Raw genomic sequence first — 72,089 nt, 5'->3', positions numbered from 1 at the left:
CTAAGCCAGTTTGATCATGCACTTAGATTCTTTTCAGTGGCTGTCGAAGACGGTTGAGACAGTAAGAATTTACCACTTTCCCACAACCTGGCTATGAGATTTTAATGAAAACAAATCTCAGTCCAAATTCCTTCATAGAGACAGACATTTACTAGCAAGTACTTTTCAGCAAAAAAGCATTAAAGAGTTTTATACATCTTGTACTGGACAAAGGACTATATAAAGCTCTTGCAGGTGGTCTGAGTATGAAAAGTTCACCTGAAGCAGACTCAGCAAGATTTCTGAGGCAGGATGCTGTGCCTAGAGGCACCATTCAATCAGAAGTCCTCCTAAACGAGTGTCTGGACCGAGGACCAATTAGGGAATCAAACCATGACTGTCGTCCCTAAAAAGACCACTACAGGCATCTATGGATTCTTTTATCCTGTTTATAAAGGAGTGGAAGCCAATCCATGTGTGTAAAATATGTTTAAGTTCATCTGGGAGAGCTATAGAGCCTATTCCCAACATCCATCATGCTAATGAACAAGATTCAGCAATGGAAACCCAAATTTGGGATCAATATGTTCATCATAAAATATCCATGGTTAATAAGAAGGATATAGAGCAGAAAGGCCTATAGAAGCTGCTTCGGGGGGGTGGGGTCCACCCTCCCATGTGCTACCTGCCACCACTGGATTGTGCTGTCCTGCCTACATCGTATCTGACCACGCAGAAAGTGAAAGCCTAACTAACTGGCATAAAACAATGTCACAAGCCTGTAAGTATTTAAGTGAATTACACATATCGTAACACCTGTTCAACGCAAAGTCAAACCACAGCAATGAAAAACACACTACACCACGAGTTAGGTCCCCTGGGGCTGCTTTCAGGGCCGCCACATTGGACACACCTTCTCTTTGGGCCTCATTTTCCTCATCCAGAAAATAAAGGGATTGACTTAGATCAAACTTCTCAGATTTGTTTTGCAGAACCTTGGGGTTTTAGGGAGAAACTCCAAAAGTTCTACAAACTTGTGGTTCACATTCTCCAATACTGAACAGGGTAGAAACTGATTTTCCCAGGATAACTTGTTTTTATTCAGATCTTAGAATAACCGTATCTGAGAATGATATAGAAACATAATGTAAACATGTGATTGAGGAGGTAAGTTGTAGCTCAACATCTTTTTTTCACTTAGGCTTATGCATGTCAACTCCTGTAAAAATACGTGAGGAAGGACATGCCTGCAGGACACAGGTAATGCACTCCCTTCAATGCCAGGAAAGGCTCAAGGATGGAGGCTCTCATCACAGCATAACTGTCAGTTACGCAATAGAAAGTAAATGCCTCACACTTTGTGCACTTACTGGAATTTCAGGTCAAAGTTTAACTTTTTATTTTAACTACACTCCTTCCCCCTTATCTGTAGGGCATTCGTTCAGAGACGCCCAGTGGATGCCTGAAACGGCGGATAGCACCAAATATCTATACTACGTTTTTTCCTATACATACATTTATATGATAAAGTTTAATTTATCAATTAGACACAGCAAGAGATTAACAGTAATAATTAATAATAAAATAGGACAATTATAACAATGTCCTGTAATGAAGGTTATATGCATTTCTCTCTGGCCCTGTCTCTGTCTCTCTCAAAATATCTTATTGTAGTGTGCTCATCCTACTTTGTGATGATGTGAGATGATCAAACGCCTACATGATGAGATGAAGTGAGGGAAATGACACAGGCATTGTGACATCACATTAGGCTACTATTGACCTGATGATACATCAGAAGAAGATCACCTGCTTCGGGACTGCAGTTGACTACAGGTAACTCAAAGCACAGAAAGCAAAACTGCTGACAAAGGGGTTACTGCCGTATAGAGTTATAGTAAATTTGGGGTTTTTTTTTATCTTTTTCTTTTCCCCAAGTAAGAAGAAGAAATTTTTCTAAAGCCAAAAATGGGTATGCGTCACTGGTCAAGAATAAAATTTCAAAGCAAATTTGCTGATGGCTGTGATGAATTGGAAAGGCTCAAGTTAAGCTGTCAAAATATCCAACTGTCACCAGCTGATTCTTCAACAAGGGTTGATTGCAATCACAGCAGCACGTACAATGAAAGCAATGTTCCTCAAATCGACACAGTACAACTCGAAGACAATAAAGTGTGACGGTACATCGCCCAGGTCTTCAGTAGATTTTATGCAGTAAAATTTTGCAAAGTAATTTTGACTTCTAACATATCCCAGCATAAATTTGAAACAAGATGTAGTGAATATATAACATAGCTCCTCAGATTTTTTCAACAGTAATGGGATAATTTTTGAGAAAACATATGCAAACAATATTTAAATATAACAATAAAAAGGTATTAACATTTGTATTCATATGCTATTCTATTGCTGGTCAGGGAGAAGCTACTAGAAGAAGCTTATTATATCCTGGACTCTTGACATCATCATTAGCAGGTCAACTAGAGTGTGTTCATGGTGATGATGGAGACTTTTTTAGTTAACTGCTTATATCCAGGACCTAGAATAGTGCCTGGCACATACTAGGTGCTCAATAAATATTTGCTGAATGAATAAATAAGTAAGAAGGCTGATGCAAAATTATACTTAGCTTACTTATCAGAACTCAAAGAATTCAGATATTTGTATTATTAACACTTATTTGAAAAATTGGTCCTAAGCTGAAATTTTTATGCTACAACTAAAGAAAAATATACATTTTTGTGGCTGTCTCTATTTTTTATTTTTGTATGACATGCTCATACAAATGAGTACAATGAAAATATATCACTAGTTAAATACTGAGCACATACAATAAGAGAAGAAATATTAAATTGTGTAAATCAGGGGCCTGTCACCTATGGCTTTTGGGCCAAATCCAGCCATGCCCATTAATTTATGTACTGTCTATGTTCTGGTTTATTTTTTAAGATTTTATTTATTGATTTGAGAGAGAGAGAGAGCATGCGTGGGGGGAATAGATAGAAGCAGGCTCAATTCAAGACCCTGAGATCATGACCTGAGCCAAAGGCAGATGTTTAACCAACTGAGCCACCCAGGTGTCCCTGTCTATGTTCTTTTGAGCTACAATGATGGAGTTAAATATCTACAACAAAGATGATATGGCATACAGAACTGAAAATATTTACTATCTGGCCTTTCTGTGGGAAAAGTCTGCCTGTCTGCCTCTGGTATAATTCAATTTTGATATACAACCAATTAAGTTAGTAAAAGAAAATGTAATGACAGTAGTCATAGTTATAAAATAGTTATGAAGTGGCAAGAAAACCAAAAAGTAGTTATGAAGTGACACTGAGCTGTTAATATCACGAGAGAGAGAATCAGACATGATGTGCCCCCTGATGAAAGCGTACACTACGACCTATAGTCTTGCTATAGGTGGTAACAAAAAGTAGTTATGAAGAGGCAAGAAAACCAAAGGAGTATAGGCTCTTATAAAAGCTATTGCTTTTATGGATGCAAGCAGTCATATGCTATGAACCCAGAACTCACTACAAAGAATGCACCTTTAAAGCCGTGTTTAAAAGCCCTATACATATTGTAAGTTTTAAGACATAAACTTTTATTGCAAATGTTTTAGAGTTACTTACAGAAAAAAAAAGCAGCAAATTCCAGAATTCACTTTTATTACACTTAGATTTTTTTAGCATCCTTAGGGTGAAAGTACAAATGTTTTCAGCTAAGAAAATAAATCACTTTTTGTTTTGGAGTTTCTCCCCCTAAAGAAAAGTAAACACCTTTGATAAGTATCTTCCAAATATTACAAGAAGGCATCAGTTTGCATGCCTTAATGATTTTTTAAGCCTTTATATTTGTAAAATAAAATGCAAAAACATAAAGTGACACAAAACAAACATATAAGGTAAAAACATCTTATGGCAGGCAGAATTCTAAAGACCCTCTCCCAGGATTCTAGCCCCCTGGTTATTCAATCAAACACCAACACAGGTACTGCTGTGAAATGGCTCTGAAGATGAAATTAAGTCTACTCATTAGCTGACCTTAAAATAGGGAGCTTACCCTGGGTAATCATGGTGGGACCAATGTAATCCCATGAGCCTTAAAAAAACAGAAGAGGAAAGCAGACGAGTTGCAGAAGAAGGAGTCATCAGAGAGATCCAAACCATAAAAAGGATTCCACCCACTGTTGCTGTTTGCAGATGGAGAGGACAATGTTAAAGGAATGTAGGTAGCCTTGACACGTTCAAAAAGGCTCTTGGTGGACAGCCAGCAAGGAAACAGGATCCTCAGCTCCGCAGCCACAAAGAACTGAATGCTGCCAAAAGCGTGAATGAGTTTGGAGTCTCCAGTGGAAGAGACCGGCCGACCAAGAGCTAAGATCTCAGGCTTGAGACCACATCAGAGAATCCAATCAAGCTCACCTGGACTTTTGTGAGATAGTAAATTCTGTGGTTTTAAGTCACTTGCTTTTCAGTCATTTGTTATGGCAACAATAGGAAATTAAGACAATGCCCATGAAACCCTCATCCAAGTTAAGAACTAGAGCTTATCTGCCACCCGTTAGACCCTCTATGGGGTGCACCCCAAACACAGCCACCTCTTGCCTTGCATTTTCATCCTGTCACGAACATAAGTCCTAGACATCATCTATAGTCTTACCCAATTTTTTAAAAAACCAAAATATCTGGGCACCTGGGTGGTTCAGTTGGTTAAGCATCTGCCTTTGGCTCAGGTCAGATCCCAGGCTCCTGGGATCTCTCTCTCACAAAAATAAATAAATAAAATCTTAAAAAATAATAAAAATAAAATAAAGTAAAATAAAAAATAAACATGTCTATTAAGTCACTTTGATCACTCACCAGTGTCCCTTGCTACCCCCTTCTTCTTTGAGCGCATCTGTGGAAGACCACAGGTGATTTAAACGTCAGGGTTTCCCTCTGTCTGGATGTGCTCGATTGCACGTTTGCAGTGAAGTTCAGCAAACGTCTCTACTCTATTTCCTGCGAACTGGCCACAGGCTCCAGGACCTTCATCAATTTCAGATTTGATCCCTTGGGCCAGACTACAGGTGGTAGAGTACAATTTCACCAAGAGGCACATCATGTCTGATTTTCTCTTTTGGGATGTTAACAGCTCAGTGCCTAGATCTGTCTCATGTGTGTTACAAAATAATTATAATTCTATCAGCTCTTTTTATTCATTGGACTACTTTTATTAAAAGATGTTTCTCACCAGTGGAGTAGTACATATGAGAAAGACAAAATAAATGCTTGGTTCTTTTTTTTTTTTTTTCTAAAACCAGTTTTCAAAATAATAAATCCATTCCCTATAATCTTTCAAAAATAACCAATTATTTTTTTTAATTATGAACTTAAGGATTTAAATGTATTTGATGAGGTTCACTCTAGAGCAATTAAAATCTTTATTAAAGCTCAAATGGTCCCATCCTTAACCAGTGAGTTGGCCTCTTTAAATCGGCTGCTGGTGGTCACTGGCCCCAGTGGTCTCTAATGGCTTCCTTGAAATTTGGCATACGAGTTCCTGCAAGCTCATTTTGTGCATATCCTGCCCCGGAACCTGGAAGGAGCCATTTCTCCAAGTAGCCCTAGTATTTCAACACCACAATCCAGGCAACTTTAAAATCTAGCTGGGATTAACATTTTCAAAAGTGGGAGCAAGAACAACTTGGCAACATATAGTTAGTGATGTTACTATGATTCACCAGCAAAATTTCAACAAAGAAGTTAGAATATGAAGTTTGAACCCAATGTGCAAGACAAATACATTTTACTCTTTTGAAACAACCTGTGACCATCTGACAAGACAACACTGAAGACAGCTGAGATTTTTGAATGACTGTTGACCATTTTATAATTTCAGAAAATAGGGGCGCCTGGATGGCTCAGTTGGTTAAGTGTCTGCCTTCAGCTCAGGTCATGGTCCCACAGTCCTGGGATCAAGCCCCGCATCAGGTTCCCTGCTCAGTGGGGAGTCTGCTTCTCTTTTTGCCTCTCCACCCACCCCCATCTTATGCACTCTCTCACTCACTCTCTCTCTCAAATAAATAAATATCTTACTTTCAGAAAATAATAAAAAATTTTCACTAATGAAGCTTTAAACTGCACCCCCCCAAAAAAAATTATTGACTCACTCTCTCCAAATTGCAAATTTTATCATATAGGTATCCAGCAAGTAGGTAAAACTTACTCATGACCTGATTTAGGAACAAATTTCTTGTTACTCTTTCTTCAATCTTTCCAAATGGTTTAATCAAAGGGTGCCGGTTAAGTATGCTAGTTTAAGAGCCAAAACTGTAGTCCTTAGTTAAACTCAATTTTAACCAAAATACTGTATCATCCATGTTATTCATGGTTGAACCCTAAGATTCTTTTCAACTGTGAAATTCTATGAATCCCTATATACTGTAAATTCATTTCGGCAAACTTTTGTTAAAAAAGTACCCTAGATACTTGCTACCTACTAGTGGAAGGGAAGGAAATGGATAAGATGAAAAAGCAAAGCAACTGCCCTCAAGAATTGTAATTATAATGTACAGAAATGTAATCTAATATTAAATTATAAAGAAGTATTAAATTATTAAAAATCCTATCCCAGAAATATATATACCATCTATACTACAAGGGAACTAAAATTAAAATAGTAGAATATGGAACAGTATGCCTATTTTGATACAAAATTTGCTTTTTTAAATGAAAGTATCATACAAGTCACCAGTCTAAAAGAAGATCAACCAAAATGTTAACACTATGTTTTTTCTGATTTTAAATATTTTAAGGTTGTAGTAATTTTTAATAAATTTTAAATGCTAATATCTTAATTTTAATAAAATATATTTAAGTGTATAAAAATAAATAAGTCAGAGAAAGACGAATACCATATGATTTCACTCATTTGGAATTTAAGAAACAAAACAGATGAACATGGGAAAAAAGAGAGAGGCAAACCATAAAAGAGACTCTTAACGGTAGAAAACAAACTGAGGGTTGCTGGAGGGGAGGTGGGCAGAGAGAATGGGTTAAATGGGTGATGGGGATTAAGGAGGGCGCTTGTCGTGATGAGCACTGGGTGTTGTATGTAAGTGATGAATCACGAAATTCTACTCCTGAAACCAATAATACACTATATGTTAACTAGTTAGAATCTAAATAAAAACTTGAAAAATAAATACTTAAAATAAATAAAATATAATTTTCATATATTCAAATGTATACCACGTTGCCCACAAAACTTGTACACAAATGTTGATAACAACGTAATTCATGATAGCCAAAGGTACAAACAACCTAAATATCCATCGACTGATGAACAGATAAACAAAATGTGGGATAGCCACACAATGGAATGTTATTCTACAATAAAAAGCAATGAAATAGTGACATACAACATAATGAACTTTGAAAGCATTATACTAAGTGAACGAAGACAATCACATAAGGCCACAATTCATATGCTTCACTGTATGTGATACATCCAGACTAGACAAATCCGTGGAGGAAAAGAAAGTAGATACGTGGTTGCCAGTGACTGGGGAGAGATTGGAATGGGGAGTGATGGCTGATGGGCACTGGGTGTCTTTGTGGGGTGGTGAAAATGCTCTGGAATTAGATAGTGGTCGTAACTGCACAACTTGTTCAAATACTAAAAACCACTGAAATTTACACTTCGAAGAGGGGAAGATTTTATTGTAGTGAATTAGATCTCCATCAAAATATTTTTAAATATGCATAATGTGGATAATAACATAAGTCATTCAACAGATAAGTAGTTTTTTTAGAGATCTATACAAATAAGAAGGTGGAAGGAACCAGGAAAGTTTTTACAAAGAAGTTGGCATTTGTGTGGGACCTTAGCTGCAGAAGCAGGAGGCAACATCTGCCCAAATTTTAGCAAGCATGACAAATGATTAAAGCTAAACTAGTGATGTACTATATGTTGGCTAATTGAACATAGTATTAAAAAACAAATTAATTTTTTTAAAAAGCTAGTATTATTATAGCAATAAGGACTTGGCTAACACAATTTATAATGTATTTATTTACTTACTTTTTAATTTAAATTCAATTAATTAGTATATAGTGTATTATTAGTTTCAGAGGTAGAGCTCAGTGATTCATCAGTCTTACATAACACCCATAGCCCATTCATCCCGTGCCCTCCTTAATGCCCATCACCCAGTTTCCCCATCCCCCCATGCCCTCCCCTCCAGCAACCCTGTTTGTTTCCTATGATTAAGAGTCTCTTATGGTTTGTCTCCCTCTCTGATTTCATCTTATTTTATTTTTCCCTCCCTTCCCCTATGTTCTTCTGTTTTATTTCTAAAATTCCACATGAGTGAAATCATATGATAATTGTCATTCTCTGATTAACTTATTTCGTAACGTTTTTAAACTAACAAGGATTCACTTTTAAGCCAGATCAACTAGAGGCTAAAACATTCTGCCAAATGTCAGGTATGGATAAGCCCCCAAAAGAATGAGGAATTTCGTAGATTGTACATGTATCCCTCAACCAAAATCTCTTGATTCTCCTTCAGCATTCCCTTCATTGCACCAGTAATGTTAAAATGATACCCATTTTGCATGCCACTGCCTGCCAAAGGTAAACACGTTTTTATCTTTTGGAAATCACATCATTTTGTATTAGCAGAACGTGCAGAAAAGCATGCCTTCTTCTTTATCACGTTAACTACAGTGAGCCCTCATCAGTCCAGCTGGTTTACTTAACGTAACTTGCCTGGAGCATAGCAGTCACACGTTTGTAATCTCATCCATCAAGGATGCACATATATCAATCACCTTTTATACAATGTCAGAAAGAATGAAGAAAAGCTCTAATTTTGTCTTTTTTAATCAGTGTTGAGCTGAATTAAAGTTCAATACAGATTTTCACTTCTTTATTCACACAATCAAAAGAGAATTGTTTTTCAAAATATTTTCAGAAAATGTACCCATTTAAAGATTGATTTACAAACCTAGAGGTCATGGATGGGATAAGCAAAGCACTGAAACATTACCGAATACATCTGCTCAGCTATTACAACGTAAATACAAGAATAATTTCAAAGGTAGATTTTTCAAAGAAAGGATGCCTTTTTGTAATCATTGGCCTAGCCAACAATTTCTTGGGCAAATCCATTCCTCAAGCACATTGGATATTTACACAAGATACACTCTGCAATTCATTTTCTGCTTTCTTTCCATCTTTTAATGGTTAATGTATATCCTTGCCTTCAACTGTAGCCTGTCCAACACACAGAATTTGATCTGGCCTAATTTGGCATAGATCTATGTGCCACCATCCCATTTAACTAACGTACTCATCTTTGAATGCTCTAAATATTATGAGAGAAACAACATTGGAAGGTACAGGAAATCTCTTAGGATAGCACTCAGAAGTCTTCAACTTAAAATTCTCCAAATCCTCCCTCCATCATTTCTGGTTGAAGCCTTAAATCCTTAACATGGTGCAAAACCAGCCATCACCTGGCCTCTGCCTAGCTGTCCTATTCTCCCTGTCTTGCCACTTTGACACTCCAGAATACGGTTGTACTTGAATTTACAAAATGTTTAACCTTGCTTCTGTACTTTTTTTTTTTTAAGATTTTATTTATTTATTTGACGGAGAGAGAGACAGCCAGCGAAAGAGGGAACACAAGCACGGGGAGTGGGAGAGAAAGAAGCAGGCTCATAGCGGAGGAGCCTGATGTGGGGCTAGATCCCAGGATCCTGGGATCACGGCCTGAGCCGAAGGCAGACGCTTAACGACTGAGCCACCCAGGCGCCCCTTGCTTCTGTACTTTTTTCATGTCCCCTTCTCTCTGCTGGGACATCTGTCTCTTCCTGGTTCTCCAAGTGATTCCTACTTTTTCAAGATTCAACATTGGAAAACTTCATTCAACTCCTTTTTAGCTAGCTAGGCTAAGTCAGGTATGAAGGCCAATACTATGATCTTTTATCTTATCTTTCTTGTGCCCAACATGCTACTTGACTCATAGTCAGTGCTCAATATATTTTTCTAAATGAATGAATAATGAACCAACGAACATAAATATGGCAGCCTATGTAGTTTCAGCAGGAACACTGAGTCTGGAGCCTACTGAGCTCAACCATGTACTAACTTAACTATGCAATTAGAGCAAGCTTCTTAACTCTCTTTGACTCAATTTTCTCATTTATAAACTGAAAATGATATAAACTGACTACCTCATAGCCTTAAATAAATTAAAATGAGAAACTGCTTAAAATAATGCTGAACAAATAATTCATATATATCCATTATTATTGATATTGTAATTATAATTACTAGTATTATAGGGTATATGCCAGGAATATAAAGACTTGGTTTCATTTTCTTAAGGGACTTAAAATTCTTTTCAAAGAAGAAAAAATGAGGAATACTATAAAATATTGTAATTAATACATAAGGAAATGAACTAAACCATAGGATCCAAAAATTGCAAGCTCACAAAAGCTAAGATTGAATTATTGCAAGGTTACTGAAAACTAACTTTTTTCCACTCTATCTTCTAGAAACCATTGGAACAAAAATATGTTCACTTATTAGATTGTATCAGAAATAAACAAATTAGGAGTGCCTGGGTGGTGCAGTTGGTTGAGCCTCCAACCCCTTTCTCAGGTCGTAAGATTGAGCCCTGCATCAGGCTCCACATTCAGCATGGACTCTGCTTGAGATTCCCTCTCCCTCTGCACCTTCTACTTGTGCTCTCTCTCTAAAATAAATAAATCTTAAAAAAAAAATAGAAAAATTGTTCTTTTAAAAATGCACTGTATATTGAATCCTTAACCCAAAAAAACCTCATTCCTTGAGTGGAGAATGAGAACCCACAGTCTAAACTTACTAGAATTCACATTATCCCATGGTTTTTCTGAACTCTTTATAAAATAAAAAAACATAAGCATCCAAGTGACCTTTTCACCTCCCAACATTATGCACATATTTTGATCTATACAACCACTGCTCAAAATATTGTCAGAACTCATCTTTTAGAATGGCCTTCAGTATTACTTCATGAACAATAGAAGAAAACCTGAAATTTTCATTAAAACTAACTTTTTAATAAAATAGTATACGATCCATTCTATTCACTTGAATCAACCACACAGAAAGTAAAAGCCTAACTAACTGGCACATACCAGATGACACAAGCGCTGTAAGTACTTTAACATAAATACACAGATTGACTACAAAACTGAGTACTAGCCATTTCCGATTTTCAAATCCTCAAAGGAATGAGAATATTCAAATAATGTTCACAGACCTTTGAACAATGTTGGAGAAGTTGAAAACCTTGTCAAAGAGACATCTGTTATTCAGAGATTAAAAATTCAGATAAGATTATTTTAAGGAAAATCATGCTCATTACTTTGCAGTCATACTGTACAGGTTTCTCTGTATATACATGCGAGGAGATGTTAGCAAGGATTAGAGAGTACAGAGAATCTTTTTTCAAATTATTTTCACTCCTGCATACCAGTTTCTTTCCACTGGCTCCATCCTGACTGGCCCCTTCCTTGCAAGAAGATGATACTACTCACTCCATGAACATAACCATGTGACTTGCAGTGGCAGATGAAATATGGGTAGACATGCTATGGGCCACTTCTGAACAAAGCTTTTAAGAGCCATCGTTTGGTTCTACCATTGGTCTATGCTCTCTACTTCTTCAGAGCAAAGGAGACATGGGACAGAGTGCTCCAGCCACACCGTATCAAATACGTTACACAAATGAGAAATACATCATTGTTATTGTAAGCCTCTGAGATTACAGGGTTGTTTGTCACTGCATCATAACTGTCTAAATGGACTGATAAAGATCACACTTTTTGAGGCGGTCAAAGGGAACTAAAGTGAATGGATAATTTGAAAGCTAAACGAATTTCACTACGGCTTTAATATTGAGGATTCATGGCCCTCCTCTCTCTCTGAGTCCCAGGGAACAATTATTATTATTTACACTGAACATTTTACCTCTGTACGGTAGGATATACACTAATATTCTCCCTGAATAAGCAAGTAACGAAAAGCAGATGGCATGTCGTGATTGTAATAAACGGATGCTGTGGAAAGTGGGAGGTAAAAATAAACACCCATCTATATCAGGATCAGTGATGTCATTGCTATGAAGCATTTGCTACCTAAATGGAAGGGTGAATCAACAGATCTTGGATAAAATGAAACTCAGAAAGTGTGCTAATGAGGAGTATACTTGCTCTAGTGCTACAATGTTCTTTTAAAAATTATTTCTCAAAGCTGAAAGAAATTTAGGATGTCAAGTCACTGGGTCATTGGGTGTTTCCCACAGAGAATCCTGAAACACAGTAAAACAAAAACAGATTATGATGGCTGATAAACACTGTGGATGACTCTACAGCCACATTTAGGAAAAATGCTAAATACACTGAAATCGTCCAAAGGAAGATTCTGAAGGTGGTAAACTGAGCCAAAATTTACAGCTAAGTAGATCAGCCTGCTGAGTGTGAATATTTTTTAAGAATATTAATATGGGCCAAACAAAAATAAGAAAAGACAAACATGGGGTGCCTGGGCAGCACAGCGGTTAAGCGTCTGCCTTCGGCTCAGGGCGTGATCCCGGCGTTATGGGATCGAGCCCCACATCAGGCTCCTCCGCTATGAGCCTGCTTCTTCCTTTCCCACTCCCCTTGCTTGTGTTCCCTCTCTCGCTGGCTGTCTCTATCTCTGTCGAATAAATAAATAAAATCTTTAAAAAAAAAAAAAACATGTTTTTTTCAAGTACCACTGACATTTGAAGGTTTGAGAAAGGGTAAAAATAAAACTGCATACGCTGAACTTGAGTCCTGCTTCAGACCTTATCAGATTTAAGAGACCTCTGTTTGCCAAGAAGATATAATCCATAAAAGGATGAAGCATCAAAGGCAAACATATAAGTTCTTCGTTCAATGTATTTAAGGGAAAAGTTTGCAAGCACAAACATGTCTGTCCTCTTTTCAAGTTTGAGATTGCTAACACTGAGCAGGAACAGATGGTTCAGATAGGGTTTGTCATGCCCAGTGAAACGAGAACCGTAAACACTCAGTTCATGTGCCAAGGATCCTCACTCAAAACAATTTCATAGAATTTCACCATTAAATCCCTAAAATATTAAACATGTTCTCCATATTACTTAGATTTATTCAATACAATTTCATAGGTTTATACCAATTATATTTCCCCAAAAATATCTAGATGCTAAGTAACAGCCACTGATCCTTAAGTCATGCCAACAGCCCCTGGCCACGAAAGCATGCAAGTCTTAGCATCAAGCAACAATATCAAGGAGAAAGCTGTCCCTACGGTATCTGCATCCCTTTTCCTCTTCCCAAGAGCTGACCCCTTTCCCATCTCTACCAGGGGAGCAGGGTTACCTCCACTGTGTAGCTTCCCCTGACCTACTCCCCTTTTTCTCCCCTCACTTTGTTCTCATAACTGTACCTCTGTTAAGACAACCGTCCTCATCACAATCAATGGTATTTGAAGTATTGATTATATTTAGCTTTCTCCAGAAAAGTGGGGAAGGGGGTTCCCTGAATCCCTGAAGAATCTCTGGCTGGAGAGTGCTTAGAGGAAGGGATGAAGTAAGGACTACTATCCCTGCTTCTAGCTCAAGGCTAAAGAAGAATAAAGCCAGCCTTGTTGAGCGCCATGCTGGATGCTTTGCTTCCTTTTTCTAATATAGTCTTTGCAATAATAACACTGAGGGTAGGTGTTACTGTTACAGAATAAGAAACCCACCTGGGGAATTACTAAGTACCAGGCTCATCCTTTAGCCAAGGATGAAGAAAAGCTGAAACCCAGGCTTCCTGATTCCTGCTCCAGTGCTCTCTACCCATGGGTCCAAGCTGAGGCAGCACTTCCCTGTGGTAGCTTCCAACATACTAATCACTCCTTATATTCCCCATCCCCTACATTTCATCAGCATCCTCTTGCACGGGGAAGAACACAGCTTTTGTAGAAGTACATTCATCCTGTGTAAAATTTATTGGATGCTCTGATTCAGAGTTAGTTACAGAAAAAAAAAAAATCACAGTGTAATAACATTATATTTAACGAGGTGTTACATTTTTTCCATTCTTCTCTTGGTATTTTAGACATTATTCTCCTAGGTCAGAACACCAACTTTTACCCCATGTTCATGGGTTTGCAGTTTATTTGGTCATAGTTAATGCTAATTGAGATCATGTGCTTATGAAACAGTGTCTGCCAATGTCACCTTACAGTTAAAATACTGGCCAAAGTATTGTTTGGACCCTTAAGAAGTAGAAGAAATAGAACCCTCAACGTACAAACATTAGCTGAGAGATGGAGTTCATACAACTTCCTTGGAGCTTAGAAATCCGCTAAGTTAACTGAATCCTCCTAGACCAGTAGAAGAAAGCCAGGGCCGGTAAAAATGCTGACTTTCTACAAGCTAACCCTAGCTGGGGAATATAAATCAGACCACATAGAAACCTCTCTTCCTGCCCATTCTGGTTCCTTTCAGACCTCCAAATTCATTGCTCTTACAATGAAACCTCCGTATAATCATGAGGCATTTTCTAAGTGTCCTGAGACTTCAAATAAAATGTGCAGCTGGTTAAAGGTTTGCTTTTCTAGTCTCCTGATAGAAATTTATATCTGGGACACCATCTGGGTGAGACACAAGCAATTAGGGTGGTAGCTCTAAACTCCCTGCTTAGCAACTTTACTAGATGTTATGTTCTTTTTTACCGTGATATTCAGCATGTTCCAGGAGATTTTGGCAAGTAATCACAGCCTTTCCACCACAGTTATGAAATGCAGGTAGGCTTTCCATGGACACGGGGGGGGGGGGGGGGGCTAAAAAGTCAAATTCTTTCAGGTGAGCCTCATTTCCCCCTGACTTCCAGCTGCCATCTCCCAGGAAAACTGTTGGCCCTAAGAGGTAATAAAATTACCCTTAAGTAATGTAAAACAAATCATTTAACAAAAATGAATTCCTTTAAATAAAAATCAAGGACAAAACGTACACGGTTTCAAAATTAAAATGCTGAATGTAAACATCGCTGAGACTGTCCTGGTCCCCAAACGGGGAGGGGCATGTAAAGGCAGCAAGTGCTGATGCCTTCACAGCTTGGCAAACTTCCTGGCTGGCTTTGAACTGCGTTGGCACTTCTAATTTTGCATCCAGAGTAATTGCTTTATTTCCTCTTCACCCTGCTACCATTTGTACATATGCTGGTCTTCCCCTGAGACATCTCTGGCCCCACATCAACAAAATTGCATGAGGGTGAAGAAACAGAAACTGGGGGCACCTGGGTGGCTCAGTGAAGCCTCTAACTCTTGATTTCAGCTCAGGTCATGATCTCAGGGTGGTGGGATCAAGCCCTGGGTCGGGCTCCCCACTCAGGACGGAGTCTACTTCTCTCTCTCCCCCCCTCTCCCTCGGCCCCTGCTCTCCTCTCTTCAAGCAGCTTAGCAAATTTTTCTTTTCTCTTCTGACCTTGCCATATTACCGGGCCAAGGCTTCAAATATTAACATAATTTTTTAACAAATAATTTTTAACATTTCTTTTTTTTTTTTTTTTTAAGATTTTATTTATTTATTTAACAGAGAGAGAGAGACAGCCAGCGAGAGAGGGAACACAAGCAGGGGGAGTGGGAGAGGAAGAAGCAGGCTCCCAGCGGAGAAGCCTGATGTGGGGCTCGATCCCAGGACTCTGGGATCACGCCCTGAGCCGAAGGCAGCCACTTAACGACTGCGCCACCCAGGCGCCCCATAACATTTCTTTGAACCCATTCTCTTCTGCAAACTAAAACTTCTATATCTGTGAATCTTCAATAACCATACTAAATTACCCCATTGTGTTAAGTGATTTTTAAGACTGTTTGCCTTTTTACTCACCAAAAGAAAAGGCAAGATTTTAGAATGATTTCCCCAGAACACTGCTTTCTTTCATCACTCACTGTGATATCAAACACTTAGAAACAAGTTCAGTGGGGTCCTCATGAAAGAAATAGAAAAGCAACATGTATCTCATTGACTCCCTATCTTATTATTTGGTCAACGGATTTAGATGGCATATTGTAAACTCAGGGGTTAGCGCACCCAAAGAGAAAATGGAGAACCAGCTCTTTTCATTCTTCACCATAACAATAGCTAGAAATTTAGAAGTTTAAAGCAATAGAAATTTATTATCTTGCATTTCTTAGATTAGAAGTCCAATAAGAGCTTCACCAGGACAAAATCAAGGTGTCTGCAAGGCTGCATTCCTTCTAGAGGCTCCAAGAGTAAATCCATTTCCTTGCCTTTTCCAGGTCCTAGAGGCCACCAACATTCCATGACGCATGCTATTTCCTCCATCTTCAAGCCGGCAACATTGCACCTCTAACCACGCATGCTTCTGTAGTCACATCTCCCTTTCTCTGACCAGAGCCAGAAAAGAGTCTCTGCTCTTAAAAACCTGTGTGATTAGCTTGGGCCACATAAATAATCCAAGATAACTTCCCCATCTTCACATCCTTGATATCACGTCTGCAAAGTCCTTTTTGCCACATAAGATAAAACACAGGTTCTGGGGATTAGGACATGACATGTTCAGGGGGCCATTACTCTGCTCACCATGCCAGCAGTCAGTGCTTCATTCCCCGCAACCAAAGTCAGAGGATAGTTGTTTTCCTCTGCAGTAAATCTGATTTCTCATAGGAATTCTCAAATCTGTCTCTAAATCCCATCTGTTTTCACATGCAAGATTCTCAGTGTATTTCTTTGAACGTTCAAAAGCAGTCAGTTGCAACTACCATAGTGTTTAATCTGTTGCACAATATTTTGTTTCCATTTGAAAGACATCTGAAGACTCTTCGAGATCTGACGTGTTTTCTGATAAATTGCCGGTCCTTGTTAATTCGCAGATGCTGCTTGTGTCTTATTTCTCCGGCAGCTAGAAGACAGGCGCACATAAAGTATGGCCATGACAGGCTCCACTGGGGTCAACTTCACTCATCCTAGAAGCAGGAAAACTTAGCTCATTGCATAAACTCTCCTTTCTTACGTTGTTCAATTGTCTCTAAAATTTGGAGGCTTCTCTCTTAGCCATCTTTGAAAGTACAGAATTTCCTAAATTTTTTAAGAATTAAATGACGTGGGGCACCTGGGTGGCGCAGTCGTTAAGGGTCTGCCTTCAGCTCAGGGAGTGATCCCAGCATTCTGGGATCGAGCCCCACATCAGGCTCCTCCTCTAGGAGCCTGCTTCATCCTCTCCCACTCCCCCTGCTTGTGTTCTCTCTCCCTCTGGCTGTCTGTCTCTGTCAAATACATAAAAAAATCTTAAAAAAAAAAAAAAAGAATTAGATGACATCCCCAGACCTCACACTTCCTTTTTTAATCTCCATGGCCATTACCATAACAGAAAAAGAAAAACTTGTACTTTCATGGTGTAAGTCCAGCTGATAAATTATTATTTGGAGCCTAAATACCAAATTTTTAGATACTCACTCTAAACCACAACAAAAGTAAAGTTGACATTAGTCTTTCTACCATACTGTTATCACTGTGCTTTCCTACTGTTATATGTATTCTGTTCTATGTTAGGGCTCCAAGCCAGCAGGCAACTGCTCTATGCTCTAAAGATAAATATAAATGCCTAGAGAGTAAAGAAAATATAAAGAAGTAAACAATCATGTGCACAAAGAATGTGGAAATGATATTTGGATTCTCCAAATTCCAACAGTTCTTGCACTTTTGGGCCTCAACATCCATTTACATTCTGAAAAATTGCTGAGGAACCCAAAGGGGCTTTGTTTATATGCGTTATATCAGTTGCTATTTCCTATAACAGAAATTTAAGTTCAGATTTTTTTAATATTAATTTATTCATTCTTACGTAACAATAGTGAATCCATTAAATGTTAACATAAATTACATTTTTATGAAAAACAACTAGAGTTTTCAAAAAAGAAACATAGTGAGAAGAGTAACATAGTCTTACATTTTTGCCAATCTCTTTAATGCATGGCTTAACAGAAAGGAGCTGGACTCATATCTCCCGCTACATTCAATCCACTGCAATCTGTTGTTTTAGTTAAAATATGCAAGGAAAATTCAGCCTCACACAGATACATAATTTTAATAATCTTTTCAGATAATTATAGATATGTGAAGAGTGTGAAGAAAAATATTTTATGTGAGTAGAAGTTAGGTAAGTACAACAATTAGTTCAAACCGTGTTTCCAGAGGAATAGTTATGACAGTCTCAACATGATTATGACCAAGGAAAATGGTGTAGGCATCATTATGGTGTATTTTTTAAAGATATTGACCCTTTGGAAAGCTCTAACAACAAAAATAATGCCGGACATGACGGGGGGGGGGGGGGGGGGAAGGATGCTGAAAGTAAATCACACAAGTTTGTCCTTCCTCATCCAAAGCTGACTCATACAACCTGGCATCCTGTGAGCAATTCTGACTGCCATATTTCAAAGGAAGTGTAGCTGAACTGGAGGAAGTCCAAGGAGGTTAACCAAAATGCTTAAGAGAATGGAGGCACTTTCCCAAACGAGAGATTAAAAGGACAGAGGGTTGGAAGAATGAATGAGGTCTTGGAAATCATAGAAAGTATAGATAGCATAGAGAGTTATTTACCAAATCTGAGAGTTCTCAAACTGTCTTCAACTTGTAGAACTCATGAGTGGTACAATTTTAAAATATAAGTATGTTTAGGAAGGGTTTCTGGAGGAGTCACAATGTAGGATGGAACTTTGGAATGCATCTCTCTAACGTCTTGGGGTGGCTGTTATAAAGGATAATCATGCCTGCCATTAACAAAATGTCTGAGTGCTGTCAAATAAACAATTATCCTATACCCATATCTGTATACTTTAACTACAAAGATTATTTTATGAGGATCCCTTGACTTTTCCATTCTTCCACTCTATAAAAAGGGTTTTCTACATTTACCTAGTCTGTCTTCCTCTTTTCTGCCCTCCAAGGAGGTCTCATTTTTGCCAGACTTATCCTTTTCAGCTTTTGTAGGCAGAGTCAGGCAGGTGGCAGAGGAGAAGAGTGTAGGAAAGTGCAGAGCTGGGACTGCAAAAGGAGTTTACCCAGGTGAAGGGCACTTGAAAAATAAAGGCCCAGGTACACCTGCAGAGAATACGCACAGTGGATGGGAGAAGGGTAGGAAAAGGAATTTTAAAAAGCATTGCTTTTGAGAGATGTAATGGATTTAAGTTACTCTGAAGCTAATTTTGGTTTCAGTGCTGTGTTCTCTCAACCACAATATGCCCCAGATCTAACCACACCAGTCAAGGCTTTACAAACATTCCCCTTGTGGGCTCATCCAATAGTACCCTTCGGGATTCTTGTTAAAACACCTAGAATTCTTAATTAATATTCCTGCTCTACCATATGACTCTTTTCAGTATAAAGTGGTTAAATTAAACTCTTCAGAGGACCTCATAAGTTAGGTAATTGGAGCACAAGGAAGAATCTGTCATCAGATGCCTTTCACTAAGTTAATTACAGATAAAACCTACATGAAGTGGTTAGAAGCAGAGGTTAAAATTTCACTCACTTAGACTTTGCATAATAATGAATTAAACTGCTGGGTGCTACTGGCATTCTGCTGGGAATAGGATTTGGAAAGAGAAAAACCAGCCAATGAGTGGCCTGATTTTGTTCTTGAACGTACCTTCAGGTAACCCAAACCCACCAAGACTCTACCTCCCTTCGATTTCAAATGGTATTTGTGATAGGAGCTGTGCAGATGACTAAGAATTTATATACGTTTTCTCAACATAAGATACTTTCTCCATATGTGTATGGATAACAAATCACCTAAATGTCCTATAACTCAGGCACCGTGACAGCAAGGCAGTACCAATTCATTTCTTGAAAAATGAATGTACTCCACAAATCCAGAAATCACATCATCTTAAGAAGCGGCCAGTACTAAAGACAGGGAATGAGAAGTGGGGGTGAGCAGAGAACAACAGAAAAGAATCAGAGGACAGCGAGTGCTACAAACATATGGAAAATGGGATGAAAAGAACCATTTTTCTCTTTTCTCTACTGGGAAAAAATCAAATAAGCCCGCTTTAATGCATATACTTCATGTAAAATAATACATTTGCTATTTTTTAAGACTTCAAGTAACACATTCCTAAACTAAGGCCCCATCCAAATTCAGAGCTCTTCATTAAACAGACTTTGCATTATGATGTCCGTGAGAAAATTCTTCTTTGTGTAACTATGTGGTTAATGCCTCCCATATTCCATGATAAGATTTTATAACCCCTTCCTTGTGCTGGTGGCACTTACACAGTAAAAACAGTCAGACTCCAGAGGCTTGTTATTTTTCACTTTCCTTCTACAACCACTATAAATTCTAGACCCCCTGATTTTTAATATGTTCACCATTAAAATATATTAGCTAAAAACTCTAGGTACATTTAATAAAATAAAATTTAAAAAACCCAGGTCCCTACCACACTCCACTCTGGTAATGTGCTCTTTCCTTTCTCAAATACTGTGTCCTCTTAATTGTTTCAGAGGAGGAGGGAGAAGCTTTCATTGTTGTGCATGACTTAGAAATAAGAAAATACTGCAGGTATGTATATATACACAGGGCACTGCAGACACCGTCACTGCCTTCAGCCATCACTTTGCCCTATGCACCCATGCAGGAACAGGTTTCAACTGCAAATATCTGCAACTCTGTGCATGAGGGACCCTCTGGCTGCTGGAATGCAATGGGCCCAGGAACAGAGAGCAGACCAGACCAGACCAAAAGTGCTGGGGAGTCAAGGCCCCTTGGAGCACCCCTTGACCACTGACTGACCAACAAAAAAGGACCAGCTCTCCACGGTCCTTGCCTTCATGTGCACCAACCCTGAGGCCTGTTGTACACAGCCTCTCAGAGGCCTTGAGGCAATGAGCCCTGGTTGACTGCCATGCTTACCAGCTCAGAAATGCACCCCTTACCGGCTTCTTTCCCTTCCCTGTCTCAATTCCCCCACTCCCTGAAAGGCACTTCCTGGGCTTCCTTCCCAAAAGAGATTACCTGCTTTCACATCCTTATCTCAGGATCTGCTTCTAGGAGAACCCAACTTAAATCAGAGGGTGTTTATTGATTGGGAGAAAGAATCATCAAAAAAGTTTTAGGAACTATTGATCTAAGGCAGACAAATCGGAACAACTTCACTTTAATTCATGTCTGTCTGTGATACTCACATCAGAACAAGATAATTTAGAAACAAGGTGACAAGGATCCAGGAAAGCTTCAGAGGGGTTGGTGACATTTCAAAGAGGCCTTGAAGGATGACGACAAGCTTAGCCGGGGCAGAAGAGTTTAGAGGATCTCTGAGACAGAGGGACCAACATAATCAAAACCAAGAAAACATAGTACCCTCAGGATGAGAAGGGAAATGTTGGAGAGTGACTCAGGGCCTTGAATATGACACTAAATCTTAAGAACACAAATTACATTCTATGAGGAGAATTAACACATTGCAGTTCTTTAGAAATTTATAAGCAAATCATATACGACAGATTTTTAGAAAAAGATCAATAATATAAAATTTCAAATTTCCTAAGTTTATGATAAAGCTAAATAAAGGTTTTCACTAGTTAAGACCATTCGTGGCAAACCTAATATTTTTGTGTGTGTTTGCATAGATATATGCATATTAATATTGATCCTCTTCTGTGAATAAAAATAAATGTAAAAAATGTACACTATGGTTTCAGAGTCGTGAAATGTATCTACGTGTAAATAAGGGCAAAGATATTCTGCAAAGTTGGGACTTCGCTGGTGTTGCCCTATTGCAACGAATGGCACCACCATGGGTTCTGATTCCCATCTGGAAGATCAGGTCTCATGCTTAACATTTCCCCTCCTTCTCACCAGCCATCCCCAGCCCATTGAGGTCCTGTCAATTTGATCTCCTAAACATCTCCTGGGTCTCTTCACTTTTTCAATTGTTCCTGTCACCACTTAGTGTCAGCCACCATCAGCTCTCCCTGTAGGAGAGCAAGAGCAAACATCCCCCCTTGCCCTGCTTCACGCCATGCTCACAGCAGATCATGTCCCTCCCTCAGGGAGAGTCCTGCACCAGCTCCCACTGCACTTAGGGTAAAGGCCCAGCGTGATGTGACCTTGGCCCACCCACTCAGGCTCATCCCTCGCAACCCTTTTAACTCATTCACAAGGATCCAGAAACCCCAGCCAACCTTCAGTTCCCCAAAAAAGCTTATGATCCCCAAAACCTCAGAAGCTGTACATGTACAGCAGGTCTAGTTGGGATGATAATGTGCCATTGGCAAGCCAACATTATGGGACCTAATGACTGCCCATATCAAGGTGGTGTACTTCTTGACAATTCATCTTCCTATACACGACCCCTTCAAAGCACCCTAAGGTGTTGCATTTGTAACAAGAATGTATCATCCGAACATTAACAGTAATGGCAGCACTGATCTCGATAGTCTAAGATCATAGCAGCTGCCTGCTTTATCGATTTCTGAAGTTCTTTTATCCATTTGTTCACTACTATATGAACCAAACCCAGATGACCTCTTAGTGCTATAAAACAGACAGAGGCAAGTATAGCAGAATATCTCATAAATGGATTTAGAAGTGCCACATGATGCTACCTTAAAGTCAGATTAGCCTGCATTATAGCTAGAATAAATTTTAAATTACCAAATATACACACACACACACACACACACACACACACACACACACACACACCTATCCCTTCCCAGGTCCCCCTCCTTCTTTACCTATTTAACCCCCAATTCTCCTTTACTTCTCAGATCAACATCACTTTCTCAGGGAACATCACTTTCTCTTGCTTCCCCAGATCGGGTCAGATCTTTGTGTTTGATATTCTCCCAATATTCTGCATTTTTCCTTCTCCATCTGCCTTTATCCACCTCTGTGCTAATTTGTCTGCCTCCCTCTTCCCACCATAAGCTCTACAAAGATGGCACACAGCAAGAGCTTAAGAGATACATGTATTTTTAAAAATTATATTAGTGATAAGTTAACTTGTCTCAGATATCTTGCTGACACTTGAGATGCATTATCTATTTAGGCCAATATATAGCTAAGAAAACTAAAGCCGAAATACTCTTAAATAACTTGTGTAGTCAGCAACGATGGGCCTGGAATTACACCCAAATCTGTCTGACCTGAGCTGACAGTCCTGACTGCCATGCTATACCCCATGGCAAAATAACAAATGACATTTATGGAGTTGTGTTAGTGTTAAGAGTGAGGGGACTCTCTATTGTTCAAAATTTTGTTATATCGTCATTGTAATGTCTCATCAATAAAAATGATCTTCTACATTATGGATAAACTTTTCTAAACTTTTTCATATCCTAACTCTAATTTATTGATTGACTTCTTAACATCCTTTTCCAACTTGGTTATTTAGCTCCCCACTACCCCTTATTATGTCATTCCAGACATATTTTTCCTACTCTCTGCTGATGTTCTCCCCTGATTTTCGCAAAGCTGCAATAACATGGGAAAATGCATTAAGACTTGTTACTTTTGTTCAAAATATAAATACATTTTCCTGTACAGGTAGGGTGTGGAGAGTGTTTTGGAATAGGGCAGGAAAAAACCATGAGATGAGACTGAAAGAATAAAGGCTAGGAAAAATCAGTCCCAGTTTGGAAACAATGGAACCAGATAATATTCCTAGCTAAGAGAACAAATATGCTTAAAGACTATCTACTGTGACATGGGACTGAGTAACACAGAGAAGGCTGAACACAATTTTTATTTCAAAAAGGAAAATATTTGAGAATGATTTACCCAGAGAGTTCAGTTTGATGGATAAACTTGTATAAGAACAGGATTACTCTATATGTTAAATATGCTGTTTCCTTGGTGAAATTAGAATCATTTACAGCATATAAATATATTTTCATTTGTTTCAAACAGAAAGTGGTTTGAAGAAAGAGAAAAAGGGAGAGGTCCCAGTGAATTCAGAAAATCAGGTCAACTTGATTAACGACAAGACAGAAAAGGAGATGAAAATACCAATAATTCTTGCATAATCTGTTGCCGATTGTGTGCGGTGAGCTCAGGCATGAGCCAAGGTACTGTCCTGGCACACAACCTTGTGCCTTTATCCCAGAGAAATCTACTTATGCCCCACACAGACAATTCCCAAAAAGAGACAACTCTGGACACCACAGCTGTGTTCACCCAAGAGGAATGGCCTTTTCAACCCACTCTTGGCTGCTGTGTGGTCTCAGTTAATGCTTCCTCTTATGGGCTCCCCATCTGTTGACCTTATCTCCCGCCCCTACCGGTACATTGCATTTCAGGATCAGTTTTAAGTTCCTCTGCTTTTACCTTTTCCCAAGGTGCAACCGTGCTCAACCTTTGGCTCTTTCTGCTTGTACTTGACTCTGCCCAACCAAGCCCCCAGGGTACACCCACTAGGCTGTTCCTTTCCCGGGGAATGGGAGTAGGCAGTTCACTATGTATGAGCAATCATCCATGTGATGAGGTCTGAAGGAACCCAGTAGCTTCCCAACTGCCCACCCACATACACTGGAAGCATCTCTGAAAATGAAAATGCTGTCAAAAAAGAATACAGCCGATCTTCATTACTCCCAGATTTGCCTACTCATTAAAATGTATTTGTAACCCCAAAATCAATACTCATAGAACTTTCCTGGTCATTTACAGATATGCACAAAGTGACAAAAATTTTGAGTTGCCCAGCGCAACATTCCAAGCTAGGGTCAAACAAGGCAATGCTCTGCCTTCTTGCTGCGGCTCTCATACTATAAAAATAAGTGTCCTTTCTGCAGTCTATTCACTGCCGTGGTTTTTTTTTTTTTTTTTTTTTTTTTTCATTTTTGTGCTTTTGGTTGGTGGTTTCACTACTTAAAACGGCCCCCCAAGCTCTGTGTTGAAGTGCAGCTGTCCAGTATTTATACTGAAGAAGTTTCATTCAGGCACGAGTGCGAGTGTATTTTCCATGACATCAATGTTAATGAATCAACAGTATATGGTAAATAAGATGTTTTTAAACAGAAACGAATAAAACAAGATTATGTATTAATCAGTTGTTGAAAATACTGTGATCGAGGCTCAAGGGAATGTAAATCTGTATTTCTCCTAGGAACAGGGCTTCATCATTGCTAATTCGGTGTTTGCAGAGACTTTATAAAAACATAACTACCATGAATAACAGGACTAAAACTTCATCACGTTGGAGTCCTGGGGGAATAGACCACAGAAATAAGGTCATGTGGCCTGGAAGGGGTTTTGGGTGGGCTCCACCCTTAGAGCCTGACTGTAGCAGGAAGTGTTGCTCCAGATCAGAGGACGGCACAAAACCAGAGGTAAAGGAACTTCACAGATAAACTTCTAATTCTTCTCAGTATTTCTTGAGCACAACCCTATTCCAAAGTTAACGGCATTGCCAAATAGTCTGGCAACAATGTTACACTAACTATCCAGGCAAACGAGGTATTAGGTCAGAATTTACATCTTAATGTTTGATAATCTAGGTCTGCAACTGCCCCATACAGTAGCCACCAGCCAAATACAGCCATTGAGCACTTGAATGTGGCAAGTCCGAATTGAGAGGTGCCGTAAAGTGTAACACACACACCGATTTCAAAGACACAGTATGATACAAATAATACAAAGTATCTTGTGACTAAAGCTTATTATCGATTACATATGGAAAAAATTTTATAAGGTGGGTTAAATGAAATGTACTATTAAAATTAATTGCATCTGTTTATTTTTTACATTTTTACATGTGGCTACTAGAAAATTTTAAATTGTGGATATGGCCTGCATTGTGTTTATATTAGAAAGTGATCCAGAACAAATAGCAGAGTTGTAAGAATTTATACTACTAGATAGAAGCTAACACTTACGTGCTACTTTGAGCCAGGCACGGTTCCAAGTACTACATATATTAACTTAATTAATATAAGGAACACTCTGGATAGGTATTACCATTTTCCCCCAGTTTTATTATTTTTTTTTAAGATTTTATTTATTTATTTGACAGAGAGAGAGACAGCCAGCAGAGAGGGAACACAAGCTGGGGGAGTGGGAGATGAAGAAGCAGGCTCTCAGCAGAGGAGCCCATAGCGGGGCTCGATCCCAGGACTCTGGGATCACACCCTGAGTCAAAGGCAGACTCTTAACGACTGAGCCACCCAGGCGCCCCTTCCCCCAGTTTTATACATGAGAGGATTGAAGCAAAGAAAAGTTAGATGATTTGCCAAGGGTCACACCGGATTTGAGCCAGATTTGACCCAGGTAATTTAGGTCAGAGTCTTAATCATTATGCGTGCATGTGCATACGCACACGTAAATAAATCTGATGTGGTCAACAAACCATTGAAGTAAAAATTACTTATTGGTAGAAAGAAAACATGCTCTACACACCTTTGGTGGCATTCTCTGGAGATTTAAACAAACAGGTCTAGAAAGGACGGTCGCTAACTTTCAAAAGGTTTTAAACAAGATTTTTCAAGGGAAAAAACTTGAATCATCATGAGCTTGGAGATACTGTTTTGTCTTCAGTCTAGAACTAGTATAGAAACAGAGATCAAAAATAAGGAGAAATAGTAAAGAGAGAATAGTAAAAATAATAATAAAAGAGAATACTAAAAAATTAAAAAATAGGAGGAGTTTGGGGATAATTTTTAGTAAAAACTAAAAAGGTAGTGTACAGCGATGTACCACAATTTCAGACGAACTCAGCTTTTCTAAGTAAGAAGCTAAGTCAACAGGAATAGGAGCATGCTGGAAAAGACAGAAAACTACAAAGTGAATGGAATGAGGATTTGTAAAACAAGTCTGCCCAGGCTACCTGTATAAAATTTCTTATTTATTTTTTTTCAAAAGTCATCTGAAAATTCTTTGGATGATTTTTTTCCATTTAAAGAATAATATGCAAATGAGATGGAATGAGGTCATCTTTGTAAAGTGTCTAGCACAGAGCCTAGCACATAGTAAGAGCCCAAAAATAATTTTTAAATAGTAGATTATAGGGGCGCCTGGGTGGCTTAGCTGTTAAGCATCTGCCTTTGGCTCAGGTCATGATCCCAAGGTCCTGGGATTGAGCCCTGCATCGGGCTCCCTGCTGGGCGGGAAGCCTGCTTCTCCCTCTCTCAATCCCCCAGTTTGTGTTCCTTCTCGTGTTGTCTCTCTGCCAAATAAATAAATAAATAAATAAATAAATAAATAAATAAATTCTAAATAGTAGATTTAGAATTAAATCTTTAAAAAAATAGATTTAGAATTAAATCTTTTAAAAAATAGTAGATTTAGAATTAAATCTTTAAAAAAATAGATAATGATTAAGCTTCTCTGCAGCTCAGACTTCTATGGATATAAGCAGCTGGTACTGTCTTGCCATTCTGTATCTTTTTTTTTCCTAATCTTCGTCTGCTCCTTATTATAATGCTGCAACGCTACAGTGCAAGAACTTTATCAGTAATTTTGAGCATCCAAAAGCAAACCAAAGGACACCAGCGCGCCAGTGAGGATTCCGAGTGCCTCAATTGACATCCATCTTCTCCAACACAGAAGTGAGGACACCACTTGCTCAACATCACATATGGAGAGGAACCATCCAAGAAGCTCGAGGTCAGTTTGAAGCTCATTCTGCCTCCAAGCTTACAATAAACAAGCCCTCTGGCTCTACTTGTTAATAACAGAAAAGTTACTAACGCACTTACTATTTCTCTCTAATCGTAGTTTTCTCCACTTGTAGTTATAAACTTGCCTCCCTGTCCAAAGCTCAAAGCAAATACTGGGTAAGATTCTATACTCTCATTGCCAGAAGCCTGTTTAAAATCCTTCTCTAAAAAAAATAAAAAATAAAAAATAAAAAAAAAAGTCTTGTTCATAAACTTTAGACCACTGCAGAAAAAAAATTGTAATATGCAAATTAGACATTTTATAACTTTACAGTTAAATAATAAAAGCAGCATTCCAAACCTCAGCTACACATTTACATAATTGCATTACCAACATTTGCATGAACCATAATGAAAGTTAAGGGGAAAATCTTGCTTACTTCCTATTAACTCCAGAATAGAACATGATTTTTATTTGCCCTTACAAATAAAGCTTAACTGTTGTTTTAAAACCAGACACTACACTTGGGTTCTTTTATGGTTCCCTCTTGCCATGAGGGAGCAGCAGCAAATTTCATAAGAAGGAAAATATGTTTACTGAAAAATTACAGTTATTCCAGAAGAATCCACTAAATATTCAACTTTTCTTATGTCATTTGCATTTGCCTTTGACAGATCAGCTTCTCACTACACATACCATCTCTTTTCAGGATTAATTCATTCAAGATCATTTTTTTTTCCAAATCTCTTTACAAACATGCAGTAGAAAGAAGATCACATGATACTGATAGCAATTCCATCCTGATCAATTAATCAATAAATAGTTATCAGGTGTCCCAACACCCAGCCTAGCATGTACTCAATAAACTCATGCTAAATTGAATTGAAATTAAATGTATCCTACTGAAGAAAGTAACTTACAGTGCGTGTCTTGGTTTGGATGCCCCCAAATGCAGATCCTGAGATAGAATTTTGCAACAGGTAGTTTTTTGGGGAGATGATCTCAGGAAGCACAAATGAGGCAGTAGGAAAAGTGAGGCAGGAAAGGAAGATAAGCTACACAGGGAGCATTATAAGATGGGTCATTGTTGTGGGCTTCAAAGCCAGAAGGGACACTAGGAGGAACCACATGAACGAAAATTTCTAAAATCCCAGGCATTTCCTAGGTGAAGCCATCTTTACTCCTCTGCTCCTAGCCACATACCACCTGCTTCCAGAGATTGCAGAGCAGAGTGAGGGCTTCGGTTCTGAAGTTCTCAGACTGGACTCTGCAAGTTCCATCATACCCCCGACCCCACCCCAGGCCCCACCCACTGTCCGAGGCAAGTCCACACTCCATTGGTCTTAGAAACAAATGCTCTCTGCCAACACCCCCCATCCCCGGTCTATAGGTTATTAATCTCATCTGAAACCTTCTTTTTAAATCATTATGGATGATTTGTACAACCAGGTGTTCAACTCTTTTTTATTCATCTATGCCCTAAAATAATTTCAAAAGACTTTGTACCCCTACCTAACACATTTTAAGTTGCCGTATCTGTGTTATCATAAGTTTAAGTAGTTGCTAGATGTGACTTTCAGTGAGCTGTAAATATTGCAAGTCTAAAATAAAGCTGTTACTCCACTCTGCTAAATGTTTCCAGTGGAATCTAAATTCCAAGGGAATTTGATACACACCATTGTCCATTCAAAAACATAATTGTACATGTGATCTTGTTTTATAACATTCCTCAAAGTCTTGTTTCCATTCCATTTTCCCCACAGAACTTTATCCTAATACAATAAACTATACTTGAAAGAACTTTTGTAAATAAGCCTATCATAATTCACTACAAAAAAAACTAAGAAGAATGTAAATTTACATTTTTTTAAATTTCCTGTGACTACACAGGTTCTACTCTGTTTTTTTTTCCTTCCGGCAATATATCATTATACTTCTCATAATAATACAAATATATTTAAAATATTAATAAACAAAAATTCAAATTCTAAAAAAAAAAAGTTCAAATTCTACCAGAAATTCATCTCTTATTAAATTGGACAGGACTGGTTTCTTATTCCTAATTGGTTCATCTCGGCATGAATGAATAGTACTTGTTGCTAGAATGAGACAAAGGCCAGCATGAATGCTATTCCTTATTTTAATAAGCATCACTGAAAAAATTTAAAAGAAAAATAAATAGCTGGAAATGGAATAGATTTTGATACAGCAATGTCCTTCAACTCTGAACTTTTTCAGAATTATATCCTAAACACAGCATAGTGGCCTAACAGCAAAGACTATTTTGAATAATCCTGAGCAGGTCTTCAATTTTGTTTAGAACAAAGAATCAGGAGCCATTTGAGTTGTGAAAGGACATGTTTGCCAGTCATCTCAGCAGGTAGTTTTCTCAATATCCCTATTTCACTGGGTCCCTTGATTTGGTGCTCAGAGTTCTTCCACCATCATAAGAATAAAGGGGGAGTGGGGAAAGGGCAAGTGTGAAAACAAGAAGAAACCCTGCAGACTGTAAGTGTGTCTGTAGACAGAGCCATCTAAGAAAGAGGGCATAGGGAATCCGAGGATCTGGAAGCTGATTTGGTGACATGCCCATGTCCCTGTGCCCCCCCAGGGGAAGTCTTGTTCCCTCAGCGTACATACACACATACACACCCCTCTTTACAGTTCACTGACTTTGGAAGAGACATTACAACCCCACGTCCTTCTGAACCTTGCCTTGTGAAATTCAAAGGCCAGGCTTTCAAACCCAAAAACTGAGAATTAACTCTTTGATTTGGCTATAGTGATGGGGTTTTGGAATATAGATGAGGTACGGTGGAGTGGAGTCCAGAGCCGATGCCCAAGAAGGAATTCTTGAGACGTCTTTGGTGCAAAATGGTAGTTTATTAAAGCATGGGGACAGGACCCGTGAGCAGAAAGAGCTGCTGCCCCAGGGTTGTGAGGGGTGGCTGATTATATACTATGGGGTTTGGGCAGGCCAGGAAAAGGGAGGCTTCAAAAGGATTTTCATGTTAAAGAAGACTCACAGGGTACCTGGAAGCCTTGCCATTGTCAAGTTAAGGTTGTTTTTCCCTCTAGCAAGGCATTAACATGACAACAGTTGGGAGCTTCCGGGAAGAACATTACACTCTGCCCGCCTCAAGTATCTGTCAATGGGCTGCAGGTTAGAAGGACATTTAATAGTATCAACATTTCCTTTTGGAAGCTAGGTTATTGATAGAAATGCTTTGTTCTTGTAGATTGCTAAGATATTTGTCAACTGAGGGAGACTCGTGCCTTGCACGATTGTGATCTCTGTAAGTTAACTATTTGTTTTTCCTTTCCTTAGCTGTAGGGCAACCAGGAGTGCATGAGGAATGTCACATATATTTCCATTGGGGGGGGTGGTGTCAGCTTCTGCTTTGTCCTCAGCTTGCCTTCTGTTTCCTCATCAATAGCATTCTTTGGACAAGTTAATAAAACCTTAATGCTCTGGCAGCTGCCTGAAAAGGAGGGAAGGGACAGGAGACAAACAGTTACCAGGGGGGGAAAAAAATACATTCATTAACATTTCAAAGTTGCACTTCGCCACAAATAAAATAGCCTGCTCAAAATACCAAGTGAACAGTGTGCATCATAGGTGCCACAGAATTCACCAAGTCCAGATAGTGTGATTCAGACCTGCAGTTAGTAGACCTAAGGTTAGCGTGGAGAAGAAAAGAGGAGCATCCCCCAGGCAGAGGATAATAAGACAGAAAAGAGTGGGATGCTGGAAATCACCAAGGATGTTCAGAAAAAGGTGGAAAGAACAGTTTTGGTGATGTTCATCCAACAGACAAGGGGGAGAAAGCACAGGAAAAGTTAAAGCAGGCAGTGAGGAATCAATGGAGATTTCCATGCACGGGAAGCACAAGAGACTTCCATCTTTAATGATCTGTAACGTTCATTACGGCAGATGAAATATGGACAGATCATTGAGATTTTATTCCACTTGAAGTATGTCAGGAAATTAAAATCTGCAGGTAGATAAACTCAAAAGAATAGCCTGACAGGTCTTCTTGCCTTCGTGGAAACTTTCCAGTGATACTGTAGATGTTAAATGTACATTTATTTTACATAGTGTATGTGTGCATACATGTAGTAACCTGAAACAGCCTGCTACTATTTAATTATAGGAAGACATGTGTAGTTTCAGGCACTCTAAACCAGCTGATCCCTAAATTAAATGATTTCTTCACTGAACCGTTTGTTTATTGAATTCAAGATGATCTCCTTCTGTAGTAGGGCAAGCTGGCATCCCAAAAGAGTCTCAGAGTTACCTGAGAATTCAAAACAAAACAGCAATAAAATCTGCTGCATCTTTTCTAAACAACAGCAATAATAATGATAAGGACTGTAGCATTTGTCTCATCCTGACCTTGGTACCAGCCATCAAACAGTGACAGTCTGAGACCCTTTTGTATCATGACGCTGAAGTAAGTGTTCTGAAAAAGCCTATGGCTAAGAGAAGAATGACTCCATCCACTGAAAATGGGCAAGTACTCATCCCTGGGACCTGTGCATGTGCTACCTTCCATATCAAAAAGAGATTTTGTAGATGTGACTAATTTAAGGACCTTGAGATAGGGAGATTTTTTTTTTCCTGAATTACCTGAGTGAGCCCCCTGGAATCAGAAGGGTCCTTGTAAGTGAGAGAAGGAGGCATGAATGTCAGCGTCAAAGGAGACACAACAAAGGAAACAGAGACTGGAGCCCTGCAGGGCCATAAGCCAAGGAATGCAGGCAGCCTCTGGAAACTAGGAAAGGCAAGAAAACAGATCCCCCACCCCCTACCTCCCTCAAGCCTCCAGAAGGAACCAACCCTGCACACATCTAGCTCCACAAGACCCATAAGACGTCTCACCTCCAGAACTGTAAGATTTTTAAAAAGTGTGTTGTTTTAAATGCTTGGTTTTGGGTAATTTATTATAGTAACAATAAGAAACTAATCCAGTGCCCTAGTTAAATGACAGGTACTTTCACAGATTAACTATGCAGATATATTACATGTTAACTGTATATTAAAATTACATAATGTCTCCTAAAATAAAACCCTTTTTTAATAACTATCACCAATGATTTTTGATTACTGTAGATAATCTAATGAGATAAAAAAAATAAGCATATCACCAGGGTAGCCCCAAAGGAAATTGAGAGGTTGGTATCAGAAATTGAGGATTGTTAAAAATCATGGAGGTTGACTAAACAATGGGAAATTCATCAGCTGTGCTTTTCTTTCCCATTCAAGCAGTTATGTTTGCTCAGAAACCCATGAATGTGAAAGAATATGAAAGCCTATCCTCAGTGGGCAAATATGCTTTTTTTTTTTCCTAAATTCGTGTCGTAGAGAGCAGGATTAAAGGCCAGAGACCACTGGGGGTGGAAATGTATTAGATTTAAAAAAAAAAAAAAAAAAAAAAAGGACCCAATCCGAATGTCATGGGCCAGCTTAAATTCTGGTGAGCCTAATGATTTTTGAAAAGTATCTGTTAGAACTGTTCTCTATGCCAGGCTCCAGGGTAAAACCACAAGCAGGAATTGATCTGTTGTATTTTATAAAATCCAAATGCTGTTTTTCTGTTTTTAAATCCTTTTTAAAAAACAAAACAAACAAACAAAAAAACAGCATCTGAAATAGGATGCAAGAGAAGAAATGGAGACAGCACATTTTAACTTTCTTGAACTGCCAGGCCCCAAGTCTCTTCCTCTTTCCNTCTAGAGGGGGTCCAACTGTGCCCACTCCCGGCCCTCCAGGGAGGTATGACTCCTAGTGAGAAGCTATTCGTCCAGGGGCAATCCTGGAGCATGTTTGAGAAATGTCCAGGAGTGACCAAAGCCTTGGAATCAAGTGCACACATTTAAATTCTCCGAACTGAGAAAGAACCAGTGAAAAAAACAAAGGGTTCCCAAATGCTCGCAGCCTTGTTAACACTTTCTGAGAAGTCTTTAACTATTTAATAATAGTCAAGATTTCTCTCTTTGCTTCTCCCCAAAGTAACATGGGCATGCCTCTATGATCAGGTGGGAAAGCCTGTCCTCTTCCTGAAGTGATCCCAAAATTCAGTGGCAGCTTAAGCCCCCAAATTCCTCCCACACTGACTTCACATGAACTTGAGATTTCTACTACTAGGATCTGGGCTTCAGATGGGGAGGTTTTGATAGGAGGAGCAAATGGCAAGGCCAAGACAGTGGCCTTGGAAAAGTTTGTGAATTGGATTTGGAGATGGAGAAAATTCAAAGTGCATAAGCCTCTGGCATAAGCCCGTAACAGGACTAAAAAGAGCACAGGCATTTTTAGTGATAGCAGAGAAACAGGGAAAATGCTGTCTCAGGCAAAGCTACTAACTTCACTTGCAGCAATCCTCACAGCAATTCTTAAAGGTAAGTAACCCCTACAAAAAGCCTTCACATGGAGGATTAGTGGAGGGGTGGCGGGTGATAAATAACACATCTCCCCCTTGTCCAGGTTTTGAATTAATAAACAATTGGGAAATAAGACAGAAAGAAAAATGCAGGTGGGGAACAAACTATCATCTTCATGACCAATCTGGGCGAGGCTGGAGAACACACATCCGAGGGACAAACGGCTTCCCAAGACCGAACACAAGAATTACGCAGGTCCAGCCAGCTGTATTAGTTATGTATTGCTGTGTAACAAATAACCCCAAAACTGAGCAGCTTTAAACAACAAACATTTCTCATCTCACAGTTTTTGTGGATCAGGAATCTGCGTGCAGAGTAGCTGATTCCAGATCTGGTCCAGGGACTCTCATGAGCCTACGATCAATGTGTCGGCAGGGGCTGCAGTCGTCTAAAGGCTCAACCGGGAGAAGACTGGATTCCAGACTCACTGACTATTGTCAGGATTACTTCCTCAGGCTGTTGGACTGAGGGCCTCAGTTCCTTGCTGGCTATTGCCAGAGACATTAGTCCCTTGCTATGTGGACCTTTCCTTAGGGCCATTTCTAACAGAGCAGCTTGCTTGGCTCGAGGGCTCAATGATACAGAGAGGGGGCCAGAAAGAGAGAAATCACAATCTTTTTGTGACCTAATCTCAGAAGTGATAACCTATCACTTCTGCCATATTGTTGGTTAGAAGCAAGTTACCAGGTCATGCCCACACTTTAAGGGGAGGGGAAATGACACATGGGACATGATTACCAGGAGGCAGGGATCACAGAGCAGAGCCCACCATGACAGACAAGTCGGGGGAGGGCAGTAGAACTCTCTTTGTCCTTGTCCCATCCCAACAGAAAAAATTCCGGCTCCCTGTAAGCAGCTTGCCTCCTGGAGAAATGATACCAATCGTGTAAATGAATTCTGAATGAGTGAGGGAGAAGTGGAGAGAGTCTATTAACCTTAGTCTGGTAATGGAGAGGGGAGAATGGGAAGAAAGAGGTCTCTCCAAATGGAAAGAAACATCGGGAGTAAGGAATGAGCAGCCCTCCAGCACTCACAATACCCTGCTTATATTATGATGTCTATTTTGCATATAAAGAAATTGAAGCTTATAGAGATTGAGTAACCCACAGTTATGCAGATACTATGTGATGAAGCCAGAATCTATAAATACCCAATCCCTGAAAAAGTGCCATACTCTGTACTGTAATTATATTTCCCCATATTCTGAATCTGCTTGGAAGCAACTATTTGATGAAGACATTTATACTGCCAGTGAAAACATCTCATTTCAGGCATGAGACTCAATTGTTCCTTCTGTGTCCTTAAGTATCCCCTAAATCTGATGTTTTAGGACAGTAATGAAACAACAGTTCTGCCAGAAAATAAAACATACACCTGGCTCAAAAGCAGGCAGTCACTGGAGTCAACCACTGGCTGCCTGGGAATGCCGCGGAGCACCTCAGGACTAGGACCCCGCACTTACAGCCAAGAGATTGCCAGTAGCTCGTAGCCCAGACATAGGTGGTGACACCCAAAGGTTCATGGGTGGGATGTGTCACTCTCAATAATATAACAGGTCACAAAAGCACTGCTTTGAACTTGAAACAAGATATTTGCTTTCATCAACTCCCCAGGCTCTCCTGCCCTTTTGTTCTCTGACATAGACTATAGATCAAAGATGACAACACTTAGTGTCCTGTGGCCTTTGAAGTTCCAGCTTAGTACAACAGCTATTTCTAGCCTTATGTACCACACAGAGATATCATGCCTGGGGACCTTTGTCTCTTCATGATTTCACGTCATTTTTTTAAAAAGATAATGGCCAGAAAAATTATTTTAGCAGAAAAATGGTCATATGTGTACCCTCATAGTCACATTTATTCAATGGATATTTGAGTGCCCATGTGTGTCAGGCACTGTGATGTGTGCCAAACATCAGATATGAATAAAACCAAGGATTTGTGTGCCCGGAGCACAGGGTTTAGTGTGGAAGAAACCAGTGGGCTCCTAAAGACAATACAATGGATGCTATAGCAAAGAAACGTCCCAGGTCTCCAAGGAGGATGCGCACACGTAAAGGGGACTCATAAAGACAGAAGACTGTAGGTCATGGACATACTTACACATCTCTCGCTCTAGAACTCAGTGCGCTAAGCTGCTCTTCCCTTGCCCCGAACAAAAGAAGGCTGGGGCAAGAGGGGTAGGGTGTGGAAAGAGACTAGATGGGGGTCCACAGGTCAGGATAAAGAAATCTGTATGAATAATGTTTCCCAGAGAGAGAGGCATACCGTATAATCATTGCTGGCACAGAATTAGCAATACACCCAAATCCTCTGAGGTCTCCACACACCCGCCCCCCACCGGGGAAAAGATTCCATCTGAACAGGAAAAACCTGGGCCCCAGTTTCATTGGCTCTCAGGTAGTCTGCTGCCTGAATACCTCATGGAAATGAGGTCTCATCACTAGGCAGCAAAATCAGTCCACCCCTTCTAAATGTGATAATGTACATGTCGGCATTAAGCAGATATCCAAAGGGTGGGGCCGGTTCACAAGGATAGATGGTGTGCCAATGAGATATTACTGTGTAACACACCACCCCAAAACATAACAGAAGAGTTACAGTCATTCTTGCAGCTCATTGTCTCAGACTACTACAACAAAATTCCACAGACCGGGTGGCTTATAAACAACAGGCATTTATTTCTCATGGTTTGGGATGCTGGGAAGTCCAAGACCATGGTGCTGGCCAATTTGTTGTCTGGTGAGAACCTGATTCATGGTTCATAACCTCATACGCCTGTAACTTCATATGGCAGAAGGGGCAAGGGATCTCTCTGGAACTTCTTCTATATGACTACCAATCCTATTCTATTCTCATGTCCTAATCACACAGAGGTTAGGATTCAACATATGAATTGGGGGGGGGGGGGACACAAATATTCGGACCACAGCACTCATGATTCTGCAGGCTAGCAATTTAGACTAGGATAAGCTGGGTGGTTCTACTCTGGGCTGAAATCCCTCAGGCATCTGGGAGGACAACACGGCTCAGTTTCTCGAAGCAGCCCAGCTGTCAGCAGGGGCACTTCAGTTGTGCTCCATTCCCTGCAAAATAGTCTCATGACCTTGACAAAGTTCCAGAAGAGGACAGAAATGCACAGGTCTTTTGAGACTGCCTTAATTTTCTTCTTTTGTATAACAATTACCATGAACTTTAGCTCACAGTTCTGTAAATCAGAAGTTCAGCAGAACATGACTGGCTTCTCTGCTCTGGGCATCACAAGGCTGAAAACAAGCTGGGCTGAGTTCATGTCTGGAAACTCTAGGGGGAACAAAATCTGCTTCCCATCTTATTTTTGGTGTTGGCAGAATTCAATTCCTTGCGGTTGTAGGACTGAGGTCCTTGTTTCCTTGCTGGCTGTCGGTCAGAGGTCACTTTCAGCAAACCAGAGGCTTCCCATGCTCCTTATCACAGGGCCCTGCCCAACCAGAAGTGTGCTTCCAATAGTTCTCAGGCTTCAGATCTCTGACTTCCTCAGTCTCCGACCTCCAGACCCAGATTCAAGGGCTCAAGGGATTAGTTCAGGCCTACATAGATACTTTCTTTGTCTTAAGGTCAACTGATTTGTAAAGCTACTTATATTTTCTAAAAATCCTTTCTGCTACAATGTAATCATAAGAGTGATAATTCATCATACTCACAGGTTCTGACCAACTCAAGGCAAGGAGATTACACAAGGGTGAGGGTCACTGTGGGTCATCTTGGAATTCTGCCTGCAGCCGAGACCATCAACTGCTGGCTCATCATCACTTCTACCACATTCTAAAGACCATAGCAGGTCAGCCCACATGCAAACAATGGAAAACAGATGCCACCTTTCAATAGAAGGAGCTGCAAAGTCACATTAAAAGGAGGCATAGACACAAGGACGGTGAAAGACTGAAACCACGTTTTGCAATCTGCCACAGAAAGCATGAATGAGACTCCCTTACAAAGTTCAGCAGCAACACCCATAGTAGCTCTTGCTGTAACAAGGGGGCCAGGAGAGCAAGCCCATTTTTCATTCCAAGGATGAGAATATGGACAGGCAGGCAGTAAATGTCAGGTGCACACCATCCCTAGAAGTAGACTCAGCCACATTTATTTTCTGGCTGCCCCATTCCACAAAACCTAATCTATCTTTGCCTCCTGCTCTTTCATCAGGGCAATAAAACATCAGGATGCTTCCACACCTCACTTCAGGGGGGCTGGGGGGAACAGAAGACTCGCTGTTCCCAAACCGGAAACCTGAATATGTTAATATCCTTTCTAGATACCCTGCTGACTGTGTTTGTTCCCAAGAAAAGGCTGAGAGGCAGGTGCAGAGGAAATAAAAGCCATGACCAGTCCAGATGGGAAAGTCAAAACTGGCACTCAGGTTTCCTTTCAGTTATTCATATTTCAAGATTCATGGAGTTTTAAATCCCATCTTTATAGTAAGTCCTAGGAGCTCTTATCTCCCTTCTGCATAGAGAATTGAAGAGTTGGGGAGGTCTAAAAGAGGTTACCTATAAACTCAGACGTAGAAAGAGACAAGAACCCCAACTAATACAAAACTGTTGGGGGTGGGGGGATTTTCTGTCCTTGGTGGAGTTTTATTTATTTATTATTAAATGTTTTTGAGGCTCTGGGGGCAGGGCCAGAGAAAACAAGATTTCAAATATCAGCCTCTTTTTTATTTCTGTTTTTTTTGGAAGTGTTGAAATCATGGCCTACGTGTGTTTAAATGGTTTTTCAGAGCTTAATTAGTTCATAGAATGTAAAGAAGAAGGGGGGGAGGAGATGGAGAGGGAGGAGGAGAAGAAGAAGAAAGAGAAAGGAAGGAAGGAAGGAAGGAAGGAAGGAAGGAAGGAAGGAAGGAAGGAAGGAAGGAAGGAAGGAAAAAAAGAAAAGGAAGGAAGGGAGGGAAGGAGGGAGGGAGGAAGAAAGGGAAGAGGGAGGGAGGGAAGAAGAAGGAGGGAGGGAGGAACAGAGGGAAGGAGGAAGAGAGGAAGGAAGAAAGAAACAAGATGAGCTGCTGTATGATTTCTGGGCCACCTCGGAGGTGTGCACCAACTTCAGAATGAAAGCTTGTAGGGAACATACATTTCTCTGAAGGACTCTCAACAGCTGTCAAGAATCGTGCTTTTCTCTGCATACATCACGTCACTGCTCTCACATCTTGGCTAAATGGGCTAAATGTACCAAACTGCATAATTTCACAAGTCAGGTCTGCCAAACTCACAAGTTTCCATTGCTGCTTGGAGTCCAGCCAGCATCCAAGGGCAAGAGGGAAGCGCAAAGTCAAGAATCACTTCCAGGGAGAAACACAGGCAAGAGAGGGTTGGAGGGAAGGAGGGAGACACTGAAAAGTGAATTGCACTGTGCTTTTATTTATATGGAGACAGCACGGTTGGAGGGTTGGAGGATTGTTTCTTAGCTTCTTCAGATGACATGCAGACCATTGCTGCAGGTGGAGAGCTCATAATAGTAATGAGTTGGGGGCAAATTTGAGCACCTTTTCATGTATTACTCTCCTTTGGCACCTTCCATTTATGCATATGCTATTGAAGTAACAATGGACACATTCAACTTTCTTTTTCACAAAACTATTAGCTTAGCTGGTGGTCTCTATTATTTCCACATTTAAGCAATAAAGCAGTGCTTCTTTTTAAAAATCTGACTCTTTTTTTCAGTTAAGTTTTTTGCCAGATCTCCCAAAAAGACAGCTGAAGTCTATTAAATATGTTGATCACTATTATTTGGAGAAGGTGTTGGCAATCTTTTGAGTGGGATGCGACGTTGCTGAATCATTTTTCTGACAATCTACAGATGAGACAAGAGAAAGGGGACGGAATGGGAAGCTGGGTGTTGATGTGGACCTAGGGAATGACTCTCCTCCACTCCCATCATTCTACTTTACACCAACCAGAAAGCGGAGAAGCTCCTTAAAGTGTAAATGCCAGCAGGGCCAGTTAACCCCATCTGTCTCTGACACTTGGGTCTGCCTCTCTAGACCTTTCTGCAGCACAGGAAACAGTCACATGGAGAGACCAGGAGCCTCGGCCTCGCCCATGGGGCTGCTTATCCCAAGTCACTGCCTGCCTCTCTGGACAGTAGGGTCTCCAGCCTCGAAAATCATCTAGATCCCCAACGTTCCTGTGGTTATATTTCTTACTCCATAATAATAGATGAACTGACGGTACATTTAAATGCATTCATTCTATAGAGACCAAGTACAGCACAAGTGCTTGGGGGCACTTGGATTTAGCTCAGGGACAAAACAGGACCGTTGCCCTCAGGACGCTGCTCCCTCATAATTTCAATGCATCTCACTTTCAATTTGTTTTTCCTGATGGAATTACCAGAAAATTATCATTTTAACCATTGTGATGGATATGACCATTTTGAGATCATTATGTACATCCTGAAATATATTTACACAAGGTTGTAAACCATGACCTAAAAATAAAGGTCCCTTCAATACATCATGAATTTCCAAGTCCATGGTCTCTTTGCCTGCAAAACCGACTGTGAGAAAGAAAAGAAACATACTGTGCGCTCGAATGTGTTTGCCGAAAAATTCTGTCAAAATATCTCAGGTTTTTTATATATCCTTCAGACATCAACACATAAACTATTGTTCAACTTCTTTTTCCATTATTTAAATGGGAAAACAAATACGTAAAAGTGTATCCAAAATCTTCCGGATGTTTTGTGTGTATAAGGGGGGAGGGTTGATGTAAGCTGAATACATTTTAATTTCTTTCAATTCTAAGTTAAAAAATAAAACTAAAGGTTTATTCTTCTTTTTCCTGAAGCTAATGTGTACTTAACGTGGGACCGAAAACAGAAACAAAAAAAGCCTAACTTGGATACTCACAGATATCCTCCTGAGAAATTAAAGAGAGCAGGAAGGTACATTAACACGCACATCTCTGAGTCCATTTTCAGGACCTAAAAAGCTTCCTCCCTCTGAATTAGTCTGTGGTTAAACTGCAGCATTTTCCTGTTTGACACAAACAAAGAAAACAAGGCTTTCTCTTTTTTGTCTTTTCTACTGAAAATATGGGATTGGCTACTCAGTTACGACTCTAAGGATTGGTGAGGATATTTCAAGCACAACTAAGTAAAGAGTTTCCTGGAATGACTATATTTGTATTTAACTACATGAGAAAAAACAAATACAAAATGTTGCTAACAAAAAGAAATGAAATTACTCAGAATAGGGGGGAAAGAGACTTGAACAAATGTTAATATTGTCTGAATAAAATGGGAGGAAAGTTATCTTCTTCATAGCCTTCATTTTACACTTTGTCAGCTGGGAGAAAACCAAGTTTTCAATATTAAAAACAATTCTGTGAATAAAATTAGATCTCTCACACTCTAGAACAGAGCATGGCATAGAACTTTCCACGATGATGGAAATGTTCTCTATCTGTTCTGCCCCAATAAAGTGGCCAATAATCACATGTGGCTGTTTAAATTTAAATCAACTGAAATTCAGTAAAATTAACAATTCAGTTCCTTAGTCACAGTAGCCGCATTTTAAGCGCTTAGTAGCAACACGGGGCTGGTGGCTGCCATATTGGACAGCACAGTTCTGGAACCTAGGAAAGGTGTTTAGGTATGCAGTGAAAATACATGTTCAAAGCTTGTCAAGTGAGGGTGGAAAAATGAAAATGTTTCCCAAAAATTATCCATGGAACATGAGGAAATAAGTCTACTTTGTATCATCTGGAGGATTTTTTTTTTCCTCTTTCCATCAAATTTCAGCCAGTAATTAAAACAACTTAGCAGTACTTTTCATCCCAAAGCCTGGAGCAAATTCTCAAGTCTTCCTCTGGAGAATTCCTCTGATAGGGTTTTACACAACCTGTCTATAGAGGCACACTTTCCAAGTACCCAATACATGTTTTTCATCTGAATTCACTTTTTTGGTTCTTTGAGTCTAATTACAATGGAAAGTCCCCTTGCATAGAGCCTATCACTGTCTTAGCAATCACACTTTCCAAGCCTGTTTCCACAAAGCAGATTTCACTATTTAGTTTTTGTCTATTTCTGTAACCCAGGCCACGCAGTAAGATTTCCAAACTGTCAAAAAGACGAAAATAGACAAAGTCTCTCCTTATACAGGTAAGCCTCTGAATGCCTTTGCTTCCCTACGAGAGCTGACATAAAGCAGGAATTCAAATGACCCCAGCTCAATATTTGAAGGCCAACCACAGGTTTCTGCCTACTTTTTAATCAATGGGTATCATACTACACATACAGATGACAGAGTTTATTCATAAATTAATCCATACAAAGTCTGTCTATACAAAGTGTATCTTGAGGGGCTTTTACGTGAAAGAAGAAATATCCTTAACCAGCTTCAGTTTTGTATGCAAGGGCTTCACTCCTATAATGTTCTTAGATGCTTGAATTTCAAGGCAGAATTAAGATCAGGCCAGAAGCTCCCCAAAGCATCCTTTCATCTCGACCTGCCATGGAAGAAGTTCACCAGCGTGAATTCCTGGAAATTATTTGCTTTATTCCTCTGGGATCTGCTCCAGCCTGGAGAGCTGGGAAATAACCTAGCAGGACAATTCCCTCAAGGGAATCTCTTCAAGAAGCAAAACAGTCTGGGGTCACTCAGGACTCACATCTGCCTAAAGATAGCCTTGAGGACTGAGGACCTCATGTTTCCTGATTTCCACACTCATCATCATTATCTCCACTAGAGACTAGACATTGGCTAAAGGCCTCAAGTGGACCGTATGTAGAATTAGCACTCATGGGGCCTGATTATTGATAAATATATTAATAAATACATTAACTTCTTGAGAATTTAATGCATATGTCTAATGCATGTTGTTACATACAGGCCACTGTTCATAAATGCATGTGTGCATGATCTCTAATATAATTACTAATATAATTTACCCCCTAAACTGCTTAGTTAATAGGCACATGTTTTACCCCCAAGATACCTAAAGAGCATTTTCTTCATTGCCTTCATACTTACTGGACCATTTCTGAGCACAATCCCAAGTCTAAACGCTTATCCCTAAGACTGTGCCCAACCCAGATGGGTCCCATGGGAAGAAAAAAATGAGATATGCCCAGGCCACCACCATGATCAGACTGCTCTATAATATCAAGCTCAAGAGCCAGTTCCCTACTCCCCCCAATTCAACATTTTACTTTCAAAAAAAAGATGACACATGACCATAATTGAAATATGGGTAGAACATAGCAGCATTTAAGGGGGGGAAAAAAAGGAGGGAAGGCAAAGTGTATAGATGAGTTCAAACCCCATACAGAGTCTTCCTCAGAGGGATAGCAGGCCCAGGTTTAAAGCAGATGTTGGCAAACAATGGCCCACAGCCAAATCTGCCTGTGTGCTTTTGTAAATAAAGTTTTATTGGAACACAGCTTTGCCCGTTGATGTACGTATTATCTGTGGCTGCTTTCAGGGTACAACAGCAGAGCTGTGATAAAGACCATACGGCCCAAAAAGCTGAAAATATCTGGACCTGTAGAGAAAAAGTTTGCTGACCCCTGGTTTAGACTTTTAGATTTTGCTGACAATGGTCCTTATTGGGGTTCCCTGAAGCAACTACTCAGAAAATGAATGGGGAAAATCTGCATGGTATCTATCCCTCCTTCCATTACAGAGGAGCAAGTGTGTGGCAGTCGAAAAGGCAGCTCTCAGTCTCATCACCCTGTTGCTGTAAGTTCTGAGAACCATTACTACTTGAACACTTGGTAAACTTATCTTCAGGAACTTGAAAGAAGGCTGGGAACATCTCTGAAGTGAATTTCAAAATACGTTTAAATCCACGTTGGGGTTCTCCAAGTGGGTAGCTGAATAACCATGTATGTGCCTAGAGGCCTTTCAAGGGGGATGTTGCTGATTGGCACTTTGTAGCACAGGCCACGGGAGTGCACTTGAAAAACAGGCATAATTGCTTTTCCAAGTTTGTACCATAAATAATCATTTTTTAAAAGGTTCCAGTAACTTGCCCACTAGGAAAAAAGAAAAAGGGGGAAAAAAAAAAAAAAGAAAGCGGGACAAGGATGCAGTGGTTTTGGTCTAAAATAATCACGTTCGAGGTCATGCTGCCATCTGCAGTCTTCCAGTGTTTTTGCCCAAACACGGGGATTTTGATGACTGCTGCCACACATGTCTGTTGCATGGAGGCCGAAAAGCTTTGCCAGTACAACAGTAAGAGGACACTTAGACCAACATTTTATCTTTAGTCATGGTCTTCCTTCCCTCCCACCCAGCACCACATTTTTGAGTCTCTTCTGTTTCCTGACCATGCCTACGAACACCAGCAATATGACATTAACTGAATTAGTGTGCGGGGCTATTCGGAAATGTAGAGTTCAGGGTCTGCTCACACTCATGCAAATGCCGTCACACTGCCGACTGTGCTGGGACACGGTGTGTGCCAAAAGCAGGTGAGGCGCCAAGTCCAGAAGAGCCAATTTTTTTTAAACTCTGGTAAATTGGGGGATTAAAGAATCTAAGGGGAGCACATATACTAAAACTGGAATGATTCAGAGGGGTTCTGCATGGTCCCTGTGCAAGGAGGAAATGCAAATTCCTGAAGTGTCCCATACTCAAAAAAAAAAAAAAAAGGATCTCAGGGGATGTGTACTTTGCTGGGGGGCTGTGGTAACAAAGTACAACAGACCATGTGGCTTCAACAACAGAAAACTGTCTAGCTCTAGAGGCTGAGAGGTCTAAGATCAAGGTACTAGCAGGGCTGCTTTCTGTTGAGGGCTCTCTCTTGGCTTCTCACTGTGTCCTCACTTGGTCTTTCCTCTACGCCTGTCTGCCCTAATTTCTTCTTATTAAGGACACCAGTCATTAGTTTAGGGCCCACCCCAATCACCTTATTTAACTTTAATTACTTCTTTAGAGAACCCATCTCCAAATACAGTTCATGATGAAGCACTAAGGGGTTAGGATTTCAACATAGGTGCAGGGAGAGCAGAATTCAGCCCATAATGGAAATAAGTCAAATAAAGTGCTTACTTCTAATGCTTGGAACCAAAATGGATGGCATACAGTAAGGAATAAGGCATTGGCTTGCCAAGGAAGAAAAAAGGGAGGGAGGAAGGAAGGGTGGATGGGGAGGAGGGAGGAAGTGGGAGGGAGGAAAGGAAGGAAGGGGGCGGGGGAAGGAGGGGAAAAAAAGCTTCATGAATGACTGGAGTCTAAACTGGCCCAAACAAGAGACCTAGCTTAATTGAGGAATTCACCCCAGCTGTGCCTCCTAGGAGCCGATCGATTCATCAACTTATGAAGCCATGTTGAATGTTGGACGATCCCAGCTACTAAGGCCATTCATTTTTGCCCGTCATGCTCTGTATCATCCAGCAGAGTGTTTGCCCTAGAGATTTAATCCAAATGGAACAAAACAGGGGGAAAAATGGATTTGCTATTCTCAAAAGGTGTCAATGGTCCATTGCTGAACACTGATCTGTAGTGTCTGCTGAAAGGTAGAGCCCCTGCTTTTCCTGCCCTGACACAGTCAGCTGGGGGCTGCAGCAGGAAGCTCGCCCTGTGATGCTTCCACTAAAGCAACAGCCTGCTATTTCACCATGAGGCTGCGCCCATTCCGCACACAAGATTGCTGCACTTACTCCCTCATCTATTACTTCTTAATAAATGGAACAACAGTCTCCATTTATCATGATCCCTGCTACGCATGCGGCTTATGCTAGGTATTTGACATACAAGCCCTGATGGGACAATCACCTTTTCAATTTCCTCAACCACACAGACGCATTTTACAGAGAGCTATTTTATACATAAGTGGTTATAAAATATGTAAACAATATAAGTCATATTTTGTAACCATTTTGTTTTATGCTTTTAGAGAAAAGCCATAGGCTGCAAATCAAAGGGTAAATTATGAACCAAACAGTTTTATGCTGTTTTTGTCTTGCGATTTCACAGCAGTTGATATAGTCTCGCGGTGGGGATATTATACCTCAATTCACATGCTGCTTAGGTTTTTTTTTCCACAGATAATTTTGAATCATAACATACACAGAGTCAGAGACAATACAACCTTTAGATTCTCTTCTTCCCAAAACAATAACTGAAGTATACCTAAAGGAGCCACTACTAACCAAAAAAAATGTATTTTTCATTTACGGAAAAAGGGCAAATAATTGCTTCTTATAAGCATAATTCCAATTATTGCTGCAAATGGGAAACAGGTGTGATTGTAGAGCTCCACTTAGCTTCCAAGCTGGAACCTGAGGGTGTTAAGTATTTTGTGGTGCAATACTGACATCTGGTGGTCACTGTGAAGTACTTCATATTTAGTAGCAGAGAGCAACTACAGGGGAGCCCTTGACAATGTTCCTGGCCTCCTTTTATCCATTTTATTACTCCCCTGGTGTCTATTAGATACAGAGAATCTGATTTGTACACATAGGACATTGTAGACTCTACATATTATTTAAAGTTTGAATGAAGTAATTCCAGGGGCTCAAGCCTTAAACCCAGACCAGAGGGGACTCTGCTCTGGCCCCACGATTTAGAGGGCTCAGCGGACTTCCCCTGGCTGTGCCTCTCCCTGCAGATCAGAGTCCTGGGGCCAAAGGACGTGCCCACCCACACCCCGGGAAGCCCTTTGCTTCCTGATACAAGCTCTCTACCTCACCTTCACCACCAATTGCACTTCCTGCATCCTATTAATGCACTAATGCTCTCATTTTGCCTGAGGTTTTAATGAACAATAACAGGCTCCCACTTCCCAGATATGATTTGCATTAGAGTGGCTTACCGAAATAACCTGACACATCATTTCCCAGCAATAATAATAACAAAGGGTAATTTAAGATACAAAAACAGAACCGTGGGATAACTCTTCCCTCCCCTTCAAATCATATACTGTGTCTACAAAAAGCTACCACATTTTCCAAACCTTAGACCTCTGCTGCCACCTTCAGGACGCCTGTCATAACAGCACGTTCTACTGCTGCTTCTTACTTCATAAAATGTTACATACAGTTTCCGTTAGAGAAGATGAGAAAGTTCTGGCCATCTGCTCTATAACATCCTACCTAGTTAACAATACTGTATTGCACACCTAAAACTTAAGAGGGTAGATTTTATATTGTGTGTTCTTACAATAAATAAATAAAAGCTATGTGAGAGAGAGAGAGGGAGAGGAAAGGAGGGAGAAAGAGAAGGGGGGGAGGGGAGAGGTGGGGAGGGAGGCTACCAGAAGAGGAAGCTGGCTGAATCTTTTAATACAAGAAGCTAAGAAAGCAGTGACTGGCATTTAGTCTGTGGTGTTTTACAAATCTGTTACACATTTTATTTGCTCTATCAAATAACAGAATAATAAAAATAGCTAACACCATATATATAATGTAGATACAGGATAAATAACAAAAGCATGCAAAGATCATGTTTTATACACATAAGGAAACTGCATGGTATAAATGATACACGGTACGGCCAGAACAGCTGGCACTTATACAGCCTACTATGCGGCAGGTAGGGTGCTGTGTACTTTATCATCGTCACCGTGTTTGCACATTTCATCGTCTCAACAACCCCCAGGTGGATACTATTACTAGCCTTATCTATTTTACAGACAAGGAAACTGAGGTTCCAAGAAATTGGCTACGATTCTGCAGCAAGTGATAGCTGGGCTTGGATTTGAGCTCTGTGTATCTGCCTTCAAAGTCAGCGTTCCTCACACTGGATGAGCCCCTGTCATTTCAGGAAGCTGCACAATGACAGAAAGTGTGATGCTGTGAAATAAGAAAAATGAGATGTAGCATCTCCCGGCATTCCCTCACAAGTGTTGCTGGGCGCTGAGAATGCAGGGGTGAAGGAGGCAGGCAAGGGCCTTCCTCACGACCCTGCATGCTAATAGGAAGGAGAACAACTTCTCCTAATAGGAAGGAGAAAAACAGAAAAATAGCTGTTTGTATTTTAACAAGAAAACTATGTGTGATACATGTAGTTTATAAAATGCATAAGATATATTGAGAATCAAAGTAAGGTGGTGTGAGAGAAAGTGACCAAGAGGCTGTTTTGTGTTGGGTGGTCTAAAAGGAGGTGATAGATACTGAACAAGAACCACTCTTCAAGAAAATTTTTTTTTTAATCTACCCATATGAAGTTCTATGGGAATAGAGAAAATTCCAGAAATACGTAAGAAGAGCTGGTGTAGAAATCTCAAGAGAGGAAAGCATCTGTACATCCTTAAAGAGCACAAATAAAGCCTGCTGTAGGGGTGAGAAAGAGGAGGGAGAGGGTGAAGGGCAGAGGTCTGAGAGCTGGGCATGGCTGCACTTCGGAGGGCCAGATAAGCCAGGGCTATGTAGGGGGATTTCATCACTGGTGGAAAGAGAACCCTTTGGAAGGCTTTAAGCCCGTGAAAAAGATCACTCTGGCTGCTCTGTGAAGGAAGGGTTTGAAGGAGCAGAAAATGGAAGCAGATATCCCAGACGCCCCTCACTAGCAGTAATGGGGATGGGCAGATCTGGAGGGATCCGTAGGCTGTGCATGGAGTCTACAGGTCACATGCTTGCAGTGGGGAAAGGGAGTGGAGAAAGACAAATTGAAAATAATGCTCATACATGGGGGGGTTGCTATGACCTGGGGAGGAGAAAGTTCAAGGGTGAAGGGGAGCAAATCTGGAGTTGTACTTCAAGACCTAAATTGGGGGGCACCTGGGTGGCACAGTCGTTAAGCGTCTGCCTTTGGCTCAGGGCGGCTCAGGGCGGCTCAGGGCGTGATCCCAGCATTCTGGGATCACGCCCCACGTCAGGCTCCTCCGCTGGGAGCCTGCTTCTTCCTCTCCCACTCCCCCTGCTTGTGTTCCCTCTCTCACTGGCTGTCTCTCTCTCCGTCAAATAAGTAAATAAAATCTTAAAAAAAAAAAAAAAAAAAAAAGACCCAAATTGGGAAACTCATTCTGTCTTTTCTTTTTTAAGAATTTATTTTTTTATTTGAGAGAGAGAGACAGCACATGAGCTGGGGGTGGGCAGAGGTAAAGGGAGAAGCAGACTCCCTGCTGAGCAGGGAGCCCAAAGTGGGACTCCATCCCAGGGCCCTGGGATCATGACCTGAGCTGAACTGACTGAGCCACCCAGGCGTCCCTCATTTTGTCTGTCTGACTGTGTGACTGTAGTCAAGCTATTGAACCTCATTGAGCCTCAGTGCCCTCATCTATAAAAATGCTGAAGCAGACCTTTTCTGGATAACTTATCTGTGTGGGATGTATTGCAGTTTGCAAAGAATGGCTTTAAAAACTTCCAAACCTATGGGTAGTGATGGAATACGCATTAGCTTACTTTGGAAGATCCTGTGTGACAAAGTGAGTGAATGAATGAATGAATCACCGACCAACCAGCCCACAGTGGGAGTCAATCTTCAAAGTTAATGTCTAGAAATGAAGATGAAGTTACATTCTGGAGTCATAATATTCCTACCACATTACTGGTATAAAACCGACTTTCATGTTACCTAACTCTGAAACCTGGGAGGTGAAATTCCTCTAGACAACAAAGCATCTGCTTGTGGATTTATATACACTGTCAATGAATGTTGTAGACTGAAATAAGTTCTTTTTTATTTGACAATGTCATTGTTCTTTGCACCAGCTTCCATCAAATACTGGACCACCTGGACTCAATTCTTTTCCTTGGGTTATTTTTAGATGATTCTGTGAGGTGTGGGAATTATTGCTGGAATATCTGGGTTTCTTAAAGAAAATCCCAGGGAATCAAAAGGGTTCTGGACACAGCATATGTGAACTGGAAATAGAGAAGTGGAAAGAAATATTCCATCTTCTGGGAAAACAGGCAGAATTATCAATTATATGGGGCTAAGCTGAATTTAAAACTTGGTCCCTCTTTCCACTGTCAGAAAGAGACTGTGAGTGTGGGGTAGGAATATTCCTGCCCCGTTCCTTAGAACTTTTATAGAATTTCCATTTTCTGATTTGTTTTCTCCAAATATTTGAAGGGCAGCTGAATTATTCATGTTACCAAAACCACTAAATCATCTACGTTTTAGCAAACTGATCAAGATTTTTGATAAATCTTGTTGTACAATAAACACCATACACATAGTGATCTACTTCTAAGATACTGGAGACCTAGTACTTCGGATTCCTGATGCAAGGTTAATTAGTCCACCTGTGGTGGGCTGTACTGTTCTCTACAAGTTGCCTCTACTTCCTAACATTGCTATTGTGGGGGATTTGGGCACTGGCCAAGAGATTGGGCTATCCACCCTCTAAGGGTCCTTGGAACCCTAAAACCCTATGAATCTATACCTCCATCAGAAAAAAGAACATAGTTTGCTTCTCGATAGCAAGAATAATGATCAATATCTTTACAATCACAATAGTGCACACTTACATAGAGTTTTACATGTGCTGAGCACTGCTTCATGCACACATTCTACGAGAACTTATAAGGTAGATACTATTATTGTCCCAGTTTTCCCAGAGGAGGAAACTGACACATAGGAAGTTGAAATAACTTCTTCAAGGTCAGAAAGTCCAAAGACCCTGCCTCCAAAGACTGCTCCATGCACACATTCTACGAGAACTTATAAGGTAGATACTATTATTGTCCCAGTTTTCCCAGAGGAGGAAACTGACACATAGGAAGTTGAAATAACTTCTTCAAGGTCAGAAAGTCCAAAGACCCTGCCTCCAGTAATCTCCAGTTACTTGAGAGTGCACACCCATTTCTTGGCACAAAGGACACATAGCCAAAAACACTACACAAAGTTTTGAACAGCCAAGTCACCTTTTAAAAAGTTTAAGAGCTTAGAATGGTCAAAATCTGAAACACTTAAAACTCCAAATACTGATGAGGATATGAAGGAGCAGGTACTCTCATTCCTTGCTGGTGGAAATGCAAAATGGCACAGCCACTTTGGAAGAGAGTTTGGCAGTTTCTCATAAAACTAAATGTCCTCTCACCATATGATTCAGCAATCATGTTCCTTGGTATAGACCCAAAGGAGTTGAAGATGTATGTCCACTCAAAAACTTGCACATAAATGTTTATAGCAGCTTTTTTCCGAATTGCCAAAATTTAGAAGTTGGTGAACAGATAAATAAACTGTGGTATAGCCAGACAATGGATTATTATTCAGCATTAAAAAGAAATGAACTATCAAGCCATGAGAAGACATGGAAGAAAATTTAAATGCATGTTACTATTAAGTGAAAAAAAAAAAAAAAGCCAATCTGAAAAGGCTATATACTATGCAAGTCCAACTATATATGATATTCTGGAAAAGGCAAAACTATGAAAGCAGAAGAATATTAGTGGTTGTTAGGGGTTGGGTTGGACTGGGTAAGGATGAATAGGTGGAACAGAAGATTTCTAGGGCAGTGAAAATAGTCTGTATAATACTCTAATAATGGATACACGTTAGTCTACGTTTGTTCAAACCTATAGAATATATAATACCAAGAGTGAATCCTAAAGTAAACTATGGACTTTGATTAAAATGTGTCAGTGTAGGTTAATTAACTGTAACAAACATAACCACTCTAGTGGGGGATATTGATAACAAAGAAGGCTATGCATGTGTGGGGTCAGGAGATACATGTGAACTCTCTGTACCACCCTATCAATTTTGCTATGAATCTAAAACTGCTCTAAAAATATTTTTTTCTTAAATTTGATTCCAGTCAAGAGGTGTGACTATCAACACTGCTAAGCCTGTGGTAACCTTGAACTTGATCATCAGAGTATGACCCTTGAAGAGGCAATCTTGCTGTTAAAACATGGTCTTTGCTCACAGCACAAAAAGGCTGGTAATTTCAGAAGCAAGATAAGTATTCCAGGGGATGGCTGAGATTGGATAAGGTTCTCTACCAACTCAACTGATCAGTCTACCAAGAAATTAGAATGAGTATAAACAGAGGTTGTGCGTCTTTTACAAGAACCTCAGGGGTGTCTCGCGGCTCTCTAATGACATTGTTTCAAAAATTAGCCTAATCTCTAAGAACACAGCAAACCATATGTTTACACACCAAAACAACCAGTTCAGAAATAAAAATGATTAGTTATTAAGCCAGTCATTTTATCATTACTATTTTAACGAACCTGACTAAATGGACCATTACTTTGCCAAGAAGCAGACAATCAATGATCACCTTAAAGACAGAAGGGACAAATGGGCAAGGAAATATTTTTTAAATATACAGCATATGAGCTTACAGTGTTCAAAATCCAGTGAAGAAATGTATTAATATATGAAGGAACACAGGCACATACCTACGTTAAATTAAGAAAAAAGAAAAGCACATGGAAATCTTAAAATAGAATGAGCTTTGAGAAACAAGAAAAATTCTCTGTAAGTATGACATTAGATTCCCTTAAGACTTTTTCTTATTGCCTTAAGATTTTTAATCCTTAGCTGTAGGATTCTCACTCTGTGTAGCACTGTTGCAGAGAACATCGCAGGGTAGTGCATGACCATTTAATAAACAAATTTAATAACTGGAAATAATCGTTGATGCCTACTGGGCCAAACTCATTCTCAGATTAGAAAACAAAGTCTCACAGAAGTTCAGTGTCTTTCCAGGTTCATACAGCTCATTGGTATCAGACCCAGGACTAGCACCTGGTTCAGTGTCTTTTACAGAAAAAACGAAAGAAAGAACTTTTGGCAAGTGAAATATAGCTGGGCCTTAGATACTAGCTACACAACTTTTCAGCCAGCTCTTCCAAACTCACCATATTTGGAGATTTCAGAGAATGTTAAATACATTGTTTCACTACTCAGGGAAACCCTGAGGCATTTGTTACCTGATACTTCTAAGGGCATTCCGGCTTCCTATCAGATTTTTGAACTTGTAAATGATATTGAAAAGAACCAGATATCATTTTGGACTATGCTTATAAACGTACCTACTGTTCAAAGTGACTTTATTGAGCTTAGAATGATTGAAAAAAGCAACGTTAATATAAAATATATGCTAGTTAAAAACTACACCATGGATTATTCTAGGAGTAGATTTAAACTATTTTTCTTTTCCTTTTCTTTTGGTAATCATGCACATAAAGCCAGCGGCTGGTTAAGGACAAAGAGATTCACAAATGAAGATTTACACAGGAAAAAAAAAAATTAAAGCCAATTTTTAACATCTACATTGTTTAGAACCAATATGAGCAAAAGTTTTGCTTAAAAAAAAAAACCTTCAGTTCACAGAAAGGACATAGGAAAATAACAAATAGAATAGAACATAAAATTCTTTAGGTCTAAAAACAGATTAGTCACCTATCATGATTGTAAAACGGTCAGCCCCCACACAATTTTTTTCAAAGTTCTCAAATTAAGTTGATGCATTTAAGTCCTGAAACCAAGTTCTAATCTACATTTTCTCAGTTCCTGTTAGCCAGTAAATAGGATAGTTGGCCCCAAAGCAAAAAAAAAAAAAAAAAAAAAAAAAAAAAAAAATCTGTCCTTGCAGAGCTGACCCAAACACAAAAGTGAAATACCTGGTTTTCTGGGCCATCCTAACAACCAGAGAGTGAATCGACTGGCCCTCCTGACAGTTAAAAAAGACCAAATAAACAGCTGCCACTTCAGTGAATAAACCTCCCCAGGCTGTGCCTTGTCCCTGCTACCACAAAGTCCCTACAATACGTTTTTAACTGAGGTGTGTGAGTCTGAGTTCCAATGGGAACCAGACATAGAGAAGCCCTAGGATAATCTTGAAGCTTCTTCCAGAGACACGTCTTGAAAATTATGATTCTTACAATATCGATACATGTTTTCTTCTTCTGTCATAATAAAGGTAAGTGTTTCAATGAGACACTCCCGTACAGGATCCCGTTTGCCTCTATTCCCATCTAGAGACAGAACCTCCCTGGCTGTGATACTGAGTGCCCAGGATCACAGTGGGCAGAGCCTGGATTAACCTCAGTGGAACAGGGTTCCACTCTCAACTTGGTATTGTACCAACTGTATGTCCTCAGGCAAGTCTCATGTCCTCCTCTGACAGGTTAAAGAGAGAGGGAAGAAATAACGCCAGCTCTGCATGCTTCCAAGAGTTATTTTAAAGACAGTGAATGTGAGATGAACTTGAACGGCAGAAAGTACTATAAACTGCCTGGTGGTTGTGGTGTTATCATGACGTTGGCAGCCAGGGCCCTCCGACTGCCAAGGCTCATCGAGCCATGGTGGAGGCCAGGAAGTCTGGGCAGGTATTATCAGACGTCTCCATGTGCAAAGTCAGCCCATCCTTCACCTGTGGCTAGCCTCCGAATGGGCATCTCCAGAGCCTCATTTCCACAGAATGACTTCAGAGCTCAATAGTAGTGATTCTTCAGAGTTAAGAGGTTAAAGGTGCTGGGACGTGGCTCCAATGTTTCCAGAATCCCTAATGGCCTCAATCATAAAAGCATGTTTTCCTGCATTATAATCAGAATAGACCGGCTGGCACCTCCCAGGGAACTCCCCTTCCCACAGGGCCCTGATGGGAGCAGAAGGGTTAACATTCTCAGCATCCCTGGAGAAAGGATGTAACTGGTGGTATCCTGAGCCTGAACAGGAAAACATGGAGCTCATAAATCCTCTTGTAGCCTTTAAAAGAGGCAATGTGAATTCTCAGCAGGACTTCATCTCCAGAGGTAGCTACTCAGAGTTAACTACGTAGTGTGAAAAAAAGCACCTTTCATAAACAGCACTATTTTAGAAACAGAAATCATTTTTGCTTAGTCTTATAAAATTCTTTCCTATAACCTACCTAACCTCTATTTTTGTCTAGACAGGGATTTAGACATGTGCGCACACGTGCACGCACGCGCACACACACACACACTGTCCTGTTCTCTCCCTTTTGGGATGCTTCTCCTTCTAAAAAGGCAGTGGAATTCCAGAAGTTACGAAATACATTCTGATGTTTTTATGGAGCACAAAAGTAAAATAGTGCCTTTTTTTTTTTTTTTTTTTTTTAGATAAAAGATAGTATTTTTCAGAAAGAAGAGAGTAGGCCTCTTGGATTCTTATCTGGAATTTTCTAAAATCATCGAGTACATGTTTGGAGTGGAGCCCTGTTAATTTTCATTTCTGCAAATCCTACACCAGGGAGTTCTAAAACAGCCCAGCTCTACGAGCAACGTCAGTTAATGCCAATGCCAGAGTGGCCCGAGGTCCCCTGCACACAGTCGAGATTATAACCTCATGAATCCACAACTTCACAGAATACCTGACCCTTGTATGCAGATGTTATTTCCTGAAGTGAAGAAACAAATGTTAATTCATCTGGTACAGCAGCCTGTCAGTTCCTCCAGTAGCCAACAATAAACGCATCGGAGGAAGTTCTGGGGAACCAATCAAAAGGGGGGCTTCATTTCTGAACTTGGCTGAGTCCACCTCATGCCTTGTAAATGTCAACGTGTGTACGTGTGAGCATCTGACATTGCTCAGCAGCACATACCAAAGGCCAAGAATTTGGCAGAGCTGGGCTGATTAGAATGCCTAAAAATATTCCATTTTATCAAAATCCATTCTGATGCCTTTTAGCATTTGAGCAAAATGCTAGAGCAGCAGGATACTTAGGAGGCATAAATTCTGAGAGGCCTTCCAAAAATTCAAAAGACACAACCTCATTGTGTAAGATGTAACCCTTCAACTTAAGTTCTTGTTAATCTATTTTTACCCCAACAGATTTTTTATTTTTTTGTAAACCATGTAAGGCAATGTTCTCTCATTTATAAACATTTATATAATGTAATCTAATTTAATTCAACAAATAGTTATTGAGAACCTATTATACACAAGGCACTTTGTTGGGCCCCATGGGGAAAATAAGGTCAAGTAAATAATTGTCCTTACTTTGAATCTGCCCACAATGCAGGAAAAGTGGAGAACTCTTCTGGGAATGAGCTGCTCTTGAGCCAGGCAAATCACAATCTATGTTTTAGAAGAGGCATAAGCCAATAGCTAAGGAAGAGACAAGGAAGAGATTAATCTGGCCGGCAAGGATTGGCAAAGGCTTCTTGAGGGTGGTACCATTTTGATCTGGGCCATTAGGTAGGAAGAGTTAGCCAGGCAGAGATGAGGAAATGCTATAGTCAGAAAGTGCAGGGCAACAGAAAAATTAGTGTGAGATCTTCCAGCTTCTTCATTATCACAGGTGACAGGGTTTTCCAAAATAAGAAGGCTAATGGCATCAGGATAAAAGCTCCCACAATCTTTGCAATCAAAATGTGCTACAATGGGGCAGACCCTAAACAAGAGGGGAAATACCATTTTTGCAAAATGGCCAGAGAGTGATGATTTATACCAGAGGTAAGCAAGATTTAGTCCTATTGTGTGACATGTTAAAAAGCTGTCCTTCTTTGGCCATCATATCCATATATGCACCAATGTGTGTGCATGGCACATTTCACTCTCAGCACTTCACCTCATCCTTCTTTCCCTATCAGCAAGCCAAATCCTCTTGGTCCTGAATTTTAATTTAGGTATCTCTCACCCATAATAACAGATTTACAAAAAAGCTGCAACTCATGGTTTCAACCATGTTTCCATAGAGTTTGGGGGAGTATATCCAAGAGGTGTAATATCTTGGGTGGTCAGAGATTTTGAAGACTTGCTCAGGAACTACCTTTAATATTACCTTGTAAATTGATTAAAAAAAAGAATTATCTGGTACTTATGAGAGAATGGACTGCCAAGTTCTGACACTACCAGATAGGGCCAGTCCGGTGGCTATTACATAGTCATTCAACAAGCAGGTGCTCAGTACCCACTGTCTGTACACCTAGGAGGTGATGAAAATCATGGCTGGACGATAGCTAAAAAGCCTGAAATAAAAGTATGTTCTTTCTTTATGAAGAAAGAATTGGTCCATCTATTAATGAATTGGATGAGAGAGAGAGAAAAAGGATAGAAAGAAAATAAAGGATATAGTCTAGCAACAAAGGTATACTGAACCAAATATCAAACTAAATGTGCAAGCCCAATTCCCACATTTCTAAGAGCTGAATTGTGGCTGCTGCAGTCAAGTGACTTCTGACCACTGGCACAGTCTTCATGAGTGTTCCCCATAACTCAGGAGGATGCAAAACAAATTCAGGCATTTGATGCATTATCAATGACTCTTGATATACCTTGTTGTTCTGACAACACATGGATTGTTCAACTATGCATTCTCTATGAGCTGTGCACCTGCCCACCCTGAAGCCACCTGACACCACAACCAAGCTAACTCAACTAATAGTACCACATTTTAGCTACACCACTATGTGGCTTAACTTCCAATCTTCCTCACTGGACTGCCCAATGCAGGCAGATCATGCTCAGTTTCTCTTTTTTATCTGAGGCAGGGGGAGCAGAGCAGTTGATTCTCCTCTCAGCAGTATGGAAGGGCTGGACAGACAAACTAAACAAGGTCCTCAAAGGATTGGAGGGTGATTACAACTCAGATAAAAATGAATGAGCTAAGGCATTCAGATTGGCTGGTCCCTTATTTCCTGGCACTTGAGCAAATCTAAGGAAGATGGAAGCCTGAATAGAAGGTCATGAAAACCACCGAGGCAGGGAAGGCAGGAGCCATGGTTAAGTATGAGCTGCAGTGTGTAATCAGTTCAGGGGGACAGAGGGAGAAAGTCAGTCCTTAGATTCAAGGTCTAGAAAGTAAGAGGAGAATCTGACCAGAGCAAAGAATAAAAGGAGAAATGAGTCTGGAAAAGATTGGGAGGAAGTTGGCAACCACACGTACTCATTCATCGTAGAGAACCAGCGGCGTTGGCAGCAGGGGAGGGAAAGGAAAGACGTGTGGCAGTGAAGGGTTCAGGAACTGGCACAACGAGGAAGCGTGAAGGTGGAGGAAGGGAGTCAGGAAGGATCAGTGAAAAGAAAAAAAGACTAAGAATAGAAATTCCTGATGGTCAGGCAACAAGAATACAACCAATCTGCCCTTGTTAACGTGTATGTGTTGCATCGTATTAAATTCTCTGAAACATTTTCTGTGAAACTCAAGCCTCAGGCATGAAAATTACAAGTCAAACCTCTCCACCATCGGTCACCTAAAAATAACAGCCAGGTACTGGGGAGAGCTGGTGAGAAGACTGGAGCCACGCGGCTGTGGACCTAGATATGCTCTTCAGATCCAGAAAGTGCGCAATCCAGCAGCTCAGGCCAAGTCCGAGAAGCATGCGCTCCTGGTCGGGCCCCTCTCCAGAGCTGCCAAAGTGGGCTGCACTCCCACTCCGGGTCATCAGCAGAGAAGTGCGGCGTGGCCAGTTTTCAACGTGCAACTGTCATAATCTATGAATAGGTGGCCTCTGATGTCTCTTTGAGCTCCAAAGTCTGAGACTCAGGGCCGGCCTCCTGGGCAGGCAGCCTGGGCATTTGCACTGGGCCCTGTGTCATGGGCCCTGCATTTGCTTTAACTCTGTTTTTGCCATCTTGAAATTCTTCACAGGTTTTTTTGTGTGTGTGTGGTTTTTTTTTTTTAAACAACGGCCAGTATGCTCATCTGCACGAGGCCTCACAAATTATGGAGCTAGCCCTGCCTGGGATCTGCGTCCTTCACTCAGACTAGATGAGGATTGATATGTCATCACTTCTGAGGTCATGGCAGCCTCTCTTCTGGACTTGGTTCCTGGGAGCACAAACCATCACAGAGTCTAGGAGATCTCCCAATGCAGCCATGGCCCAAGGTGTCTTCTGATCCTGTCTGGACTGAGAAGGAGAAGATACTACATCTATGGCTTTTGTTTCTCTGGAGAACCCTGACTGATACAATGATGGAAAAGAGTTGCAGATAGATGAATTTCTTGAAGGCCTCTGAAGTTTCAGTTAGGTTTTGGACTATACCTCTTGAGTCAATTATGAGAAGTATCAAGCCCATAAAATACAAAGCTTTCATCACCTTCTGGAGTCAGCAAATCTTTTCTATATAGGACCAAACAGTAAATGTTTTAGGCTTTGCAGCTCAGAAGATCTCTGTTGCAACGACTGAGCATGACTTCTATAACAGGAAAGCCGGCATAGATATTATGTAAACCAACGCATGTATCTCTATGCTAATAAAACTTTAATCGCAAAAACAAGTGGTGAGCAGAAATTGGCCCATGGGCTGTAATCTGCTGACCTCTGCTCTAGAGGGAAGAGTCACCTTAGTGGATCAAAGATGACAATAAAAATCAAATGACTTGAAGGTTGTTCTTTCGGTTACTGATGTCATAAAACCCCAACTGAGTCCATTACATCGTTGGCATTTCAGTTTCCCTATCTGCTCTACAAAGATTTTTTTCCATTTATCATCAGATATTTAGGAATAGCATAGACGCCTTAGAGGAAAACCACTTAGCATGGCTTGGAGTGGTTTGCCAGTCTCTCTTCATTCCGTCCCCCTAGTTGCCACACGCACTAATCGGTTTTATAAAACTAACTGGAGGAAAGGACCGGAGGGGGCTTGCAACAGGTTGAATAAAAGATGAGGAATCAAGATGACAAAGAGGCGTAGGAGAGATGGAGAACTTGGAAGGAGAGATGTAGACCATAAAATGGGGCAGCAAATTGGAAAGATGAAGATGGGAATGAAAAGACTTCAGAGCCAAACCACAGAGAATTCAACCCAATGAGATCACTAGATTGAGGTAGGAAAAGAAACATCATGATAGACTTCCAAATGTGTTTCCAGTCTCTGCTCATTAGAAATAAAATCTCTGCCATTGTGTATTCCTTACACTCCAGATAATTTGATACTCACTCCGGGGAAACAGTGAATATCTTAGCTTGCCCTAAGAAAAGATGTTGCCCTCAGATTGCTGACAACCTGCAGGAACTCACGCAAGAAGAGAGGAATGCTGCTGTGTGTTCCTCCCGGAGATGCTATCTCCAGTACATTATGTTTCACAGCCTTTACCGCTCTTGGCCCTAGTTAGTCACATTGGTAGCTATTCCCGTGACACTTTTAAGTCTTCACACAAGAGGACAAAGAACACGCCCGTGGATATTTTGAGAAGGTCTACAGTATCTTCTGCTTGACATACAAAGGCTATCCAAACCATGCTCTATATTAAACATAAATAAGGCCGAGTTTTCCCTTCATATACAACCCAAAGCGCAAGTCCTTGCCAAAAGAAAAAGAAAAAAGAAAAGCAAATCCTCTGTCACCTGTCTCACACTGTTAGGGTTCAAGGGATCCCCCAAAATTCACTGAATGGGAAAAATAAACTGTAGAGAGTGTATGTACTTCGTCTAAGTTGCCAGAACTAATTAGAATTGGTAGCAGGAGAATTATTAAACCATCTACATAACTACAGCGAGCTAGTGCACCAGTTTCAGCTTGGGGGAAACAGGAAGTTTAGAAACACAAAGCCCAGAGAGAAATCTACTGGAATGTGACCCCTACTGCCTTAGATCAGGTCAGTGACTTTGTGCAAGCAAAGCAGCCTCGGACCCTTTCCATCCCTGGGACACCCTGCTACAGACAGCAGTAGAAAGGTCTGTCACTAAGCAGCCATGTGACACTGGGGAAATCACATGAACATTCCATGCCTCAGCTTCCTCACCGGGAAGATGAGGATAATGCAGTAAATTCAAGTCTAAGTGGCCGCGGAGTGGCGATGTCCAACATCAGAGGTGGTAAGAGGAGGAATTATGTTAACATAAAAAGAAATGAGGTAGTGAGTATGACCACATTTTTTTCAGGTGCCAAACTGAGAGACAGTTAAGCAGTTGTAATAGGAGCTCCCCAACCAATGGCTTTTAACTTTAAGCACCAGCCACTCTCTCCCTGAGGTAATCTCTGGACATTATAGCCCATTTGGACCACAGGCAGCAGGCCAAAAATGCCAAGGACTTAATGCACCCCAGAGGCAGTCCTCAAACAGTGACTAAAAAATCCCAGCTCCTTCGCCCTGGGGCTGGGAGCAAGGGCAACGACTACAGAAGCGAGTTCTACCGTATCACCCAGCAGAACTAACCCCCTGCCACACGCAGCAGTAACTTGCTAGACAACGGTGTTTTTTAATAGCCTCCTTTCCTTTGTTATCTCCCCTCCCCACTCGCTGTGGCTCTTTCCTGGAATCACCTCCCAAATAAACTAGTTATGCTCAAATCCTTGTCTTAGAATCTGCCACTGGAGAGCTCCAACCCAAGACAGCCAAGCAGAAACACCCGGCACGTAGTCCAAGATGCAAGCCTGGGATTTGCGTCAGAAGGACAAACTGTATTTGCATGATGTGGTGTATGCATGTTTACTGTGTAGAAAAGAGCTTAGAGTGAGTTAGCTTTAAATGCAAAAATTTTAAAGTGAGGCCAAAACTTCTAAGAGCAAGAGAGAACTTGAGCAGGAAATACTTCCGCAGAGGCCCACCAGGCAGCAAAAGAATATAGATGACAACAGGAGAGCCCCTCTTAATAAAAACGGAATGCACAGAGAGAAACTTCAAAGAAACCTATCTACCTCTAACATGCCTGTCTTCTATCAGGACATGCACATATAACACGCTAGTCCTTTAACAGATAAGAAGCGGATCCCTTTGACAAGCCACTAACTGAACTCTACATCCACCTGCCAGGAGAGAATGGAGAAGTCAGATGATTCTCCAGTCAGTATTGCCCATCCTAGAAGTACCTTCAGATCCCAGAAGATACCATCTCTTGTGCAACTTAAGATTGTAACTGTCAGGGAAAAGAGGGAGACAGTCACAGGGTCCCATGTTGGCCATTCCTAACTGGCTGGGGATCGGGTGATATGACCATTCCACCTTTTTCCATCTGCTTTAGCAAAGCATGAGTGTGCAAGGATCACTACATTTACTTCTAATTGTGGCCATGAGTATTATTCATCTGTAGGTGTTGCTAACTGGCAGACAGACTCTAGCTTGGTCTCCATGATCTACTTGATAATCATACTGTCCTCCTGGTATTCGGTCCCTACTGTGATCTCCTCCTCTTGAGTCTGGGTGGGAACTCTGACTTGCTTCTAACCAGTATAACATGACAAAGATGGTGGCATATGTATAATTACATTACGTAAGAGTATAATGTCTACCTTGCAAGGAAATTCTTTCCTTGTTTCTTTTGAAAAAAGCAAGTGCCTATACTGGGGAGGTCTGTATGGCAAGGAACTTAAGGGAGTCTCCAGCCAACGGCCAGCAAGAAACTGCAGCCCTCAATCCAATATGTCACAATGAACTGAGTTCTAGTACAACCACACGCACCTGGAACTGAATCCTTCCCCCAATCAAGCCTCACATTCTGCAGCCCCAGCTAATACTTTTATCACAGACACTTAGAAGCAGAGGACCAGAGGACCTGGCTAAGCCATGTCAGACTCCCGACCTAGAGAAATTATGAAATAATGAGTATATATATTGTTTTTTTTTTTTAAGATTTTATTTATTTATTCGACAGAGATAGAGACAGCCAGCGAGAGAGAGAACACAAGCAGGGGGAGTGGGAGAGGGAGAAGCAGGCTCATAGCGGAGGAGCCTGATGTGGGGCTCGATCCCAGAACGCCGGGATCACGCCCTGAGCCGAAGGCAGACGCTTAACCGCTGTGCCACCCAGGCGCCCCGAGTATATATACTGTTTTAAGCTACTAAGTTTGTGGTCATATTACTGAGCAATAGATAACTAATGTGCTGACTATAATCTTGTATTGACTTAGTATTGGCTCCTAGTCCTGAGAACTGTGCCCTTTATCTTGAATAAGTTGTAACCAATAAACCACGTGATTTAAAAGCTATTGATTTTGTCATTGCCTTTAAAAAACCTGTGATGGTGAATATGGGGACTGCCAAACTGGCCAAAAGGATTTCCACCAACACAAAACTACCCGAATGAGTGATTAAGAGGAACCCCAACAATGGCCAGATCTGAGAAAGAACAGAAGTCCCACTGTGCCTGCTGTGGGTCAGAATCAGCCTCCATGCAGAAGGAAACATTTAGTGCTCTGGGCTCCATTTTCCTCAAATTTGAACTTCAGGAAAAATTACAGAAATCAAGAAATGTGAATAATGACTTGCTAAAGAGCCATGATTTGAAGGGGGAAAAAAGGCATGAGATTCTTTTTTAAAGGGGGGGGGAGAAGAAAAGAATAATTCTCCTGAACAACTGGTGAGATTCCCATGCAGTGACCAGAATGCAGAAGAACTCAGAACTTCAGCCTCCCTATAAAACCTGTCTTGAGGAGAGTAATTGTACGTTTAAGGGTAATTGTCAAGACTGGACAAAAGCAACAGTATAGTGCTAATTGGTATAATGCTTCTCGTAATGAAAGAAAGGAATTGCAAAATTCATTATGAAATGACGTTACTGTATTCTGTGGTAACCACACATACAGCCTAGAAGAACATATAAAACATTGCTTTGTAACATATGCAGGTCACATCTTCCAATGCACAAATGGTGCAAATGGGTGGTAAGTCAGGAAGCTCAGGGTGCCTTCTTTCCATTCTTGGATTTATTCTTCTGAACTCCTTGACATACATGGTTGCTTTGACGTTGGCTCATGAGTCATCCCCTTGGGCCACCTGTCCTATGTAGGGATCGATCTCCCCTCCCAGAGTCCCTCAGTCCCTTTAGCTCCTCTCTGCACCCTCCCCAGTGTCCGTCCCTTCTATTCACCTCCGGCTCCAACATGGTCATCAGTTGTTCTGCTCCACATGCTTCCTTTATGGATGAAGAGTAAGCAATCAGCGTGTCAGAAATGCATGGGAAAGGGAGAGAAGAGACTCTGTCTGTCCTTGTATCTTCAAGGCACCCAGTCCTTTCACGCCTAGGGGTGATCTCCTCCTAGACGCTATTTCCCACTTGGTATCCTCTGCTGAAACAGCATGCACTTTTCTTAACCTGGGCTGTATTCCATTACCTATGTACCAAGCTTCCATGGGAAGATGGAGAGCTTTGGAGTTTGAAGAAAGCAAAAGGCCTCCAGCCACACTCTCTACCTAAACCAACTCTTTGAGTCTGCTCCAAGGATGAGTACCCCTCGTTCCCCACCACAGTCACAGAAAGCTGAGAAAGGTATGCATAAGCAAGTGGGCAACATCCAGCCACATGGACAGGATCTACTCTGCTCAAATCCACCTTATTCCATGTGTCAGCCAAAAGGGTAGAAGATTCCTGAGGGTTGCCTGTATGGAAATACCACTACTTCTCCACTTCAGAACCCAACCATCAAACACCCTACCTCCTAGCTTACAGGTACTTGGGCCTTGCTCTCTCCTTTCCCAACTTTTATCCAAGAAGGACCTTTCTCCTAGATGGACAATTCCTAGGTGGGTGAGGAAAGATGCAGCCTCTCTTCAGTTTTACCCAGAGCACAACCAATGTACATTCGTATGTCTCACAGGTACCAAAGCTGGTGGGCCAGATTCCTTCCCCACTAATTCCTTGATGGATTGAGCATCATTGCTCTAGGATCCAGGTACCTTCTATACACTGGCAAAGATCCCAACTGGCTCACTAGCGGATATGAGATGCCTCCAGAAGTCAATCATCGTAGGCCCACCTGGGACCCCCAGGTTCCAAAACAAGACCCAATCTCTGACCTGCAGCTTCTGGCATTGCTCCCTGCGTAATGTGTAGGTATTTAGGAAAAATTAGAAAGTTGCAAAAGTTTGATTCTGGATTGTGAGCTGACATAACATTTGGACCTACATTTTAGCTCAGTAACATATTGAAGGTCCCATGGTTGTCTCCCAAAAAATGAAGGTCAAGATCTACTAGAACTTTCACAAAGCAGAACAAAGCCAGAAGTCTGGCTCCTAACAGCACCATATGTGTGTACTAGGACACCCATATTTGGATTCCATTGTCTTTTCTATCCAGATGGAAATTTCCTAGGATATTATTAAAGCCTTCGTAGGAGGCTGTGGGTTCCCTTGGAGATGATACAAAATAATTGTAGATATTTTTTAATCCTTCCTAATTTAAATATTTCCCACTGGAACAGATCCTCATTCTCTCCCACTTGGTCATAATGATTCAAACAGGAGAGCAGTGAACTGAACATTTTCTCCGCAAAAGCCATGAAGTAAAGGCTTTCTTGTCCTATGTGGAAAAAGCTTACACATACTAAAATTATTCTGCCCAGCTTTGGTTGTCCAGTTCCAAGGACAAAAATTCAGAGCTTCATAACTGTAAAGGTTTCCTAGTCTGAATCATTTCTAAATAGGATAACATTCTGAGCAATGGTTTTCACAGAATGAATTGTATACAAGGGTGACATTTTTACTAAACATCTGCCTTTGGGCTAATGGTTTGCATGATAATTAAATCTGGACGCATCAAAGTCATCAGCTAGCCTCGGGGCACCTCGGGGCAATACTTGTAAGGCAGAAGTAACTACTGTATGAGCGCTGAATTCATCTTTAGAGTGCACTGTAAATGAGTGATTTTTATTTGCCATCCCTGCAGCAAGGCATTTGTCGTTGAAGGTTTGTCCAGCTCACAGAAGATTTCACAAAAAGGTCGTGTTTGGGGCAGCTCCTCCACTCTTGTGCATTCCACAAACCTTCCCCCACCTGCTGACTCGTCCCTGGACTACGAGGCTCACAGCTGTAGGACTTCCCTCTTCTCTACATCCCATAGCCCCCATTCTCCTTAAGCTCCTATTTCCTTCCCTTTGGGCTCTTCTGGAGTTTTCCTCATCTGTTCAGTTCCACCTGTCTCCAGGTGAAGCGAAGGGAGGCTTTCCAATGATGAATCAAATATCTACAAGATACTGAGATCCTTCCAAACACTCTTCTTGGGATACCTCCTGAGAACTCTTAAGCTGCATGTCTGCCTCTTCCTCCCCCTCAGCTCAATACCAGCATCACTCCTCTCCTCTTACCCCAGCCACGACATAAAATGGAGAAAAAAGGTTTTTGTTTTTTTTTAAAAGACCCTCGTTCTACTCACTGGAATTTATAGAGCACTTACTACATGCCAGACTCTGTGGTAAGTGCTTTAGAAAAATGATATCAGTTCATCCTCAGAAATAATGCTGTTATTCTCATTTTGTAGATAAGGATTTTGAGCTACAGCAACCATATAATTGTTAAGTGGCAAACCAAGATTTGAATCCCCGTCTGTGGTCACCACTGTGCTTTGTAAACAGGAGGCATGACAGCCAAGTGCTGGAATGTATTGGAACATACTGGAACCTACGCTGGAGTTACGGTTCAGGGAGAGATGAACTGGAAGTATGAAGTCAGATATTTTCCTATGAGTCTAGGGCAGGTGTTCTCAATTGGAGGTGATTTGTACCTCCCGGAAACATTTGGCAATGTCTGGAGACACTTTAGGTTGTCAAAACTGGGACCTGCTACTGGCACCTTGTAGGCAGAGGTCAGGAACGCTGCTAAACATCCCTCGGGGTGCAGGACAGCACCCCCAGAAAGAATTACCCAGCCTAGGATGTCAACGGCGCTGAGGTCCAGACATCAGCACTAGGAGCTTGGTTCAGTTGGCATACTTCCCAGTCCCCACCCCATTCTTTGTTGTGGATTTTTATTCTTTATGTCCATTTTACTAGTCTCATGTTCATCTTTTACTGGAAGGCGCCCCAAGTCCTTTCAGGAATAAGGACAAACACACTGACTTTCGAAGACTCTCCTGATAGGACAGCACCTCGCTTGGAACAAAATGCTGAGGACACAAACAGTGACCCAGCAGTCTATCTGCCTGTCATTTCCACACCCTTCACTGTCAGGACTGGGGCTTCCTGGAATCTTGTCCCAGGAAAATGATTTGGGGGTGGGGAGAGTGGTTGCCCTGGAACATGCTGTTGCAATGAGAAACCTTCTTAGGGGGAACAAAATGTTTAATTTAAAAAAAAAGAAAAAAGAAAAAACCTGTAACCTGATGCCAGTCTTAAATACTCTCCACTAACCATAAAACAAGAGAAAGTGAAATAATTTCCATCACACTCAAATGGCATGTTCTCCGAGGTTTGCAGGAACAGGAGAGACAATGTGGAGAAAATGCATTGTTCAGGGGTTCTGAAATCAAAGCCCAATTAGTCAGAAGATAAATTCAAGAGGCTTCAGTAACAAAACATATGTCCCAACCATGCCTATATTAAGCAAGCCCTTAAAGTCCAGAAATGATAGACGATAAGGCAACTTTAGTAGGCAACAGCTTTGTTTACATTACACAACTTACACGTAAACTTTGAAGGCACGCTATGGACCGAAGAAAATATTTTAATTGGCCTTTAAAATATTCTTATGGGGCAAATTCGACTTGTTTAAAATGTTGCCTGACTGGTCTCTGGTTATGACAGCTCATTAGACCGTCTTAATGCCATAAGAATTATTAATCATTATGTCAGTTTTTCTAAAAGCATTCCAGATTTTACCCAATTCTGGGTAGAGGTTATTTATACCTTAGAATGTTCTTAATTGCTTCATGGCAAAAGAAAAAATCTGGAATAAGTTATAATTATTACCTCACTTAATATCTTTTTAAATTATAATGTTTTGGCAAATTTTGCTCATATAATTCTTTGAGCCTGGGTTGTCTTTTTATCCCCTTCCATGCCTCCAAAATTCTCCTTATCATTCAAGGCCTATATCAGATACCGCTTCCCCCATGAAAAGGCCCCTATATACCCACCAGCGTAAAACCAAAGTTCCTCTTTGCTCCCAACTACGTTGCTTCTAGCTTCAGTAAGCATTTGAATGATGATTTTGCTTTATGTTTTAGTTACTCCTCTGAGTCTGTCTTCCTGAGTTAAAATACCTTCAGCGGAACAGAGAGCATCTTATTTATTTTGCATCCCAGGAAACTGACAGGGAGCCTGGAATTAGTAAACATCCAATAATGATTGATTAAATTACATAAAACTGTACAGGTCTGATCAGATAAAAATTGTTTTTTAGGTTGTTCTCTTCATTTGCTTGAAGTGGTGTGCTCACTTGAATAATTATGAGACCCAAGCCTCAATCAGTTAAGACAAATAGTCTCAGTTCCTTCTGGACTTAATTTTGAGTTCCATTAAGTGCCAGGAGATAAGCAAAACATTTTCTGATACATATGTTGTCTTGGATTGGGAACACACCAGATATACCACAGTCCAAGTGGGTGAATAATGCGCTGGATATTTGGCCTGATTTTAGGTGCTTGCAGGCAAGCTAGCTAATAATTAATTAAGGTAGGGCTCTCCTATAAATGCTTTGTTTCAAACTACCCCACTTCCTCCCTCGCTTAGTAACTGACTCACTTTGAACACCTCATATGTAGTAGGCATCCTCAGCAACTAGAAATACAGAGCTCAGTAAGGACATCGAGCTGACCCCCTATGAAGAAATAAAATTAGAGTCTCTCTTTAAATATCAAAAAAAAAAAATCTAAAAGATTGTTTTAACAGAAAATATTTACCCAGAAAGTGCCCTGGGTGAGCAAGGGAGTTTGGTTCACAGGAGACAGAACTATCCTAATAACTGCATTTTAAATATACACAATATGCCACTGAAATCGCATAAATAACACAGAACAAAGTCACCAGCTACGCATGGCAACAGTAATTGCAAAGACAAATCCATAGACGGGGACCACCTCTGGAAAAACCCCAGCTCTGACGCCGTTCTGATCTCTCTCCACCCGTCTCTCCACCAGTCTCTCCACCGTCTCCCCGAAAGCCAAAGCCCTGCCAATCTGGTTTGATTTTGTTTTCCTGTGACCTGAAACCTGATGTCCCATAGCAGGAAAACGACTCCCAGGCTGCAATTTGTGGCTGGGATTCTGCTTACAAATACCGAGAATGGTACAAATCTTTCAGATGCTGTGAAATTATTTTTGTAGAGAAGGAAATCAAGCACAATTGAAGAGTAGATTCCCAAGTGTTCCTCATCACTTGCATTCTTAAATTTATGACTCTGGTTAGAAACCCAGAGACCTGGGTCCCAGTGCTGGCCGCATTCGGCAAGTTATGTAAGAGTGGGTAAATCACTTAACTTCACAGACCCACTTTTCTTATCTTCTAAATAAAAGAGGTTGACAAGGTTATCTCTAACTACATATGACCAACCCGGTTTTGAAGTTCGGGTGGTCTCAGTTCCCTCCTGGAGCATTCTATCAAGATATCTGTAGATCAAGTTTACATCCCCAAATTGTTGCCAATATTAAGAAATGTCCATACTCATAAACCCTCAGACTTCCCTTGAAATTTTGTAAATTACTTAATCCTTCTCTGTAGTGATATGATGATCTCATATGGACGTCCTCAAGGTCACTAAGAGTAGAAATATTTTCCTTCTTCAAGCCTATTTTTTAAGACATCAGTATTACCTCCTTTGTTCCTAAATTATGAGTGCTGAGAGACATGTAGCAATGATAAGATGTACATCCTCACAATATCTGTTTAACTTCAACAAGAATATCTCTTCCACTTATCTTGAAGTTGGTCTAAATTTGGATCAAGACCATGGGGTCTTCCAGATCTCAGTTTTGTCTTCCTCAGCATGTCACATGACTCCCTTTATAGGCAAAATATGGCTTCAGGGGCAACAGCTGACAGGTCCAGACACAAAAGTATCTAGTGAAGAGAAGGGGAGATTCTGTGTCTCAATTGTTTTTAGCAAGGAATTTCCAGAAGCGCCCCAGGTGACTTCTCCTCAGGTCCTACTGGCTAGAATTAGTCACATGCCCATCCTTAAATCAATATCTGCAAAAGGAATGAGTCCACCATGACTGCCTGGGTCCACTTCCTGGGTCCAAAGAGGTTGTTACCTACTCGGCACTTATGAGAAGGTGAAGTCAGGACAAAATAAAGCCTCCACCCTCAGGGAAAGGGAGATGGGATGGCTCAAGATGGCAAACAATGGTCACGACACAATTAAAAGGACATTTGGCAGGGGAAGGTGACTGCTCACAAATGAAGGACCTTTGCTATCAGAGAAGAAACCAGCCTTGACCTCCAAAAGATGAAAGATAAGGTTGCTAAACCGTGCTTAATTTCAAAGAGATTTTCAAAAGCCTAGCTAGTGAATTCATTTATTTATTCAGCAAAGTTAATGAGGATTTTTGTATATATGAGATACCATTAAAATTCCAAAGTAAATTTCCCAATTCTAAATAACATCTTTACTTGAGGACAAGACCTCAAACTCCCATTAGAACCTTTATTTAAAAAAAATAAATTTTGAAGTTTGAAAATGTTCTCAACAGTACAAAAGAATTGTCCTAAATTTCTAGGTTTCACATAATTTTCGTGGGTATCAGATTTTCAAGAGGCAGAACAAACTTTTCCTGAAATATGCAAGACAAATGCAAGATGTGATAAGCATGGTTTTCTCTTTGGCCAAGCTTGTCTCAATACCTTCCCATCTTTTGTCTGCAGCTGCCCCCCCTCGTCCTCAATGCTTTCTCTCATCCATTCTTTTCCTTGTCTCTCTTTTCCTTGCACCTCACCACTTTTCATAATAATTATGTACCATTTTCTCCCTTCTCTTTCTCCCATTTCCCCAACTCTGTCTTTTCCCTTTTTATCCCTCTTCATTCCTCTTCCATCCCAATTTTCCCTTAACTGGTCTTTTTATGGCAGGAAATGCAAATGATCTTAAAGATAAAAAGTCCTTTACTACTTTAAAAAAAAACACTTTTTACATATAAGATCTCATCCAATGTGTCCCTTAAATTGCCTGTGTTATGGCTGGTCACATAGTAGTTACTCAATAAAAATTAATTTAATTGAAAAGTCTTTTCGTCTTCACCTATTAATTATGCATGTTACATGTACATATATAAATTACCTATTGTTGCATAACCAACCACCCCAAGTCTTACTGGCTTAAAATAACATAGATTTATTTCCCACGATTCCATATATTGGCTGGGCAGTTCTTCTGCTTATCCTACTTGGACCCACATGAAGCTGAATTCAGTTGGTGACTGAGCTGGACCGTATAGTCCAAAATGGACTCACCTCCATGTCTTAGGCTTAGGCAAAGATGGAAGGCTGGAAACACCTTCTCTCCACCTGGTCTCTCATAATTTATCTTGAGCCTCTTTACACATGACTTTTCTTTTTTTTTTAAAGATTTTATTTATTTTTAAGATTTTACTTATTTATTTGAGAGAGAGAGTGAGAGAGAGCACAAGCAAGAGGGAGAAAGAAGCAGACTCCCCACTGAGTAGGAAGCCCAATGCAGGGCTTGATCCCAGGACTCTGAGATCATGACCTGAGCCGAAGGCAGACACTTACCCAACTGAGCCACCCAGGTGCCCCATGTGTGACTTGTTTCTAAGACAGCAAAAGTGGAGGCTGCAAGGCCTCCTAAGTCCTTGAACTAGAAATCACACATCATGATTTCTACCTATGCTAGCCATAAGGCTAGCCCTGAAGCAAAGAAAAGAGGAACCACACTCTATCTCTTGATGGGAGTAGAAAAAGGGCATGTAAGATAGATTGTTGGAGCTATTTTTGGAAATAATTTACCACAGGTGGTGCCGTAGTAAGTGAAACTTCAAAATTTCTTTTTATAAATCTTTTAGAAACAGCAAATGCAAAATCTTCATGGTGTCTAGATATGAGACCAATTAGAATTAAATAGAATATCTAGGAATAGGCATAAATAGACAGGGAATTTAGTACATGAAAAAGTCAGAATCTCAGATCTGTGGGAATAAAGATAAGCTTTTTTAATTGAAATTTTTATTGAGATAATTATAAATTCACGTGTAGTTATAAAAAAATAATACAGGGAGATCCTTTGTATACCTTGCCAGCTTTCCCTCAATGACAATATTCTGCAAAATCATAGTAAAACACCATCGACACTGACACAATCTATCTTATTCAGATTTCCCCAGTTTTACTTGTAGTTGTGTGTGTGTGTGTGTGTGTGTGTGTAGTTCCGTATGATTTTATCACCTACACAGGCTTGTCTGCTACCACGGTCAACATACTGAACAGTTATGATATAACAAAGATCTCTCATGTTGTCTTTATGTAACCACACTCACCTCCTTCCCCTCCACCCCCAACTCATACCCCCAGCCTTCAGCAAGCACTAGGCTGTCCCCCATTTCTAAAATTTTGTCACTTCAAAA

The 72,089-nt window shown here is 40.6% G+C and overlaps 1 non-coding gene and 1 pseudogene across 1 annotated transcript; both read left to right on the top strand.

The window, feature by feature from the left end:
- The first annotated feature begins 22,300 nt into the window (after positions 1-22,300).
- On the top strand, positions 22,301-22,626 carry LOC103673202 (annotated as a pseudogene).
- A 21,959-nt stretch (positions 22,627-44,585) lies between these two features.
- Positions 44,586-44,690, top strand: LOC121100533. The gene has a single exon (XR_005832291.1). It is a non-coding gene; the product is annotated as a U6 spliceosomal RNA (small nuclear RNA).
- The last annotated feature ends 27,399 nt before the right edge of the window (positions 44,691-72,089 follow it).

Source organism: Ursus maritimus, unplaced genomic scaffold (assembly GCF_017311325.1).
Source record: "Ursus maritimus isolate PB19 unplaced genomic scaffold, ASM1731132v1 scaffold_4, whole genome shotgun sequence".
Classification (NCBI taxonomy): Eukaryota; Metazoa; Chordata; class Mammalia; order Carnivora; family Ursidae; genus Ursus; species Ursus maritimus.
The sequence above is the reverse complement of the archived record's forward strand: the minus strand, read 5'-3'. Positions and strand labels throughout refer to the sequence as shown.